The sequence below is a fragment of the Artemia franciscana genome, chromosome 16 (genome assembly GCF_032884065.1).
Source record: "Artemia franciscana chromosome 16, ASM3288406v1, whole genome shotgun sequence".
NCBI lineage: Eukaryota > Metazoa > Arthropoda > Branchiopoda > Anostraca > Artemiidae > Artemia > Artemia franciscana.
The window spans coordinates 11,678,698-11,750,786 of NC_088878.1; the positions used below are offsets into that span (position 1 = coordinate 11,678,698).

The following is a 72,089-nucleotide window of genomic DNA, read 5'->3' on the forward strand; positions in this document are numbered from 1 at the left end:
ATCCAGTTTTTCAGGTGACGTCACCTGACACATCCATCCATCCATCCACAGACAACTTATTTTTATATATATAGATAGATAGATAGATATAGATATATAAATAAGTTGTTTGTTTGTGTGTCTGTCGACTGACGTCATGTTTGTGTGTCGACTGATGTCATGTTTGTCGACTGACGTCATTATAAGGATTGAGCTGTATGTCGTCATGAAGTTGTTTGTTGGCTGACGTCATGTTTGTCGACTGACGAAATTACAGACCGGGACACAGGGAATATAAATGACGACCGGGACCCTCAAAGAGAAATTACAGACTGGGACACAAATAACAACCGGGACATATACATGGCAACCGGGACACTAAAAGATATCGGGGACGCCGGGGGCACAGGGGGATATATAAATGACGACGGGGACACAGGGAATGTTCGATTAGCAATCACCATCAACAAAGCTCAAGGGCAATCATTAGAATAATCAGGTATAGATCTGAATATGGATTGTTTTTCCCATGGACAATTTTATATTGCATGTTCAAGAGTCGGTAAACCTAACAATCTAAATGTATACGATCAAAAAATGAACGGAAGCGAGAATTAAAACGAGTCAAAAGCAAAAGTAAAGAAATGAATAGTAAAGGAATGGAATGAATAGTAAATAGTAAAGAATAGTAAAGAAATGTCCGGTTGCAAGACATCCAACAGCAAGGAACAGAACGAATTAAAAGCGAAAATGAAGAAAAAAGAAATATACGGCTTTGAAAAATTTGTGACAGCGAGTAAAAAATGAAAATGAAGAGCAAAGAAACATACGGTTAGAATATAAGTGGTAGCGAGGATTGCAACGAGTCAAAAAGTAAGGGAAGGACAAACAAATATGCAGTTACAAGATATGCAACATCGAAAATCACAACTATTAAAAAATTAAAATGGAGAACAAAACAACATGGAATTAGAAGATCATTGACGGCGGTAATTACATCGGGTCAAAACGAAAGTAAAAACCAAAAGAAAATATGTGGTTACATAAAATGCGTCAACGAGGAGCAGAAAGAATAAAAAACAAAAGTGAAAAATGAAATCACATACGGTGGGGTCAATTTTCCCAAGTCAGGTAAAAATTACAGTGAAAAATGAAAAAAGAGCCACGAAGTACCACAAACTAAAAAAAAACTGATCGGTTCCTGCGGATACTTGGATTGTGTAAACCTATATTAGTTTTGACAAAATATTTTGAATACGAGAAATTTCAGCAGGAGCGGGGGAGGCACGACACCCAGACTTTTCATTTACGCCCCTGCTTTTCATTGCCTGTTAGTAGAGAAAATCAATTGTAATTGAATGCATATTGAATTCTATAGCGCTATCTATGGTCGATGCAAGGTGAGTTGGCTTAAAATAAATTATTAACTACATCCGCAACTTAAATTCTATTGGTTGACATATTAACTTAGTTTATTTCCTTAAAGAAATTGTAGTATTTTTTTACTATTCTTACATAGAGTATATATTTTATACGAGGTAAGTCAATTTATTACGTTTTGACAATATTACCTTAGGACTGGCTCTTAAAAACTCGCTTATGTTCAAGACTGCTTAAGAACTGAGATTACTTCCAATGATTTGAGTTGGATATTAAATTAAGCTTTATTAGGACTTTTTTTTTAGAATTTAAGAAAGGTAGCCTGTGAATCTTAGTACGCTTTACAGTTCTAACATGGTTGTTGCTCACTTGTCCAAGAACCATTTTAAATTCTGCAAAATATCTAGGCTAGGCCTATCTATTATCCCTATAGGTTGAAACCTCCAGTGGGCTACTCACCCAATGCCTAATCTTGGCCAGATGTTCTGATTAAAAATTATTTTGGTAAAATTCTTGTTAATTGACTTCTTGCTATCTCTGAAAGGGTTTAGGGTAGGAAAATTAAATTTTCAGGGATGAATCTACAGACTAAAGTATGTCCTGGGAAGGTATTTTGAAGTAACTACATCCACTCCTCCCTCTAGAGGGCCCTGACCTTTAAAATATGTGTGTTATAAAAGCAAAACCTTACAGAATAGATCTTCTGCTTAATTGAAGTAGCCTACAACAAAAATAGTTTTCAGCTTCATAACTTTGCTCAATTCCATTTTATAAGGTTTTAAAGATATGCAAATACTTATCCTAAATTTTGAAAAAAAACATTGATATGGCTCAAAGTTCTACTCAAATAACAGGAATTACATTTTCAGAACAAAAGGCAAGGAAAAAGCAACTGGTAACTAAAGATTAAGGTAAAATGTTGTTTTGTCAAAATTTCTATAGGTAGCCTATAGACTTGTCATGTAGGCAAATTTCAGGGCCCTCTAGAGGGGGATAGAGTGGAGGTGGATCCTTTAAAAATACCTTCCTGGGACATACTTTAGCCTGTAGACCCATCCCTGAAAGTTTCATTTTCTTAACCTAAACCCTTTCCAAGGTAGGCCTAGCAAGAAGTCAATTAACTAGAATTTTACCATTATCTTTCTCATACATTGATAGCAAGCTCCCAATCTTGGACATTATTTGTATAGGGTTGGAAATCCTAGGCTAGCCTAGTTATGATTGGCTGATGGTTAGCACTTGACTAATTTTAAATTAAAAAAATTGGCTAATTTTGAATTGAACAAAAGCCTACTAAGTTCAGGTTTTGAATTCATACAAAAGTTACCTTTGCACTCAAGTTTATTTAGGTATAATTATTCTATTTCACAGCACTTGTCTTAGATCAATTCTGTAGTGTTTTACCAATGATATTATTTGTTTAAACCCAGGCATCTAGAACAAAAGGCATTATATAGCAACAACATGCAGTTAACATCAACTAAGCACAAGCAAAGCAAGCAGGCATATCATCACTTAACATGCATGATATTACATCCTCCTTCTTCCCTAGAAGAAGATTTTTATCACTTACTAGCAGTTGAGACCTAACTGTTGGTACTGTTACTAATGTCTCCAAGAAAAGGCACTAGGCTTGCTTCTGTTCACTTTATACAGACACAAACAAAACTAGAGAACTTCTTATATGGCAGTGATTTAACACACATTCAAGAGAAGGTGCTTGGCTCACCTCACCAGGTACTGTATACTATGTAGACTTCAACTTTACTTCTCTTCTTTTGATTTTTTTTTTTTTTTGGTAAGCTCATAAGTTCAGTTTGATTGGTGGCTTAATCCCTCTCCTGTGCCTTGATTTAGTTACTGGTATATCCACTGGTACTCCATCCTTGGGTGGGCTTGGTCTACTGGTAGTATGGAACAGGGCTGTTCCATCAAGTGAGGGAATATCTGATGATATGGTAAATCATGTTTTGTCTGCATGATTTAAGTCCAACACAGGGGTGATCACAGTAGGAGTAACTGAATTGCTACCATTGCATTTGGACTTTGTCTGTTTTGTACTGGTGTTGATGGCAGTGCATTTGATAAGTGTTTCCAATTCCTCTGTAGAATTGTTTTAGCTTTGGTTTTGATATAGAACAATCTAGGGCATTCTGCTGGTGGTGCTCCACTGACAATCTGTTTATCTCTGGTAGGTCACTGTGTCCCCCAAGTAGAGTGTAGGCCTAGACTTAGCATGTTTGTCAAAGTATTATTTCTGTCTTGACTGGGCCTCTTCCTACTTCAGCAGTTACTTTTAAGCTGGAACCACCTTCCTCCCCAAGTGCTTTTCTGTGCAGGATAAGGTAGAGCATAGTTGGCAGCTCATTAGTAGTTGTGCAGGGGTGGTGTAGTTGTCTGCGGGTGTATTCCAGTAGACCCAAATACAGGTCTTCTCCACCTTCACTTGCCTTGGTGAAGATGTCCTTGCAAGTGTGGACAGCCTTTTCTATCAGTCCATTGGATTGCAGATAGATAGGGCTGGATGTCTTGTGCCTTATGCCCCACTCTTTGACAAACCATTCAAACTCTGCAGATGAGTATTGTGTTCCATTATCTGAGATGATTGTGTAGGGGATACCAGGTCAAGCAAAATGTGCTTTTAATTTGCTGATGACTTCTTTGGATGTCAAGTTTTTCAACAGGTCCACTTACAAGAAGCAACTTTGGTAATCAACTGTTATGAGATATTTTGCTTTGTTCCAATCAAATATGTCTAAGGCAACCTGCTGCCATGGTAGTAATGGAATCTGGGAGTTTATGAGTGGCTCTTTCTGGTTGTTATGGCTATGTTTCTGGCAAGTGGGACAGTTTGTGATTAGCATTTCAATATCACCATTCATCTTTGGCCAGGAGACGAGCATCCTGGTGCATTGTTTTGTCATTTCCATGCCAAGGTGGGAGACATGGAGTTGCTTGAGGATTTGGGTTGCATCATCCTTGGGATAATCATCCTTTTGCCTTTAAAAATGATGCCATTCATGTATGACAGCTTGTGTTGAAGGTTCCAGTATGTAAGGAGATCTATGGTGCATTGCTTTCTGGTGTTGGGCCATCTGCCTTGTATGGCTTCTCTTGAGATGAATCAGGTGCTCATCTTCTTTGGTATGAAGTTGTATTTCCTTGAGCCTTGCATTGCTAACAGGAAGTATGCATGCAATCTGGTGGACATACACCTCAATTTCTCTATGGGGCTTCTTGTTGATGTCAGGTAGGTCCAACCTTGATAAAGTGTCTACAACTATAATTTCTGTCCCTGGTCTGTAACTGAACTCTAAGTCATAGGGATGAACCTGAAGCATCATTTGTTGAGCTCTGGCAGGTGCTTTTTGAAGTGGATTTTGTAGGATGGTTTCAAGTGGTTTGTGGTTACTTTTACATGCCTGCCATATATGAAATGATGGAAGTACTTGCAACCAAAGACTATTGCATATAACTCCTTCTCAAGCATTTCTGTCCAGCTTTGCTAAGGGAGCATGATGCATATGCAACAACGTTGCTATTTGATGAGATGTATGCTCCTAGACTGTGTGATAATGCATCCATGGTGAGGTTGATGGACTTGCGTGAGTAGTCAAAGTATGCTAAGTTTGTGACTGTTGAGTGTTTGATGTTTTGGAGGGCTTTGTCATGCTCCTTGGCCCACTTGAACTTGGTGGCTTTACTGAGGTGATGCAGGGTTTATTCTGTGTTGATAAGTTTGGGATATATTTTGCAAGATAGTTTAACATACCCAACAGCATGGCAAGTTCTTCTGAGTTTGATGGTGTAGGCATGTTGTTGATAGCTCTGAGTTTGTCAGGATCTGGCTGCATCCCTTGTTCAATAATGGTATGTCCAAAATATGTCACACAAAAGCTGCATTTTATTTTGTTGAACTTGATACCTTTTGCTCTGGCTCTCAAGTACAGCTACTAATTGCTTATTGTGTTCCTCAAGGGTTGAACCAAAAACCAGGAGGTCATCAATGATGACAGCAAACCCATCTAATCCCTCAAGAGCCTCTTCCATTCTTCTTTGGAATACATCCTGGGCAGAGATGATGCCAAACGTCATCTGTTTAAAATGGTATCTGCCAAAGATGGTATTGAATGTCATTAAGTCTGAAGATTCATCATCCAAGACTAGCGACCAATACCCCAACCTTGCATCCAGTTTGCTCAAGTATTTTACCCAATGGAGTTTGGATGTTATGTCTTCCAGGGAGGGAATTGGGTAGAGTGGTCTTCTGATTAACTTGTTCAAATCTACAGGGTTGATGCAAGTTCTTAGAGTGCCATCCTTTTTTTCTGTGGCAACCATTGAATTGACCCAGTCAGTTGGTTTAGAGACTTTTTCAATTATTTCCTGTTCTTCCATCCATTTAAGTTCTGCTTCTAACTTTCCTTGAAGTGATGAGGGAATTCTTCTTGCTGGGTAGGCTGTAGGGACTGCATTGTCCTTCAGATACAGTTAGCACTCTCCATCTAATTTTCCTATTCCTTGGAAGACATCATTTTAGCTGCTGATTATTTCATCCATTTTTGTCTTGTCAATTGTGTGCATGTGCTTTTCTCAACTTTACTGACATTTAGTACGAGTTTTACAATATTCAGATCAATGCTTGCCTAGAATCTGATAATTGGCACTGAATCTTTTTTGACAATAAAGAATGGTAGGGTTTCAGCCTTGCTTGATTTGTGCTTGCAGCTCAGCTTGCATACACCTCTAACAGGAATTTTGGATCCACAGTAGCTTGTGAGTTTCTGAGTACTTGGTTCCAGTGATGGTGGATGTGGTAAGGCATCAAAATACTTGGCAGGTAGAATGTTAGCCTATGCTCCTGTATCAACCTTGAATTTGACAGGTAAGGAGTAGTTCACTTCCAGTGTAATAAGGGCTTCATCTCTGCTCTTGTTGGTTTTGTTCTCTATGGCTAATGATAAAACATCCTCATCTTTATCACTATTGTTGGCTGGGTTCTCCTTGTATTCCATCACTGCATTCACTGATTTGTTGCTTTTACACACATGTGCAAAGTGATTTGGCTTTTTGCACCTTCATAATGCATCTTCATATTTTCTGACTGGATGTTTATATTTCCTGACAGCATCAATTTCTTCCTGATTTGTGTTGGTTCTTGTACTTCAAATGTTCTTAGCTGTGCCTAGGTTGTTTGGTAAGAACAGCATTTGTCAACAGCTAGTGCCAAAGTTAGGGTATCACCTTCCAGGAGAAGTCTTTCTCTAATTTTTGGGTCTCTATTTGGGTCTCAACTATTTTGTCCCAAACCATTTCATCAGCACTATCATAGTTACAAGCCTTCACCCAATTTTCAGTTCTGTGATATATTTTGTTGCACTTTCTCCTTAACACTGGTCACGTTTTTCGAATATGTATTGAGCAAATACACTGTTGGTGACTGGTGCAGCATATTCACAGAATTTCTGCAGGTAAGTTTCTACATTGTTTCTTTCTGCAGTGGTGAGTGGAAAGGTGTTGAATATCTGGCGCCCTTTTTCTTCTGCCCAGATGAGAAGGTAAGCACATTTGCTTTCTGCCATCATTCCAGACAGGGGTCCCAGAAACATTAGTTTGGCATGCTCTTCAAAGCATTTCCATTCATTGCCAAAGGAAGCTGAATCCTAATCAGTACTTGGTGGCTTTGCTTCCATCTTCTGACAATCAGAACAGTGGGTACAATCCCACTTCTGACACCATGTAGTGTTTTACCATTTTATGTAGTGTTTTTATCTTAAATTGTATTTTCCAGTAAATAAGGTGTTATCCTGTAGGTGTGCTGTAGATGCTGGAAGATGTTGAGCCAATGCATTGGCTGCATCCCATTCTTAAAGCTATGGCTTGGATGGCTAATGTTTTCTGTAGCTTCCTTGAAAGCCTTCCCACTAGGGGCTGAGACTCCTTCACTTAGGGAGTTCCTCAGTCCCATGGCTCTATTCAGGGAGAAGTTGTTCCATAGTCTGGTGTTGGCTTGTTTGCAGTACAGCTTCATGGTATGTCTGTCCTCTAGTTCTTTTTGACTGATCAAGTTCAAGCATGTTTTGTTGCAAGGTCTGAGTGTAGGCTACAGCATTTTGTATGCAATGATGACATACCCAAAATTCTGTTGACAATAGAGGGTATGAATCTGTAACTTTTCCAGGTGAGATGGGTTGTCCAGGCTTTTACAACCCTCTATTGATTTAGTCTCTCACCTTTGGAAAATCTCTAGTTTTTTTTTGATAATGTTTGTTGAATGGCGTTGCCATACACATACCAAATTTCAGTTTTGGTCATCAGCTTTGGGTACCATAGCAGAGTGCTCCAATGCTTATGGATTGTTCTGTTTACAAGGGTTTAGAGCACTTTCAGACAGCATTTTCTAAGATTAGGCACTTTCAGACAGCATTTTCTAAGATTAGGTTCAAGCTTCAAATGTTTGGCCAAGATTAGGCTCCATTATTGTCCATCACTATACTTCAAATTGTGTGTGATTAAAGTATCCAATCTAGGCTAATTGCATATTTATTAAAACAATTTTGACATATCCAACAGTAAAAAAAATTCACTTTCTAGCTTGTATGATAGTTCATAGATTTTACAATGATCAAGTTGATAAAGAATGGATTTGATGGTGGACTGCTGGATGTTTTACCTAAAGTATTTCACTTTCTTAAGAAAAGATTAACATACATTAGGTCATTAGGGAGTGAGTAAAGGAAATTCTATAGGAATAGTATAGGCTAGGAAAATCTGTCTTTTGAATGGGCCTAACAGCTTTTTGGGAAAATAAAGACAGGTTTTTGGATGTTCCTGGTATTACTACAAATCTTTATGCAGCATGATGTGTATGGTAACTAGATCACCACCTTTTAAACTTTTTTTTAGAGAAATGTATAATTGGACTGAAGAAAATCTGGGAATTTCTTGTTTAGGGGCTTCTTGATATCTTGGAAAGTGGTTGAGTTAGGTGAATGAAACTTTCAGGACCGAATCAAGGACAAACATTATGGTAAGGTTCTAGAATAGCAGCTCTTTAAAAGGAGACATCCTAGAATAAAAGAAATACATGTTTCTTAGATTGCTAAGTTAATGTTCCATTTAATTATTGTGTTTGTGGTTTTTGACAATTCATCCCATTTTCTAAAGGTCTCATATAGCCTTAGGCTATGCAAAAAAAAATTTAACATAATAGGCTTATTAATGAAAATGAATTTCCCTCATTTTATTGGCTAGTTTTTTTTTGTATATCCAAGACCTATAGGAGACCATCAGAGGATGGCTAGAGATGAATGGTCAAAAATGAAATCAAAACTTCGAAAATGAACATAAAACTAGCAGAAGACAGAATGAAACTTGGATGCATATTGATGGGTGAGCTCTCCTCTCCACCTATAGAAAAATGCGAATTTTTGTAAATTATTTATATTTAGAATAATAATATAACAATAACATTATATCCTTTTGATTTAGTTCAATAGTAAGAGCAGAAGTAGTAATAAAGTGTCAACCAGCATACACATAGTGCCCTCTGGTTTAGTTTTGAAGCAACATAAGTTTTCTGTGAATTTTTTATTTTATACCCTATTCTAGTCCTAACATATCCCACCTGAATATCTTGACAACCTTGTTTATTTTAACAACTTGAGTGCACATAAACCATTGACTTAGTTCAATAGTAAAAGTAGTTATAAAGGTGGTAGTAACATTGATAACCCCAACATATAGCTCAATATCCTAAGATGCTGCTGGGATATTTCTAATCCACCCCTTTGATAACCATCATGTACATATTGTGTTTTGATTTAGTTCAACGCTACCCTCACTATTCCCTGAAAGTTTTACTAATACCCTTAGCATTAGTAATATCAGTAGTCATATTAGCAGATATATATATATATATATATATATATATATATATATATATATATATATATATATATATATGTATATATTGAAACAAAAAGAGTTTAGTAATTTCTCATGTTTTATTATTTTATGTGCTCAAGAATTTTTTAATTGATTGATGTTTTATCACTATGGTTAATAATTGAAGTCAGGTTCAATATAAGCACCTTGCTGCTGGCTTATATTCCCCATTCTGACTTTTAAATTGTTTGTAACTCTAACTTGATCTTTGAAATTCTCCTGACATCTTTCAGCTTTTGTTTCCTTCCTTTCCTGTGTTCTCTTCTAGCCTTTTATTTGTGCCTGGGTTCCTCTTGTTCACTCTCTGCTTCAAGTAGCCCAATAGATACATAGACTAGCAGACTCAGGTCAGAAATATAGTTTCACAAATGATATGGCTTATCTAAAATTTTTCTTCTTTTTTTTGCCATAAACAGCTGAATAATAATCATTTAGCTAACACTTTATTTGGATGAAAAAACAAAAAGTTCAATCATTCATATTTTTCAGGCTATTATTCATAATTTGTTTCATACAATTGTAAAGGGGTGAGTTAAGTTAATTTCAAATTCCCTCTCTGTTTGCATATGTTTCTCTTTTACAGTGTGATCCTTTGTGACTGAAGGCTTTTGGGACAGAGCTATGTTGTGGGCAGAATTTTCATAAAAATGTGTTTTGACTTGCAACTTCTTCTGAAAAGCCTTTAAAAATTGTTTGATTTATCCATCCAAATAAATTTATTTTTATAGGTTCAACAATATAGCTTAATGGTAAAAATTCTATTGAAATTTTTTGGCCTAGTAAAAATATAGATTCTTGATAAAATTGGTGATTCAAAAGAATCAAATGCTTATTCAAAATATATAAAATTCATCAAGTTTTGTGTTCACCCTCAAAATACCAAGTGCTCTTTCTGAAAATCAGATTCAGAAAACAATATTTCAGAGGTTTCAAGCTCCTATATACAAAAATGTAGGCATGCATTTTCTGCTAGAAGAAAGATCACATATGTACTTTTATTTGTTTGTTTTCTCCAGGGGTGATCATATCAAACCACTGATCCTAGAAGGTTGGGAGAGGGCTCATTTGACCAAAATGTTGAAGAGCAGCTAACCCCCCTCTCATGACCCTTTTTTCTCCAAAATTATCTGATCTAAATTTGAAGATGGCTTTTTTTTCAGCATAGTTGAAAGATTCAGTAACTATTTTTGACCCCATGCTCCCCCAGGAAAGGCTGCAAGCTATGAACTTTGCCCATTGTTTACATATTATAGTATTGGTTATTGGGAAGTATACTGATATTTGGGGGGAGGGGTTGACAGTGGTTGATTGCGTGGGAGAATCTTTCCATGTAGGGGGAGCCAGATTTCCAGGTACTATTTAAAAACGATCAGAATTTAAATATAAAAAACAAGCTGTTTTATTAAATGGAAGTATGGAGCAACATTAAAATTTGAATCAACATAAACTATTATGTATATGAATTGGCTTTTTTGACAGGAATTTGATGCTGTTTTGCCTTGCCTGGCATCTATAATTTCTCCAATAAAAGTCTTCCATGAGGCAAAGTTGTGTGCAATGGCTTGACTTGGCACAGCCAGTCACTATCCCAGAGCCAACCAAAGACGTAGAAACCTCCAAGTGGGTCATTTTTGTCACTGACCACCAATCTTTTTTTTGGCCTCCAGGGTGACCTTTCCAATTATCATGCAGCTTTGCATTAATAGCAGACCTCCAGATGCATTGGTAGTTGTTATGGTGTAGACAATAGCCTTGTCAAACAAGTGGTCGTCTCTATGCAATTTCTGAGACTGGGTACTGTTGTTTACAGTGCTCATGGATCATTTTATTGGATGCTTGGTAATGGTGCTGGATGCATTTCGAATACAGCAAAGACAATCTTGATCAAAGACATCCAGTTTACTACTATTTTGAGCTTTGACAATCCATGTTTCAACCCATATAGGAGTGTAGTTATGACAATCGCCTTTTAGAATCTAGTTTCTGAAGTGAGGCTTTTGCTCTGACACTTCAACGGTGATTTATTGAGCTGAGAAATACTGGCAGAGACTAGGCCAAGTTAGACAAATTTTTTAACTTGCTCAATGCTGTCGCCATCTTGGGATATGGAAGGGGGACTCTTGGAATTGGCATACATCACTTTGGTCTTTTTGGATGATAAGTTCTTAATCCTGCCGTTGTAGAGTAGTATGCAAATATGTCCATCATCATTTGGGCTAGGGTGGATCATCCTCAGTAAGGGAAATATGATCAGTATATTCTAAGTCAGTGACTTGAACACCTTTTCCACCCATAATTCTTTCATGTGTGCTGATAACTCCTTCCATAATCCCGTCAATCACATAAATGAAAAGGATGGGGATAGGATGATACCTTGTTTTACCCTGAGTCTACTGCAAAATTATCAGACTCTTCACCATAAGCCTGTGCCCTCATACTATGCTTTCAAAGGCTCTATAAATATTCTGATAGTTATTCTTGAATAACTGGAACAAAAAGTCAAACCTTGGTGCAAAGAGGAAGGTATTGAGGGGGGGGGGTTGATAGCCCTCTCATATATGTAATTATTTCTGTTTGTTTTAATGTTGCACCTTACTTTCAGTTGAAAGAAATTGTCTTTTAAGTTTAATTTAGTAAAATATAGTCTATAAAAAATGTTAGTCTCCATTCTCAGGCACGTACACAAAACAAATCTACCAATGGATTCAAGAAAACTTTTAGATTTCATGAGGGCAGCCATGAAACAGAGATCAGCACCAGTGGGAGTTATTTTAAAGTCTGGTGCTGTATTCTTTACTTTACCCAAAGCCCCCTCCCCCATTCAAAATATGACTTTGTCTGTACTGTTGGAATCATATTCATTGAAAGCCTTAACAACTTAAAATTTCATTCCAATTGCTTATTTGGTTTCAATAATATGGTCGCCAATAACAGCAATCTGTGACCAAAACAATTTTGGTAACTTGCCGCATTCTGCTAAATTGGTTATGTCGAGATAATAATGATCTAGTCAGCTAAATTCATGAACTATAGGCTGAAAAAGGATTTTTTTTTGTGCTGAGGTAAAGTGTGGTTATCTATTTTTACTCAGACACCATAAGGTATGTCTTCTTCAATATTGTGTTCTCCTGAAAGCAAAATGTTGTGTATTTTCCTGATTACAGAGGACACTATACCTAAAGCTGATAGATTTTTGTTAAGCACAGACATAAGAGAGTATTTGACATATTAAGAGCAGACATGACCCATCATCTTAAAAAAAAGAGAATTAAGAATAGGTTAAGGCTTTGGCTTGGACCTCCTCATCCCTCCCCAAATGGGAGGATCACAAGCTGCACAAATAAGCCAAAAAATTTCTTGGTTTTCTATCTGTCAGAAGGAAGAAAAACATGATCACGGTTTGATTTTGAATGACTCTGAATTATAATTAAAACAAATGAGTGTCAATTTCAAGTGGGCTATAGTTTTATGCTAAAATTTTTTTATTAGTACTTAAACCAATTTGTTCACGTTAAAAGTTCTGGTTTTAATCTGTGAATAAACTTTTGCAAGCTTTTTGAAGTGCTGGATTGCATTTAAATTCGCTTTTCTTAATTCGTTTATCCTAAACGAATTAGGATAAAATTTCAAATAACCTTATACATTAAAGCTCTTTGAACACAAAAATGTTAAGTATACCAATAAAGGCTGTTCATTCGAATTCGTGTTTCCCTAAAAAAAAAAAAATCCGCTTTAGGTGTTTTCATCTTGTAAAATGAAGTGTTTTTTTTTTGTGGTGTCAGATTTGATAAAATAATTACTTTATTGGTTTGACTCAAGCCCCTGATAAAAATGCTACATACTAATATACACCAAAAAAACTATTTATTTATTATTTTGTCAATATGTTTAAAATAGTGCTATAGGTGCTGAACAAGAGAACTTCTGCTTTATTTTAAGCTTCCATGCCCCCGTGATTATATTTTTTTCCATTTGTGGAATACTGTATCCTATTTTTAACCCCTTATTACTCCTTGGAGGCTTGTCTACCCTCTATTATTTTACTTGTATTTTTTATGTTTTAATTAAAAGTCTTAAAACTTTAGTCACATTTGTTACACCTAAACTTTATCTACTTTTATAATTTTTAACTAGAAATAAAGCCACATTTCTAAACACCTTTTGTATTCTTTTAGAAAATATGAGATTTGCTGTGCTTTTATTGTGCATAGTCGGAGGATTAGCAGCTGAATTAAAAGTTGACGTTGTATCTGTACCTGAAGTTTGTGATGTAAAGTCAAAAGATGGGGATCTACTTCAGATGCACTATACTGGGACATTAGATGATGGAAAGAAGTTTGACTCCAGGTTAGAACTTACAATTTTGCTCCTAACCCAGCTCTTATTTTTATGTCTTTTATGTAAAAAATCATTTTGATTATTATATAGCTATTATTCTATATTTTAGTGCTGGGCTTATTTCCTCTGGGGACAATTCCCTCCACTTGTAAAATTGAACTGCACAGAGGAAGTGTGATGAATAAAAGAAGGTATTTTGTAATATTCCACCAATATTCCAAAACATAGGCTGAACATGGGTTGCATGACATCCTATAGTATTTATTTTTGCATTTTCATTTTATCTTTTTTTTTCGCGTTTTTGGGGCCTGATTATTGTATCAGGGTAAGATGAATGTTAAAACTAGCACTGTTGGGATGAACTTATTAGACATTACGAAGTTTTTGAACAAAACAAATATCTTAAATTTTTGATTTGATTTCACAAGGGAGGGCTGCATAGCAGAAAAAGAACCAAGAGGAAGGCATATTACCCTCTAGTAGCTTCTGGCCTTTAAATAGTACTCTAGCATGTTCAGTTTCCAATTGAATGGGCTCCTTCCAAGTTTCTAAGATAGCCCCTTTCATGTGAATTGAGTGGAACAAAAATTTTTTTTGACACTTCTGGTCCTTTTTTGGGTTGGATTTTAAGGGGAAGCAATGTTTTTTATTTATTTTCTTCTAGATCAGGTTCACGCTAGCCAAAGGTTTCAGAGAGGTTTCAGACCAATCTAAAAATGGCCTTTTTTTAGTCCCTTTGTTAGAGGAAGGCCAATTCTTTGAATAATTTTTGTACATTAGTCCCCTTGGTCCAAAGACTTACAGCTATAAGCTTCCGAATGATCATAGAAAAAAAGTCTTTGTGGCTCATTTCTGGACCCCAACTTACCCTACAGTAAAATCTGGATGATCATTTAGATTAAGAGAATAATCCCTGAATGTTTCTCGCCACTGGACTCCCAATATTTGACATGCCCCCCATTACCACTATAAAATCCATCTTTAAAGAATTGACAGTTCTCATAATTAACGGCCCTGATCTCAGCGACTAAGGGGCAATGTCATTCTTGGATCCACATTTATTAATGTTTTTAATCTGGTCATTGAAGAAAAAAGTTTTAATCAAGTAATTTTTTAATATGGCCAGGGGGGGAGGGGGGAGGGGTAAAAGTACTAATAGGGCACTATTTTGGGTGGTGAAGTCCCTTTAGACGAATTTTAGGATGTTTCAGATGGATAGTTTTACAACCATGTCTAACTACTACTGCTACTTAATTTATTGCAACATTGAGCCTGAAACTGCATGCTGTTGAACACTTTGTCTGTCCCACTTTTTAAATTCTGCTTTGATAACCTTTCAAGAAATCTTCAAGGATTTTGGTTCTTTTTTTTATAATATCTTCAAGTCTTTGAGGTGCCCAGCCTTTTTGTTGATATCGTGTTATGGCTCCCTTAACTGCGCTTCTGTAATGAATGGCATAATGTAGAGAGGAGGAAGTGAATTTTCCCTATGCCCTCCAGGAAAGAATGGGCGAAACATATAAAATGGGGGAAACTTTGACTTTTGAACTGATATACAAATTTTTTGTTTCGTAAACGGTCATAAATACTTATGTTTATCATTCCTAGAATCATTGCTTTACTTTCCCTGTCTCCTCCTAGTAGACCAATAGATAGCCGAATATGTATGCTCCCACTTCATTTTACAGCTGTTTTTTTTTTTGCAAACGCCAATCACTGGCGGGAATATATAGCCGATTTAGTCTATTATGTATAGTCTAACCGTATTTTGCAATAACGCGATTCTTTTTTCACACATTATTCTATGGTAAACTGTTCAATCGATGGGAAGAAAAGAATCGCGCTATTCTAAAATAATAGGAATATACATTGTCGACAGTTTGTTGCTCTGTAAGAGGTTGGGGTTAAAGTAAAGTAATGCACTTTTAACATTGAGATGAATAAGCTTTTATTATTGTTTTCGTTATGTTTTTTTTGGGGTGGGGGCACCTATAAGTTTTTCGCGCTGCTTTTAATGTTTTAATCATAAGATTTTATTATTGTCGCGAAGGTAGTTCTGAAAAGGGGGGGGGGACTACTTCATATTTGATACTATAATAAATGTACATTTATATTTGAGGGTGTACCCTTGCACAAGTAAATATTTAAAAAAATGGAACTGATTTTGAGGTAACAAAGCAAAAAACAATGTTGAAACTATGAGACACGCCTTATATTCTAGGTTAGGGGATGGTGGTGGCTATGACTTCTATTGTTATTAATTATGCATGAATTAGAGCTAAATGGTTTATTTATTAAGTATAACTTGTTGTTGTAATCGCACGTTACGATAACTTGTAAATAATTTAGATATTCTTTTATAGCCATGATCGCAATCAACCGTTTTCTTTCACTTTGGGTGCAGGCCAAGTTATCAAAGGTTGGGACCAGGGTCTGAAAGATATGTGTGTCGGTGAGAAAAGAAAGCTGGTCATTCCTTCAGAACTGGGCTATGGGGACAGAGGAGCTGGAAATGTTATCCCACCTGGTAAAATTGCTTTTAATTTACTTTTAGGGGGTGTTGTGCAGTTTATTGTTTTGTAGGAATATTCATCACTGCATATTATCTAGCTCAAACATGCTCCGTGATCTCCATAGTCTCAAGGTCGAACCCACCACCCATGATACAATAAAATTGGGACGATATAGATGGCTAGGGGACATCTGAAGCACGAAAATACTTGCCCTCTTAAGATAGTCTTGGCACAGCTGTCACCCCTATAAAATTTAGAAGGACTAGTTTTTGTTGCTCAGTATACCGCGCCTTTTTCGTCTAGGCTAAGTTAAAAGTTCATATAGGCTTTGTATCAGCTATCTTGTGAAAGAAGAGGCTTAAAAATGACCTACATACCTCACCATATATGTTGTGCAGGGAAAAGCACGTCACCTGGGCGCCAAAAGGTAGGATTATTAGTTACTCAAATCACATAAGTTCGTTCAACGTGCACATATGCTGTAGCCTACATATTTGTAGGCCCAGGTGCGTCAATTGGGGCGGGAGGGGCCCTTGGTTTGGATTGTTTAAGCTTATTAATCCTTTCAGGATTATCGCACTATAAGGCTATTCCTTTTTTTAGTTCAACCTGTTTCTATGAAAATAGCTTTGTTTCAAGTTCTTAAATCTGCTCAAAAGTGTATAATTATTAGCATTTTTTCCTGCTTGGTTATTTGGCTAGATCAAACCTTTCGCAAAGGCACTATCAGCCAAGCTATTAATTTGGAAGAGTTTTGTTTTAGATCAAATTCGTCGAAATAGGCCTATACCAGGAATTCGTAGGACTTCCTCTCCCCTTTTTCCCGATACCAAACAGGTCACTTCAGAATAAGCGTAACTAGGTTGTCAACCTCTACTACAGACAAAGATACATTAACCTCTTTTGGTTGATAATCAGATGACTATAACTTATAAACCCCTTCACTTGAACACCTACGCCGGCATTCTTTTAGAGTATGGGGGATAATAATAAGACAATTTTATTGATAATTTGAATTAGAAATGCCCAGAAATTTTGGAAAATTTTGGATTTGGAGGGAGTGGACACTGAGATCCAAGCACCTTCGCACGCCCCTTTGCTCACCCCCTTCCCATGTAGAGGTAAGATTCCTCCTATATCGCTAGAAACGACGCACTAAACTAAAGTTGTTGCCTCTCATCAAGTTTGTTTTAGATTAAATAAACTTATTCTGGCAGGTTTCATACTTGCCAGAATTCAGAATACTCTCACCTATACGGACTGGATCCTAATTGGACCCAGAAAAACAGTAACATAAAAACCAGCTTTAAATTCAACCCTTTCTGGTACATACCCTGACTAGAAAAAATCACTTTTTTTAGACTTTTGGTTGGTATTAAAAGGACTGCTTTTTGCTTTCTGTTCATTACCTAGAATGATTTAATGTACAAATTTACTATTTCTAAAATTTATTCTAAAATTAGTTCAGTTTTGAAATGAACTCTTGCCAGATTACAAAATACTTTGAAGGATGGCCTGAGACACGGGTTGATGTATCTAGGAGAAGCAATTGCTTTTGTCTACCAAAACTTTTTCGTGCAAGGATTCCTTAGAAATTCTCTTTGGAATATTCTGTGGTCATTATCAACTCATTGACGCGTACCATAGTATTGTGCGCGATGTGTATGTGTTTATGCGTTCTCGAATTACTGATAAGCAATAAAATTTACATAATTCGAAATTATAGTATAGGTTTATTACTTTAGATTTTCCATACTGTATTTTGTCACCTGAAGCTGTCATTTGTTTGTAAATACGTCAGCAAATATTGTCTTACTATGAAAAGACGCAAGATGTTTTTAGTAAATCTGAAAACATTGACTGCTTTTTCTTGACAATATTAAATTATATGAGGGTGCACCTCCATTTAAGTACACGATCTCTCGGTTCAATGCCAAAAGAGCTGTGGCGTTAACTGAAGTTTAAATCCGCCCTCAAAGTTTAAACAAGCTTGGTTTATGTCAAACCAAGACTAAATAAGTTTAAGTCAAAAGAAAAAAAAAACAGCACCTAAGGCCAACAAGTTTATGATATACTATTCTTATGATCGTTCGGCCAAAATCTATATTTAGCTTTTTTTTTAACTTTTTGGTGTAGCTCTTTATTTTGACATTCACCAGAGAAGCCCCAGTAAGGCTTAATTTGACATTTAGGTTGAAGCCTTAATTATTATCTCTTACACCGCTTATCTCTTGCAAGACCAACAAGTTAATGATTGGTCACATTTTTTATTTATTGGTTAAATGCAATATTTATCTTATTAATTTTTTCAGGCACTGGTCTATAGTATCGAACAAGCTTCGACGCATGTTAATGTGCTATTAATGTTAAGCCTTAATTATGATCTCCTATAAGGCCAACATGTTAATGAGTGACCATTTTTATAATCTTTTGGGTTAATCTTAGATGTAGCTTCTTGTTTGTTGTTAGGCCCGGTTCTTTATTCTTATGTTGAACTCGTTAGTATCAAACAAGTCCCTACCTGAGTTAATGATTTGATTTTTTAATTAAATTTAATTTTTTATTTATTTATTATTCTTTGTTTTTAGGTGCTACTCTTCATTTTGACGTTGAACTTGTTAGTATTGGGCAAGCCCCAGAGCAAACTAATGTCTTCAAGCAAATAGATGCAGATGCTGATAACCAACTATCCAGAGAAGAGGCAAGTAGTCAAGATTCAAGGGCTATGAACTCTCGATCTTGGGCAATATTTTGGAGTTGGCTTGGCTTGTTTTGGATATTATTTAGTTGTTTTGGGGTGTTCCTGTGAGTTGTTTGTTTGAATAGCCAAAGGTATAATACAGTATGCTGCACAGGAGAGGGACAGAAAGGGGAATCCCAATTTTTTCACATCTGATGTTTGTAACTCATTTTAATTTCTATTTTTCATTTTTATTATCGACCAATACTTCATTATTTCAAGTATTGGTGCTAAAGGAATTTATAATATGTAATATAATTTAACAATTGGCTTTCGCTGGCTACATTGGTGTATCCTTCCAGGCAGCTCAATTAGTATTATTAATTGATTACATTATAATTATTATGACTAATGATTATATTATATCATAAATTGTTTAACTAATTTTGTTATTATATATTATAGTATAAATAATTAATCATAAATGGATTATAGCGATGATTATATTTAGACGCTTTTTCTAATATAACTTCGTTCGTATTCTATTAAGCTGCTCAAACGAGAGGATTGGTAATTGAAAATCAGAAGTATGCCCATTTAGAAAAAAAAATAAATGAAGAAATTTTTAAGTATAAAAAATTGTTTTTACCTTAGAATATTATTTTTTTTTATTTATTTGGCATCCCTGACCCAAAGCTTATTTGTTTTAATTGTGATGAAATCGCTCTTTAATAGTGGAGTATTTGAAATCACAATGACTTGTCTAGCAGGGAACAGTTTGGCCCAAAGTCGCGCGTTTCAACTTGTGTAATCGTAAATTGAATCAACTGTGCTTTTGTTTTTGAAAGTCGCATTTAATTTCAGAGTTGGTATTTTTTTATTTCTATTTTCTCCTTTTCTTTATTGATTTTTTCTTTAATTGGACTACAGAAACGAAAATTCAGTATTTATAATCTTGGGAAAGTCACTTTTGGTGAGAGTTACGCTTTAGTAATATATTGCATCAACAATATTATTAATGGTAATTTATCTTGGGTTGATCTATATATTTTAGTCTATATTTTTAAGGAGGAGTGAGGGGCCGTTTTTTCGTTTTTTTTTTTTTTTTTTGATAAGAAATGTTTCTTTTAACTTTGTTTCAAATTAAATTTTCCTTTTCAAAAATCCCAGTTTGTATTTGCGATTGCCACGATATTAGGAATACAACAGAAAACAAGGAAATTAGGAATTAGAGGTATTAGGTTTAAATGATGTATTTCCCATGCGTTCTGCTAATGCATCTCTCTTGTTTTAACCCGTATACCCATAAATTGAATCAACTTGACGAAACAAGAACCAGAAAAATAAGAGTGACTAGTGGCGGAATAAATAAGAAATATATAACTTGGGTTATATCTTTGTACATTGGAGGAGGGATTAATTATAGTGTTGCAACAGTCAAAATCTATTGGCTACAATTATTCTGCATGTTATGAAGTAAGAATTGCTTTCTTAACATATTTCCTTCTCAAATAGTCCCTAATCTAGGCCTTTACTTAATATTTTAATGCAAGTAGCTGCTGTGTGGATCAAACCTTTGTAAATTATCAGGCATTGGAATTTGACCCCTGAAAGTTCTATTTGTCTAACTACATTACAATTTATATTAAAAATGTTATTTCGAATTGTTAAAGTTAACTAGTAGTAGTATTAATCTATTATCCAAAAGAAACAACAGAGACAAAATCAATCGGTAGCACACCAGGAGCGTCTTTTGCGAGGGTATGCTACTAACAAAAAAGAACAACAAATAGAAGAGAGAGAAAAAATAATAAAAACAAAGAACAAGAAAAAAAAAAAAAAAAAAAACAACAAGTAAATCTATAATAAGCAGAAGGGTGAATTTTGAAATAAAATTATTCACATTATATGAATAAATTGAGTCGGATGAAATTAGTCTGGAAGACTATTGTTCACTCTGTACGTCTTAATCAAAATAGTCGAGGAAAGATCAACTCTCACAAATACTTGGAAATGATTCGACTTATAAGTTTCTGGCTTCCGATTTGTGTGATGATATGGTTGGATATTGTGGATATAGTATTGGATATTCGATATTGTGAGGTTGGATATGTGGATGATATTCTGCAATATCAATTAGAAAGAGGTATGAAATAATTTCTGAACATTCGCGAGGAAGTGCTGTTTTCCCTCGGAGCTCCCAAAATTCTACTTCTAACATTGGGATAGTTAAATTTTTTGTTTTTTCATAGACCCATGTAGAAAGAAAAGAAAAAAAAGAGTATTTGTAGAGACCAACGATGAGTCTGTTCCCTGGGTTATCTTTAATTTGTAATTAATTAGTGAATTTATATTTTATCTTTTAATTGTTAGTATCTTCGACATCACATAGTTCTATGGGTATATGTAATATTAACTCATGTGTGTATTTAATAAAACTAATTTCTTTAGCATGTTAAAAAAACTCTTTATTTATTTGTTATTGATATTGATTTGTTCAATTGTATATCCTCAGCTTTTAATATTCTTGTTTTAGTATTAAGTTTTGTCCTTCTCTTTTTTTGTCTCTCTCTTTTTTTTACTTAGAAAGAACCACCTGTGCAGCTATACAAGTCTCGATGCATACTCTTTGTTACTAATGATACTGCCGATACAATTGAAATTATCTATTTAGTCAGTTCTATCCAAGGTGCCACCTAAGGGTTTAATATTTCCTTGACTTGACCTTAATTAGAGTATATACAATTTATGAGGGTTTTTTATTTTATCTTTGGAAATTTATTAAAAACTTTATTCCATCGTTAATGTTTGCAACCTAGCCCAGAATTCTTAAGATCTGCTCTTACGCACCACGTAGAACAAAATCAATAGTGGCTGTTCTAGGGGGACGGGCTGGTTATCCTGGGTCCAAAATTTCAAATAAATGATATAACGATTATATTCATATAGTTTTTAGGTTAAAACTGAATTCCCCTCACTGTCGCCATGTTGAACGGTTCCATAAAAATTTAGACGTTTGGAGTTCCCAAGGACAGTCGCTGTTACTATATTTCTTAAGCTGCTTTTTGGTGAACTTATGTGCAAGTCTTTTTTTATAAAAAAACTGGAGTCTCATATTTTTTAGTCTAATAGTATATTGCTTTAAGAAAAAAAGAAGATAACGCTAGTAAGTGGTTTCTCTATAGCGGTAAATATTTACCGTTAATATGGGTTATACATTTCTTTCTGAATGGTCACATATTTGGAAGTTCTAGCCAGGGTCTTATCCAGGATTGTTTTTTTTTTGGGGGGTGGGACACAAAAAACTTGAAAAAATCATTATATTCATATTCATTATATTCAAACAAATTTATATTGATTTTTTTACGTCTTTACGAATCAGATAAACATTTCGGGGGGGCTCAAACTCCCTAACCCCCTTGGATACGGTCAGGGTTCCAATGCTATTGATGGGGATGGAAAACCCTTCTATGGAAGCTTTAGTTTAAATTTTTTCATTTTAATTATGTATCAGTTTTGATTTCTTAATAAATGTGTTAACCTCATATATATACGTCATATATATAGTCATAGATTAAAACATAATTATGTCATAGATATATTGATACGGATCCAGCTTAATGCCTTCGAACGATGGATTTGTTCCTACTCTTTTTTGTGTCATCACCTTTTTTGCATGAGTCAAACCTGCAGCTTTTTTTTAGACTGCCATTGAAAATAAAAATTAATACCACCACTGTTAGAAAAGTTAAATTTTGGAAAAATAAGTACTACTATACTTAAGCTATACTTCGTTTAGTTACTAAGTAATAGTGTGAGTAGAAATTATGGGTATACTAGAATTTGTACCACGGGTTTAAACAATAATTAATACTGTAGGCATAGGTAAGTGAAGTTTGAAGTATATCTAGAGGTAGCACTAATTGATTGATATGAATGCCTTAACTTGACTGCCTTTGTTTTTGTTTTTTCTAATAAAGTCAATAAGCTAATTGCATGACCCGCTTCAGGTATTGACCTATATTAGACAGAATCTACCAGGAGTAGAAGAAACCACCGAGGCAACCGACAACCCTGTCAACCCGCAAAAAATTACTGAAGAGATTTTTCAGCACGAAGATAAAGACAGGGACGGATTTATCAGTTATGAGGAATTTTCTGGACCCAAACACGACGAATTATGATTGCTTTTGGTATGTTGCTTTTATGGTGTCTCAAGGCTTATGTATGAGGGTTTTTTGCATACTATATTTGACATGCATCAAATGGGTCTCCCGGCTTATCTTGCCCACTCTTAAATCCCGCTAAATATAATATGCTTTTTATCTGCTGTATATCTTCTCCAAAGAATTACGTGGGTATCCCCCCACTGTTCAATAAGTTACTCCCCCCCACCGTACAATTAATTTCTGGACTGTTTTACGTTCAGTGGGCAATTGTAACTTAAATTGCGTGAATTAGCACTTATTGAAACTTATTAAACTATTTCTGTGCTCATTGGTCATCAAATAGAAGTTATTTTAATTTTTGGCATAATAAAAACAATATTGACAGATAAAGGGGGAGATATATACCATTTGACTTTCACTCTTGCATATACTTTTCAAATTACTTGTGCAACATTAATGTTGCTGTCCAAGCGGCAATAAGTACCATGTTAATTGTGCCATTTCAATTAATAACTATGACTTGTATTGATTGTGGGGTATATCTATAGTTCAGTTAATTGTATAAGAAAATCGTTAGAAAGGGACAGAAATAGAGAACTTCAAAAGGTAATGAATTTCATTTACTTGGAAGGTACTCCAAGTTTTAAAGTTGTTATACGCATATTGATACGGACACCATTTTCAGGTCTGCAAACTCCGCCGCATCTAGAATTGCAATTGCGAGAGTTAGGTGGATTAGCATGCTTATTGTTATTTTGTGTTCAAATTCAGTTTCAAAGTTGTGTATCAATCTTTCAATTTCTGCAAGGCTTCACTGCTTCAAACAAATAACTTTAAAAAATTGGAACTTTCTTTTTTATGTGCCCCACTAATTGGTGCTGAAGTGAGGTGTTAGTAGTAGTGCTAAAACCCGGCATCGGTAAAATACCGTAGTGAATGGGGCATTATATACCTCGGCGGTGGCTAATGTAAAATTTAATTTATCAGTTATAAAACGAAAAGAATCAGCTGAATAACTGATAGTTTTAGAGCTTTATGTATTTCTTATTCTTTGTGATTAGTTTTTTAGAGTTCCTGAAATTTATTGCAAGCTTAAGTTTTTCTAAGAGTCTTTTGAAATTTCTTTAGTAGTCTTTAGTAGAAATAATTACTGGACCAATGAGGTATATTTATATAGAAACCAGTCGTGCAGATATAACTTTCCAATAAAAGGTGAGGGGCAAGAGTTTCACATCTACTGAGAATTATTTTATTATTCATATATTGACAGATTCCTTTGATGGTTTTAAAATGACAAGTTGCAGCACAACTTAGTGTCGCACCGCAACACCCGTGCATCGTAGTATGTGTACTTAATCGTTTATAAGATTATTTGAGCATGTCGTGGGGAGATTGAAGCTCAACAGCTTGTATCTCAAGTAGTGGCCTATAGGATCTAGAATTAATTTTTGTCCAAGGAGGTTATATTTCGTTTTTGGCCATGCATAAAACTATTTAATACGATTTATCCTTTAATTCTATTTATGATTATCGGTTTTGTTTTTGTCTTGGTGTTAGTTTAGCTTTGTATCGTTGAATATTCTATTTATTTTGTAAGCCTGATGTTGTAATTTTTCAGTTCTTCTTTTTATTTCTCTATCCTTCTCTTTTTTTTCGTAGCTACATTATATTCAATACGGCCTTTTTTTCAGTTTTGTGTTTCAGGACTTTTTGGGTACTACATTATATTCAGCATGATTCTATGCCATTTTTTTATCCACCTTTCGAAGTTTCTGTTTGATGACTTTAACAACATTATATTTAGCATGATCTTGTGCTCTGTTTTATATATCAATTTTCTCATCTTTTTGTTTCTTGCATCTGTTATTATCTTTCGCTTGTTAACTATGTAATGAAATAAATACAATCAGTCAATATAACAAAAAAGTAAAAAGATAAAAAAAAATCAATTAACAATTTAATAAAGGGTAACGTTGTATATGCATATGAAATCAGGGCAAACATTCATTTCTTCCGTACGTTTTGCGTCTATTTCTTTGAGCTTCGGAACTGAACCCCGCAACTTCCCTTGGGAGTCGTTTAGAGATAAAATCTGAGGGTAGGATATCATGGCGTACATGGCTATCTAGGCATTTCCTCTCCCAAAATCCATACACAGATTCAGCCTTCTTTCCTTGAAGAAAAGTAGTTCAAATTTTGGACCATGGTAAACAATAACAAGAGCAAGTTTCTGTTGTTGTTGTTGTTGTTGTTTCTAGTACACTTAGATTTTTCCACAGTTAAACTAAAATACCGTATTTGGTCAGCATATTCCTACACCGGTCTAATAGAGGTAGTATAAGTTCTTGAGGTTACCTATGGAAAAAAATTCATTAATTTTAACAGCTAAGCTGGTGTTTCCTCTCTTCACCAGCTTTACGGTATCTCCCACTTCAGATCAAAAGTGATAGTCACTCTTATAATCTAGTTTTGATTACGCTTAGTTGTTCAGGGACAGGAGGTTAAAATTAAAAAAAAAAACCGTAAAAATTTAACTGTTTTTTTCATTTGTCAAGAATCTGAATCTTGTCTCGCTTTTTCATTAGCTACGTCGGCTCTGTTGGGGGTGTCTCTTGTCGAAAATTTCTTCTAGGCCTAAGTCTTCAATATACTCTCATTCAATTTTCATATCGGATGCAATCCCTCTAATGATGACTACACATACGATAGTTATTCAGTTTAGATTTGCAGAAAAATCTGCGAGTAATTTTTTTAATTAAAATATGTTATATTAGAGCAAAACCCCACTTTAAAATCTATTGTTATGAGACTATGCCTATCTGGTTCATCTACACGATTGAAAATATAATCAAGTTGTTGGATCAGATAATTTGTTGCAGATATCCTTAATAATATCGACATTTTCCCCAAATATTGGTTCAATTCTAACATAACCAATTCGCTAAAATGTTTCATAAATTCTACAAAAAGGGAACATTATACTTATCAGTCTTTTTGCATTAAAATTCAGTTCATCCTTTTTTCGGAATAGGAGAAACGACATTAAAAACATTAGTCAAGGGATGGCCAACCTTAGGGGGGGGGGGGGGCTTCAAATAAATCTAGGGTGTTCAATAGGATTCTACTTTTCATTTTTTTTTTTTTTTCAATTCAGTCTATTAATGCTGATGGCTAAAAATCGTTTTGAATTAGATAAATATCATCTGAAAAATGTTTGCGGATTAGACAAAGGAGTGAGTGACTACGATTTTTGTTAAATGTTTTTGTTTAGCTGGTTAGCAGTATGTTCATGTCTTTGTTTACATGTTTGTTTACATGTCTTTGTTACATCTTATTTCCTTGTTTACATGCTGATGTTTTGCATTTGTGGAAGATTTTCAACTTTTGAATTATAATTAGATTGAACTTATTTATATCAAACACAGTATAAGAGAAAAGAAAGAGAGAAGGACAAAAATGACCAATAGAACAAAATAAAAATTCATAAAATAAGCACAATAATTACCCAAAAAATTACGCAACCACAATGCACATAACAAGCACAATAATGAAAAAAAAAAAAAAAAAAAAACAGGAAGAAAAAAAAGCGACTCATATAGTTTTAACCCGAAATACCATGGATGTCCATTGAATTGTAAATAATAGGTTTCGTGACAATGGCAGCATTAACGTCTACAGTACCGTATCTCCTTTTGGGCCAATAATCACCGCCCGAGGTCGAGGAGATACTTAATATACCGGTGGTAAATTTGCTGGAGTTTTTTTTTCGAGAAGGCACGCTAAAAAGGCGCAAGGTACACAAAATTTAGAAGCGCAAATGCGTTATATCGTTTAGCTAGTACCTGGCGATTAAGACGAAGTATATTAGATACTAGGCATAGCACGTCCGGCGCTGGAGATTACGGACGAGGAGTTTTCTAGTTCCTTTGAGAGAGTCATCGATTGGAGACAAAGATATTTCATTTCCAGTTTAGGAGCAACCGATGTTCCATCAAGATCAACCTTAAATCTTCCGGTAACTGGGGCTCGGTTGGATAGTACGACTTCTGACTTTTCAGTGTTAAACTTAAGATTTATTTTTGAACATTCTCAACTCAAAATAAAAGAATAAAAAAATTTCCTCAAACCCCAGTACTGTTCGGCTGGGATCGAAAAAATCATCTGAATAAGTAATAAGAGATACATTTATACCTTCTAAAATACAAGTGGAAACCGATTGAGATTGTGCAGCCAGAATAGAGTTATGAAAACGCAATTGGGGATGTAAGACGCGATTGAGGTACCAGCCTTTCTCATAGCGTAGTTTTCTGAGTATTATTACGTGGTCTATCTGCTTCTTTTGGCTTTAACTCTTTGCTGATTCCGTTTCTTGGCGAATTAAGCACTTTATTTCAGTACTTAAATACGATCTATACGAATTACGACGTTTTATATTTCATTCAGCTTGATAGTTTTTTTTACCAATCCTTTTTTTAGCTTTTTGATCTATAGCTGTTAATTAAATTTTACTCAGCATGGTTTAACCTTCGACTATTTTTATTTATTCCGTTCTTTCTTTTTTTCAGATGGCCAAATATATTGACATGTCTATTAAAGTTCTCTCTGAAAATGATCCGTCTCGGACTGAACAGCTTCAATCTGACAAAAATAACGTAGTTTCAAAAATTTTTGAAAATGAAGATAGAGATAGAGATGGCTATATTTCATATGACGAGTTTAGTGGACCAAAAAAAGACGAGCTATAAATAATTTCGTTATTGCGTATAGACGTTATAATTCTTTATCTTTATGGGGATACTTAAGGGTCTTTTAAATTCTGTGTCAAGTGTGAATAAGTGCTATATAAGTGAATAAGTTGAAAAATTGTATTGGTTATTTTTTGGATGGAGACTTGCATTTTCTAACCTTGAAATTCATTACTGTAATTGGAGAATAAATGAACTGAAAATTTGAGTTGAAATGTCTTGATTATTTAACTTGAGCTTAGAATTTTAAATGTTGTCATTTCTTCCAACCGTAAAAATTGACTTAGTAGTGACCGCCTGCGAAGTATGACTTCCCAGTCGTATTTTCATACCAGACCGGCCAGTGGACACTGCTGACTTGGGTATCTTCTGCGGCTGCTTGCTGACACTCCAGCTCAGACTCTTTAAGAATAACCCAATAAATAGCGGCTGGAAATGTCAAAGAAGAAGGCCCAAATTTCGATAGAATGGCAGGCTTGAGTAAGTCCTGGACCAGGCTAAAATTCTGCCGTCAGATGCAGAAATTGTTGCTGCTGGACCACCTCACGTAGAGAAGGCTGGAAACGCTTTCAACGCCAATTTGCATGATGATAAAGATTGATTACAAATAGAATGCCTATAGAATTTGAAATATATCCTGAGAAGTGAAATACATTGCTGCCATCTATTTTTTCTACCTAAAAGTTTGACTAAGTTGTGCTGCAAAACATGTTATGTGATCATGTTCCTTTCCAATATACCCCAGGTAAAACTGACGTATTAACAGCGTTAGCAGGAATTTTACCAATAGATTTGAGAGCTAAAGAATTAACAATTATGCGCTATGCAAAAAAGGGTAGGCCAGAACTTTCTACACCAGTCATCCCAATATCCAGCAGGACAAAGTCACACAGTGTATACACAGATGAGATTATAAAAGTTTTTTTGGATGTTCCATCCCTTTCCATTAGATAGACGTAAACTGAAAATTGCTCTTTATGAAAAGTGGTATCAAGGTTTCACTAATAGAGTGAGTTAATGGCCAATGCAATTCTTTCCATCGAAAGGCCATTTAATAGCTGCTTCTAAAATGAATATTACACACCAGCTAACGCAAATTATAACAGGACATTGTCGGTTAAATTATTTCTTAAATAAAATTGAAAAAGCTAGAAGCGGAGAGTGCATTTGTGGTGAAAGTAAAACTTGTAGCCACTTCGTGTTTACTTGTCCTGTATATTTGTTTTTATAACAATTATATTGTTGTTTTTCGGGACTGCTTAAACTAGTAGGGGAAGTAAATTTGTATATGGTTCGTAACCGGGAGGATAGACTTCAGCCTGGCTGTGACTGTGGGGCGTGCTTGGAACTTGGTTCCCATTGAGATCCGGCAGTCACGAACACTTGGCTCCTTTAAGAGACACATGAGAAGTTTCTTATTAAAGGCTTCTAATTAAATGTTTCTTATGGTTTATTTATTATTTTTTTTCTTTTTTGGGTTGTTGTGTTGTTGGCTTTGTGTCCTCGATGATGCGAGAATTTTAATTTGTGTTTTATTGTTGGGTGATGTGAGGGTCACTGTTTCGTGGGGACTGCCGGTGAGTTGATTTCTTTTCCTTATATACTTACATTTAGATGCTGGTTAGTATGTTTATGACAAGTTTTATGATTCTTTAATTTATTGTATGTCGTTTCCCAAGTAACGGGTCATTGAGCCCTTTGGGATATTGTTTTTGTTATTGTTATTTTATGAAAAACTAGCTGTTGGGGTGGCGCTTCGCGCCATCCCCAGCCCCTCCGCGCGCGTAAGTCGTTACGCGCCATTGTAGTTGTGTCCCTGTGTCCCACCAGTGAATATAAATATATATATATATATATATATATATATATATATATATATATATATATATATATATATATATATATATATATATATATATATATATATATATATATATATATATATATATATATATATATATATGTTTTTAACTACGTAAAACTTGCGAATATACAACATTCTTTGCTGTCCCATTGTCTGTACATATAAATAGATTGTCAGGTCTACCGACTCTTGAACATGCTACATATAATTGTCCATGGGAAAAACAATCTATATTCAGATCTATACCTCATTATTCTAATGATTGCCCTTGAGCTTTGTTGATGGTGATTGCTAATCAAACATTCCCTGTGTCCCCATCGTCATTTATATCCCCCTGTGCCCCCGGCGTCCCCGTTGTAGTTGTGTCCCTGTGTCCCAGTCGTCATTTATAGTCGACAAACATGACGTCAGTCGACACACAAACATGACGTCAGTAGACACACACGTCCCAGTCGTCATTTGTGTCCCGGTGTCCCAGTCTGTAATTTCTCTTTGAGTGTCCCGGTCGTCATTTATATTCCCTGTGTCCCGGTCTGTATATACATTCGTTTTTGAATTGGTATATGATGAAATAAATTTTTAGTTTTTTCCTTTTTTTCTTTTTAGATTTTTTTTTGGTTTTTACCTTTTTTTAGCTTTTTAGTTTTTTTTCTTTTTTCTTTTTAGTTATATTTGTAGTTTTACCTTTTTTAGTTTATTTTTATTTTAATTTTTTTTAGATTTCTTTTTCTCCTTTATTTTTCAGTTTTTTTCCTTTTTTTATTTTTTTTTCTTTTTCAGTTCTTAGTTTTTTTATTAGTTTTTAGTTTTTTTTTTATTTTTAGTTTTTTTGCTGTTTTAACCCTTAATTAGTTTTTTTAGTTTTTTTTCTTTTTTAGTTTTTAGTTTTTTACCTTTTTTTTATTTTTTTTTTATTTTTTTAGCTTTTTTAGTTTTTTTGTAGTTTTTACCTGTTTTTTAGTTTTTTTTATTTTTTTTTTTTTAGTTTTTTTCTTCTTATGTATTAATCCTAAAGCCAAGGTTCGAACCTGGAACCTCTTGAACCCAGAACCTGGAACATAACGCTTTACCAACTCAGCTACTTCGGCTTTAATACATTTTACCTTTTTTCGTTTTTTTTTATTTTTATTTTTATTTTTTTAGTTTTCTTTTTCTCCTTTATTTGTCAGTTTTTTTCTTTTTTTTGTTTTTTTTCTTTTTCAGTTTTTATTTTTTTAGTTTTTTTATTAGTTTTTAGTTTTTTTTCTTTTTAGTTTTTTTTGTAGTTTTTACCTTTTTTTATTTTTTATAGTTTTTTTTTACTTTTTTAGTTTTTAGTTTTTTAGCCTTTTTTAGTTTTTTTTTAGTTTTATCTTTTTTAGTTTTTTTTTAGTATTTTCTTTTTATTTATTTTTTGTAGTTTTTATCTTTTTTAGTTTTTTTCTTCTTTTGTATTAATGCTAAAGCCAAGGTTCGAACCTGGAACCTCTCGGACCTATAACCTGGAACATAACGCTTTACCAACTGAGCTACTGTATTTGTATCGGATTAACGACGCTTCTTGACTACTAAGGTCCCTGCGTCAGCCCTGTAGTGCATTCCTGCAGCATGGTTCGATCTCTGGGTCCCGTATTACGACGCTAAGGTCAAACCTACTGCGCCAACACAGGTAGTTATATAACTGAGCTACTTCGGCTTGAATATATTCGTTTTTAAATTGGTATGTGATGAAATAATTCAGACGTCATATGCGGACAGTGACGTCACTCGACAGACACACAGACAACTTATTTATATATATATAGATAAATAGAACTTGAACTTGAAGTTGCATCTCGCAAATATTTCTGCAACTGAAAAATCGTTTTCAAGCTATAAATATTTTGTTTCTTGTTAAAAAAAAAACCTCCATCAATTTTATTTAACCTCAATAAACTTCAAAGTTTGCAAATAATAGTTAAGGGTCAGCATTTGTTATTGAAGTTTTACTGATATGAACTATCGTAGCTTATACGAACTCAGTATTTGTTCCGTCTCCCAGGATAATCAGGAAAATTTAATAAGAGTGCTGCTAGCTGGAAATTTGAGATCTCAGATGGTGGGTTTGCCTTTCTGTACATATGTGCTTGATTATTTTTGATGTTTATATAAGATTTATTTTTTCTCTTCATAAGAAAAATGAAGTAAATCCTTTCCCTTCTTTATATTTTCTCAGCTCACATCCCTCGTCAGAATTTTTTCTTTCTTGCGACTGAATTACGGCTTAGGGAGGTAGAAAGTTAAATTTTGACTTAAAACAAAATAAAAAATTATTCAGTGGATTGGGCAAGATGTGTGGATTATGCTATATAAAATTAACCTACTAGTGATATTTTCAAGTATTTGTAGAATTTAAAAACCATTTGCTGTTCTGAATTCGCAAAACTAACCCCCCCCCCCCAAAAAAAAACAAAAAAACAGGAAGCTTTCTTGTGAGAAGAAAAGTTCATGCGTACAGGGGTGGCTAGAAGAATGTAGGCCAGGGGGGTAAGATCCCCTTATTTAGACAACTCCTAGATTACATTATGCGACTCAAAAATGTACTATGCATTAATCCTTTGTCAGATTTACTTACCTGCGGAGACAAACAAGAATTTAAAACGGAATACCTCATGGGTAACTAAGAAGAGCTAAATTTGTATTCGCCTCTTCTTTGAAATGAACCATCGCTGGACAATCATGTTTAAGGCAATGGCATCAGTGAAATCTTCTTCATTCGCCAACAAGATGGGGGAATCTAGAAAAAGACAGCTATAGCAGTTCAAATTCTTAACAAACTTGAGCTTGCTGAATGTTCTTTCGGCAGCAGCATCTGCAACAGGTGCTGTCGCAGACAATTTGCAAATAAGATTATATTACTTAACCTGATGTTGCCGGCGATGCCCTTTACCTGGGACTTCCGCGAAGCAAGTACCGTTTTGACAAACTGAAACAAAATTTCAAGCTAGAGTAGAATCAGGAGTTCTGCCCTGGCTTGAATAAACGTTGGTGCTAGCTCAAGATCTGAAACCGAAGCCCTTTCTTTTTAAAGGAGACTGAATTAAAGAGCGAAAGGGTAGAATCTTGACAAAGCAAGCTCTGAGATTATATCCCATCATTATAGTCAACCTATCAAGTAGGATTCTAAAATGTTGTCTATAAAGCGGATACATTGGGATCTCGGCTTGACTCTGAGTTTGGCTGTAAAAACAAGATGGTTCAAGTCGCCAACGACGATGTCTGATGGATTCTGACTCTGGATCAACTTCCATCTTTCTGGTAACCACTGTTGAATTGTCAATTAAATCGTTCATTTTATTCTCTGATTTTTTTTTTTCGAAAAGTTCCGTCGTAGCTTCAAGCATCTCGATTGCGTTGATGATGTTGATCTCATCCTCCAAATTTTTTGTTGCAATTCTTGTCTTGAACATGATATTCTTCATAGCCATGAGGGATCCTCCTCTGAACTTCTTTATCAACACTTGCCTTATATTCCCTTTCAGAACTTCAGAATAAATACCGTTACAGAGCATAGTTACAATTCACATCTTTTTGCACCCGATCTTTTCAACATCCCTGAAGAAATTTACGTGTCCTTCTCTTCATTTACAAAGCGTTTTGCCGCCCTTAAAAAAACGTCTGAAACAATACAAGCAATAGTTACTTCATGTGAAGCAATAGTTTCAACCCTTGATGACATAAACAGATAAAGGACGTCGATGTGAAGGAGAGGGCACTAGCTAGCGGCCTTCTAAAAAGTTGCTGGATTAGTCGAAGGAGCTCCTGAATTAAACATGGTTACCCATAAATTTATCCAATGCAGCGGATGTACTTTCATATTCATAATAAACCTATTGCCACAGAAGAACACTCAGCTCTTACCTAAATTTATCAATATTTTTTTTCCAGTAACCTTTCCCTTGTCCTCTTTATTTTTGACTTTTGTGTACGTAGTAAGTCTCGCATAGGCCTATAATATCAAATCTTCAATTCGTACCTTGAAGCATCTGTAGAATCGCACGGTACGACGACATAACGTGACAATTCTAATGACCAAGACAAAAAGAATTTTCATGAACATTATTTGATGGATTATGGTATAAAATAGATTATTTTCGAATGTTCTTAGTCTCTCACCACAACTTTAAGATAACTTGGCGCAATGCATCTTCTAAGAAAAGCAAAAAAGTAGTGAAAATATAACAATTTTTAACTATTAGCATACACAATTAAGCAATATCGTTGGTAGACCATGAACCGAATCACTAATGCGACGTACATAAATCCAACCTTGATTAGACCACACTTGCTTATTCCAATATTTATCCTGTGCTAAATTCATAACATCACGTCTTCGTTTCGTCAGCTTTTCCGACACAAAAATACCAGTACGAGCTAATTTGGACATTTCTTTGAAAACTTTGGAAGCAATGTCTTTATGCTTGAATTTTACAATTTTAGGAGCAATAGCATCCTGTTTAGTATTACCTTTGCTTAGATTTAATCTTTTAACTTCGATCATATCTTAACTTGATATTTCAAGCTCCATTTATTTGTCAATATTTCCAGAACTTCCAACTTCAAGTCACTATTGGGATGTTGTTTAGCCCGACTGAGCATGAGACTATTGAATCTCGTTTCTTGTTCATATTCGTTGTTGTTCTTAAATCAAGTCACTATTGTGAGGTTATTTAACCCCATTGAATATGAGACTATTTAATCTCGCTTCTTTTTCATACTCGTTCTTGTTCTTAAATCATTGGATAAAACAACAGATTTCGGCTCGAATTCGATAACTAATGCTCGGTAAATATCGTTTTTATGGTACTGCATAGCTCATTTTTCCATTTGCATAGACAACTTTGCCCCTCCCCCTAATATATTGACGGAATCACTCCACAGACCCCAGGTCCCTATAAATTAGAGACGATAAGCAATTTTAAGAAAGCCAAGGGAAAGTGGTCACAGTAGTGGAAAAACATGGAAAAATAACGCCAAATTGAAAAGAAAATATGTGCATGCTTATGGTTGAATGCCGACCAATAAGTTTTTCTCCTTAACAGAGTAAATGCGAGTTCTAACTTTTGACAAAATGACCCCTTTCCAGTTTCCCCACCGATTTTTAATTAATAATTTTAAGCAATGAGAAATCCTTGTTAATGGCGAAAGTACAAGAACCTAAATTTGTATAAGATTAAACCAAAGAATCAGATTTTTACAGTGATTCCATATGTATATTTTTATAAGTTTATAATCAAAATTGAACAAACAGTTTCTGGTAACGAAATATAAGTAAGGAGCGATAAGCCTCAATAGTAACCAAAACTGTAGGAAATCGAATTTCAATAGCTATCAAACAAACTGAACTTTTATGCTGATTCAGAATATATAAAGCTCTTTAAGTTTAATGTTTCCCATCAGGTTACGGATAAAAAAAAAAAATGTTCAATTTTTGAAAAAGGGCCAAAACACCTTCAAAACGTCATGCAATCCTAATGATAAATCATAGCATCAGATTTGCAAATCAAAACATCTTCTATAGGGGTCTCAAGCTCCCATATACACAAATGTGGAATCTTATACTTTTTTTTATCAGAAGAAAGATCATGGATTCGTTTTTTTTTCTCAGGAGTGATCGTATCAAACCATTGATCCCCAAAGATTTAGAGGGATTATTTGATAGAAAATGAAAAGTTCTAAAACTCTTTTTAAGCGACGGAAAAGGGCATTTAGCCCCCCTACCACGCCCCTTTTCCCAAAGTTGCCCCATCCGAATTTTGAGATAGTCACTTATTCAACATAGTTAAAGTTTCTAGAAACTCTGTCTTTGGTGATAACATGACGCTGTAATTTTCAAAATGTACCATTGTTCACTTATAGTATTTCCTAATAGGATGTGTACGGACATTTTTTTGGGGAGGGGGGATATTCTTCTTGGTTGAATTTATTACGGCATTAATTTTCCACGGAGAGGGAAGTTTTTGAGGGGTGAACTTTCCAGAAAAAAGTTTACCCTGGAAAAAATTAGAATATTAAGAAGGGGACAACCCCTCTCATATACGGAATAATATCGACTTTTTTAAGTTTTAATATTGCTGCATATTTTTAGTTGAATTTTTTTTTGTATTTAACTAGAACAGTGGTTCTCAACCTCTTTTTCCCCATGGACCCCTTTTCCCCTCTTTTTATCTCGGTGGACCCCTTCATAACTATTGGACATAAGAACAATTTTTTATTCTTCACTAATATAAATTTTAAGGTTATCATTATCAAACAAATAGCATATGATTAAGCTTTATTTTTAAATGAAAACTAATTTAATACAAATAAAACATTCTAATGTAATAATAATTATTATTATTACTATTATTGTGATATTAACTGCAATGTTACAAGTTTCTACAATTTTCTTCGATTGGCAAGCAACTAAAGCTCATGGAGAGTAGAGCTCCTCAGGAAGTTTAATTCACTCCAAAATTATTTATGTAAACTGGATAAAAAAAGCAGTTGAAAATAAATGTGTGATTAAAAAAAGGAAAAGGCATGTTTATTCAATGAGATCCCTGTGGTTGATACTTCTCGACAAGTTTCTTTATATTTGATTCTATCGATGTTAATCACCCCTTTTCACAATGTCAAGTCTATTGCGAGCTTTTGACAAAATTTGAGAAACACGAATAAATCCCACTTCAACAAGATAAGATGTAGGAAAAGCAATAACGTAGAACTGCGCTTTATCATAGAGCAAAGGGTACTTTGTAGCAACATGATTTGTTTTCCATATATTGTACTTTCCATCTTTGAATTTTGCACACATTATTTCATCACTTTGTAATTCAATGAGGGGCTCTTGCAAAGATAATTCTATATGGGCAACATTAACTTCGAAAGGAATTGAAACCCAAATCGGTATATCCATTCCGAGTAGGTCACTAAACTGATTCAAAATAATGTAAATTACAGTAGAAATTGAATTCTTAAAAATAAAGAGCATTCTGAGTTGGTTTTCTTCATGGACCCCCAAAATATCATTGTGGATCCCCGATTTGTTGTGTTTTGCCTGTGGACCCCCGAAAATATTACATGGACCCCTAGGGTCCATATGGACCCCGGTTGAGAACCACTGAACTAGAACATGCGAAAGTTAGCATAATTATAACGAAAAAAGGAAAACAACATTCAAGGAGGGAAATCCCAATAAAAATATGCCATGAAATTCTGTCAACAAGTGAAAATTGCATCATTTTTATGCAATCCAAAAAAGGGCTATGCCAGTTTTGCCTCTCACTCAGACTATCTGTCTGATATTATCTCCAATCAGCTATGGCTTGATGCCAGCAACTTGATTTTAATTCAAAAACGAAAATCATCTCATGACGCAATATCTGGAGCCACTATAATAAGAAATTTTTAACTATATGTTTTCCCCAGAAAGGATGCATGTTTTTGGGTTTTATTATTATTCTTTTGTTTTTTACCCAGAGTGATTGTATTACTCTAGCTGTTTAACTTGAAAAAACTCTAATTTTTCATACATTTTTGGAAAGCCGTAGATCATACTGTTTTTTTTTGTATTAAAAAGACTTGAGAATATCAAAAAATTTGTGATTACGGACTATAGGAAAATGGATGCTGCTCAATAGTGACCAAATATCTAAAAAACAGAATTTTTAAGTTCGAAGACCTAGATAACAGAATTTTTGTCTCAATAGATCAAAAGAATCAACTTATTATGCTGATTTCAAATATCCACGTAGTTCTCTAAGTTTAGTATTAATCATGCATATGTATGAGACAAAAAAAAAAAAATTATATGAGACCAAAGATGCAAAAAAAACCTCAAAGGTCAAGGAATCTTAACAAAAATCGCTCGAGGCATTAGGGTGTCTCGCGGCATTTCTTCAAAGAGACTTCAGTTCCTTTGAAATCTGTCAAAATTAAATATCCGGAAATACTCGTCAACACGTAACTTGTCGTAATTACGTGATGATAATTGTCGTGGCGATTTATACAGAACCCAATTTTCTACCAACGGGCATTTGTGAAAACGTCCAAAAATCCTCGATACTACAGATACCGTTACCAGGGTCGGATTTAAAACTTTGACGTTTCTAAGCCCAAGTGTTTTTCCCGCTCCGTTTGCACAAGACATTCCCCAAAAATTCTGTGATAGTGGAAGCGCAAAACAGGATGCAACTGATGAGCCAAAAGTAATGAAAGAGAGAGTTGATACCGAACTCTCATCTGCCATTCTTGGGAGACATCTGACAGTTTATAAATGACCACAAAATTCCTATGTTGTTTTAAAATCATTTTATGTGATTAAGCAGTGCAGTGGCAGAGTACATCTGGCACTTCGATGATGGATCAAATTAGTCCAGTTTTTATTACGAAAAAAATCATTTTCTGATGCTTTATTGTGTCCCTTGGCATTGAGTGCAACTTAATGTGCCTAATGGTAAATCCTGGCCTGTTTATGGGTGGTAGAACGTATGAAAAATATATACAATTTAGGGTATTTGAAAGGAGGGATGGGAAAAAAATTGGTTTGGGCTTTGTAAGTGGCCATGAAATTATTTTGTTGCTCATTTTCATTTTTCGTATGTGGAAAAAGTTATGGTACTGGTGTATAATACGCCACTCAAACGGCTGTGTAAAACTCGAGAACAAACCAGTTTCTTCGTTAGTTTCTTTCAACAATTAAAACGAAGAGAAATTATTACGTATATGAAAGAGGTTGCCTCCTCCTTAAGACCTTGCTCTTTACGCTTTTTTTTTCATAGCATTTTGAAACAAAGCTTACGTGTGACGTATGGAAGGGGGTGTGGCGGCTTCAATCTTTGTGAAATTACCTTGTAATTCAAGGTGATGAAGAGTTAAAGTTAAGCGGAAAGAGGAGGGTTTGATGGGAGCCACATCCTCCCTTATATTAGGAAAGCCCATTTTATTGTTATACTGAAGATAAAGGATGGATGTGTAGTGAACGGTTGGGTAAGGGAGAAAACCCCTTTACACGTCGAGGATAACCCTGAATAAGATACTAAGTACGAACAAAAAAAGTATTCAAGTTAAGGTAAAGAGCGTGAGACAAACATGGGTGTCAATAAGGGGGGCAGAGGGGCTCCAGCCACACACACACCGGCTGAATGACACTGCCTTATATTTTATATTTTTGTTCCGAGATCTCTATTTTACAACATTGGAAAGACCGACTAGACCAGGTAAGTCCCCCCTAAAATTCAGTTTATGGGCGCCCATGGAGACAAAAAGTTATCCTATACATGAGGGGTCTGCAACCCCCCCTAATACTCTGCTTTCACTAAGATTTGTTTTTAGTCCTTTAGGAATGAATGCTTTAACTACACTACTACTATTAACTCACAGCAGCACCAAGCTGTATGCTTTAACATAAAAATAATCGGGTAAATAATTTATATTAGTTATCATGATGCTTTGATAATCAAAGTGTCTTTATGTCCAAGCCACTGGGGTGCCGATTTGGGGGGGGGGTAGGTAAAGAGGGAGGCTAATTACCTCTTCATAGATTTTGAAAACTATCTTTTTGACATGACCATTGAAAAGATAAAAACAACAATAAATACCGCCCCTAGAGTTTGAAAATATTTTTTTTTTATCTACTTTGAAAAAAAAAGAAACCTTGCCCTCTGCATTTTCGGGAGTTGACGCCCCTCCAAAATTTTAAATAAAAAACAAGTTATTTAACTGAAAGAAAGAACAACGTTCAAACTTAAAACGAGCAGAAATTATTACGTATATGAGGGGAGGGCAGTTGCTCCATACTCATTACCTTGCTATTTACATTAAAGTATGACTTTATGTTCAAACTATGTAAAAATAACTCCTGAAACATACGGTCGTTTAATTAGAATAATAAGCATCTTTAGAAGTTCTAAGAAAAACTTAAAACGTCAAGAGTGAGTTTTAATGTTTCTTCTTATTTTCAACTAAAAAAACTTGTTTTTTCGCTTAATTTCTGATCGTTTTGAATAATGCCGGGATATCCAGTTCCCCCTCCATGGAACATTCTTTTCTTCCTCGATAAATTCCCCAATGAAAAGATTCTCTCACGTACCCTCCCCCACAAGAGAAATCTTACTTGACTTGACTTAAGTCTCCTGCCGGGCACTGCTTGGCGTAGAGAGTGACGTCTGCCACCTCCACCCACTTCGTTCCATGGCGAGTATTTGCTCTTCGCCCTGTCTGATGTTTGCCATCGCCAAGAACTCGGACAAGCTGTCGGACCAACGTTTCTTCGGTCGGCCGCGAGGTCGCTTCCAACCAACTTTGATAGGGTCGAAGTCATAGATCATCTTTGGGGGTAGATGTGGTGGCATTCGAAGCAGATGCCCGAACCATCGTAAGGTTCGCTCGGCTGCTTGAGTCGAAAACCAAGACTGCTTTGTGATCTGCAGAAGCTTTTCATTGCTGACAAAGTCGGACCATCGTAGGCCCTCAATCCTCCTCAGGCTCTTTGCATGAAATACGTCTATTTTCTTGAGGGTTGCAGCTGATGCTTACCATGTCTCAGCTACGTAAAGCATCACAGAGCGGACTAGAGCGTTGAAGATCCGCAGTTTTGGTGTGCGACTGATATATGATTTTCGCCAGAGGTGACGATTCAGTCTACCCATGACAGAAGATGTTTTAGATAATCTTGCCTCCAGCTCGGGGAGAAGTGAGCCATTTGAAGATATTACGGAGCCCAGGTAGGTGAAGTCTTTAACAACCTCGATGCTAGTGGTGCTATCCAAGCTAACTGGTGAGTTGACAGTGGGAGAAGACTGATCTATGGCCATAATTTTAGTTTTGTTCCACTTTATATGCAGTCCTACTTTGGCAGCCTCTTCTCGCAGAATATCGGAGGGCTTCCAGCAGTTGCTCCATGGAGTCCACCAGAATGGCCAAGTCATCGGCAAAATTTACATCTGTGATGGTACGATCTCCGAGTTTGAGCCTAAAGCTGAGACTTGAAGTGGTTTTTGTCATAACGTAATCTATGATGACATTGCAGAGCTCTGGGGCCACTTCACATCCTTGGCGCATCCCTATCGTGATTTGAAAGAACGGGCTGCGCCGACCATTTACTTGTACACAGCTCTTCATCCCATGGTGCAGCGCCTTGAGGAGTCTGCAATATTTCTCGGGTAGGCCAGTCAACTCTAAAATCCGCCAAAGAGCTTTTCGATCGACTGAGTCAAATGCAGCACGGAAGTCAACGAAGGCAATAAATGCTTTCTGGAACTCTGTGGTCTTCTCTATTATAGGTCGAATCGTGAAAATCTGCTCGATGGTTGAACGATCCGACATAAGACCAGTTTGCTCCGGTCGCCGGATTTTTCGAATGATGCTCCGACATTGATCCAGCAGGACCATTGAAAACAGTTTGCCAGGGTCTGACAGTAGGGTTATTCCCCAGTAGTTGGAGCAGTCGCTTCTCGAGCCTATTCTCTTCCATAAGGGGATGATGACACCCTTCCGCCGATCCTCGGGAATTATCTCTGTTTGTCAGATTGTAGAGAACAGGGTGTGTAGAAACAGGAGCATTGCAGGACCTCAATATTTTAGCAGCTCTGAGCTTAAGCCACAGATACCAGCAGCTTTATTATTCTTGAGTCTTCTTACTGCATGTCCAATTTCTGAGGGACTGAAAGTCTCATCTGAAGGAACATATGTTCCAGGTCTTTGACTGCAAGGTTGGCTGGAACTATCATTAGGAGGCGCAGACGGACCAGTATTGTTGAGGAGCAAACAGAAGTGGTCCTCCCACCACTTAAGACAAGAACCTTCGTCAGAGAGAAGTGCACCATCACTGGACTGGACCCAACGTGGGAGTTTTATTTTCAGTGAGGTCTCGGAGATGCTTGAATAGGCTGCCCATGTCTTTCTTTTTTACAGCTAGCTCAATTTCATCGGCTTTCCTTGCAACAAACTGGGTTCTATCCCGGTGAATGAGTCTGTTCCGCACTCCATTGAGCCTCCGATATGTGGTCATGTCCCCAAGAAGTCTTGCTTTCCGTCTGTGCTCTATGAATTGCAGTGTTTCATTAGTTAGCCACGATTTCTTTGGATAACTCCTCTTGCCAAGCACTAGTTGTGCTGCTTCACTGGTCTGCAATTTAAAACGCTTCCAGAGATCTTCGCTGCTATTAAGTGAGCCAAGGGCCTCGAAGCGATTCGATATCTCGATACTGTACTTCTGGCGAGTATCTGGTTCCTTTAGTTTCCCAATATCTGCAGCGACGGGTTTTCTTTTCGATCATTGTGCATGGAAGCGAAGCCGAAGATCGACGCACACAAGCCTATGGTCTGCGTTTCTAAGCTCTGCTGATCAGTAAGTTCTGCAGTTCTTCAGCAATGATCTCCAGCGTTTGGAAATAATGACGTAGTCAATCATCTTCTTTGTACGACCGTCATTACTATACCACGTGTACTGATGAATAGTTTTACGTTGGAAGTAGGTGTTTGCAATGTAAAGGTCGTGAGATCGGCACAGTTCAAGTAAGCGGAGCCCATTGTTGTTAAGTAAATCGGGGGATACAGGACCAACTGTGCAACGCCAGAAACCCATATCATCGCGCACTGTCGCATCAAAGTCGCCAAGGAGAACAGTTATATCATGGGGGGTACTGTTGCAAGGCATCTGGACAAAGCAGAGTAGAAATCCTCCTTAGTTGCATCATCAGAATCGTTGGTCGGGGCATAGCATACGAGGACAGTCATCTTGCCATGCTTGTGTCCAAAGCGGGCCTTCATTAATCTATCCGATACAGCTTCGTGTAAAAGTAAGGCCTTTCTTGTAAGGCCATTTAGTGCAAGGCCAACACCATTCCTTTTCGAGTTTCCTCCAGACCAGAGCAATGAGTCACTGTCACCTATTCGCTCTTCTCCGCTTCTGGTAAGACGTATTTCTGTAAGACCTGCAATTGACACTTTATTCTTGCGAAGTTCTTCAGAGAGTAGGTTCTTTGACGCAGGTGCATTCAAAGTCAAGACATTTCAGGTGGATATTCGTAGCCCCCTTCGATCCATAAGGTGTAGTGTGTAGGTGTAGTGTCGTCAGCATATTCATTGACGCGCGATGGTCGAGATCTTAAAAGGGAATCCGGGTCCGAGGCTATATTGTCACTTTTCGTAGCACTTAATTTTCTGGTTGAGGGTCGCTAGCCCAACCGACCCTAGGCCTGGAATCTGATTAAACCTAGGTACTGAGATTCCCGGGGTGGGTTCCACCCGCCACATGAGGTTGCGGCCGTCCTGATCGGAGTGTTTAGTTAGGGGAGAAACCCCATATCCAGAGGCACGTGATCAGCAGACAGAGTCTGCCTCATTCCGGACGAACTCCATTCACCTTCAAATCCCCCCGCAAAGAAATCCCCCGCAAAGAAAATCATCCATCCCAATTGCTAATACTATATATAAACAATGGGTGAAGATTATAGCTTGCAGCCATTTCCCCAGGGATTGTTGGGGAGAAGTTATCTTCGAAGACATAGCTATTAGAATTTTTGAACCTATTGAACAAAACGGCTATCCCAAAATTTTGATCAGAAGATTTTGGGAAAATGGGCGTGGGAGGGGGGCTAGCTGCCCTCCAATATTTTGTCACTTACAAAGGGCAATAGAACCTTTGATTTCCGATCAAACGAGACCTCTTGTGATCTTCTAGGATAACTGGCTCGACAATTTTTAACCATAAAATACATTATTCATCAATTATAATAATTTATTAATCGGTGAGAGTATGTGTCTGAGGTATAATTTTTGAAATTAAAAGATTGAAGCTTAGAACAGTATTTTTGTCCTTCTGTAAGATAAATCTGGCAAACCATACAGATATAGTAGTAGTAGCCAGTAAGTGGGAAAAATAGTATTGACACAAGCTTTTAAAACCAATTTCTTGCCATATAAATTGTCTACCTCTTTCGTAGAAATAAGACATTAAGTACAAGCAAGTCATTCCTAAGTCTTAGCTTGTTTTATCGACAGGTCTATTTTGTTTTGAGAAGACTGCAAGCATCCATCCCCTTGCTTACCATAAACTTTTGAAGTAACTTGCGGTGACATTTAAAACGAGTATAGCTCGCGAAACAGTAGGAATGACAAAATTGAGTCATGATAATAGTCAATATTTTCGATAAATAAAAGGATCTTCCAGTTTACACACTGGGCCGAATATTATCTAGGGAGTGTCTAGGGAATACACACTTGGGTTATGGTTGAGGTGACCATTATGAATGGCAAATAAAAGAGAGACTCAAAGGCAGAGGAGGTGGGAATGGGTTCACTGTTGTAGACGATGTTCCTACACATCTATGATAGGACTAGCTCCAGATGTCGGTGGAGGGGCATAGAAATCTTGGTTACGTATCTGTCATAGTGCCTATTTATATAGAAGTTGGGTAGAACCGGTTTTCCGTTATTTTGCGATCTATATGAAAGAAATTCTTTTAGTTTGCGATGCAATCTGTATTGAAAGAATAAAGTGTTTGACCCTGGATTTTTAAAATAAAAATTTGGGATCTACCAAAGACTGAAGAAGAAGCAATTAGATTTTCCCAGGATAAAGGACTGTCGCTCAAAACTAAACAGAGCGTCAATAGGCATAATCTGAGTTTGTGCTCTTTTGACTAAAGCCTCGTTAGAGGTGTATTAGCCGGGCATGTCAGAAACAAGCCGGTTTACGTGTAAACACTTGGTGTGCTCACAGCAAAAAAATTGCACCGAGATACTTCCCACAACCATATTAAATCCCTGAATTTTCCAAATTAACATACTCAGTTATTCCTGTGTTACACCCTTTTGACAATGCGTATACACATATTTTCCTCTACTTTATTTTAATAAAAATAAAATTACAAAATGAATGTAACTGTTCCTTTATTTGAAATTTCGCAACCCCTAAATTTTTTTCACCCGGGTCAAGTGCCCCCTCTACCCCCTTAAAACTACCTCTGGGGAGGTTAAGGTTAAAAATAAATTGTTATTAAGGGTCAACGCAGGGTCCCTCCCTCCACCCCAGGCACCCTTTGAATTAACAGTAAAATATACACATAAAAACTTTGCTAAATTAATATATCTACTTATAGTTACTCCCATCAAACTTTGACCTAATCAACTTATAACCCTATTAAAAAGCTAGAATACATATTTTATTTGACATTTAAAAATCTACTACAAAATCAGTCTATTACTGTTAACAAATAAAAACAGTTTCAAATTCATTGAAAAGGATTTGACTATTTCGAATGTCTCCATTTCATAACGGTCAAATTTTGTATTTATTAACGTTTAAGCTGAACATGCCATCAATAAATATTAGCCAATCAGCGTTCAAGGTTACATTTCCGTTGTCAGGTGTATCAGTTGGAAAATTCTCTCAGATAAGAAGTGTAGTTCAAATCGAATAAGTAGCTCAGATAAGAAGTGTAGATAAGAAATGTTCGAATATCAGACCCCTGGTATATTGCAGTTAATTAGTCGAACGGGGTGTAAGCTGGTTCAAGAAAATACGGTGGCCCGCCACCCAACTGGATGGGGCCTCCGTCTCCCCGGGGCAGTGACTTTTTATTGTCAAGCTTCCGAGAGATATTTTTGAAGATACAGTAGTTCTGATTTTGGAAAGAGTGGGATTTATTTATAAAATGAGGCTGGTGATGTATTTTTCTTGAATAAATCGTTGCTTTTGTTTTGTAGCTTATTCAGCCCCGGAGGAGGCATCCACGGCTGTGAATAAACTTGATAGATTTCCAAGCCGTCCCAATCATTGTCTAGGAGTGACTGTTTCGATTGACAATTGCAGACTGTTCATTGGGGGCCTACCCAAAGATAAACATCGAGAAGAAATCTTTGATGAAATATCTCGAGTTACCGAAGGAGTTGTTGATGTCATTTGCTACCCAGGCATTGCTGACAAATCCAAATCACAAGGCTTTGCGTTTGTGGAATATGAGAGCCACTAAGCAATGGCGATGGCACGTGGCAAATTGCTGCCACAGAAAATTCTTATATTTGAGCAGAGAGTAGCAGTCGATTGGGCTGATTCTGAGTCTCTGGTCAGTGAGGAAATGATGAAAATGTAAGTTTAATTTTTGTTATAGACCTAATCACAGATTCTAACGATCCATTTTCTGTTTCATAGGAAGCTTCAACCCTCTCGCAATAGGTACAGGAAAAAAGTTAAACTCTTCGGCTATATGAGGGGATTTGTTGTATTTTAGAAAGCAGCCTAGACAAGGTCTAGTAGAGCTGGAATAGCCTTAGAAACTTTCAGGAATCCAGATGTTCCTGGGAATTCTACTGATAGATAATAATTACAAGATCCATGAAAATTTTTTTTTGGACCTTACTGATCCCTTTACTCCCCCCGATAAAGTTTACAAGCAGTAAAACTCACTATTACAATTGTAATTATTATAATTGTTCGCAATTATTATAATATTTCTCGCTTTTTCATTCTTCTTCATAGCTCCATTATTTCTTGTCATGATTAACGAAATTGGCAAGAAATTCCCCCAAAGATGAAAATATGTTGATGACTTGTCGATCCTTGAAGTATGTCATAGGAATATTAAAAGTGACCCCGTTGAAATCCTAACCCAATGTTCGGATGAATCCAAGAATCTGAATATGACAGTAAATCCCACTAAATCACAGATAATGACAATCAACTTCTTGAAATCTACTCCTGCTTTTTGCGATCCGATCCCAAACGAAATGCTAGTGAAACATGTTAAGCTTCTTGGTGTTACAATTTCTAATGACCTTAAGTGGGACACACATGTTTCCAACATTGTTAAACAAGGAAATGTTTCACTATCCATTTTTAAGCTACTAAACAAATTTAATTGTCCTAAGATACATTCCCTCCATGTTTACTTATCCTTTATCAGGCCGTTATTGGAATATGCATGTCCGGTCTGGCATTTGCAACTTTCAAATGAACTTAGTTACAAAATCGAGTCGGTCCAAAAGCGTCCGCTCAGGATCATTTACAAAGAAGGCAAAATTCCATACTCCTTCCTCCTTAAAGCTGCGCGCATTACCACCTTAAAAGAAAGGATGGAAAAAATTTGCCTGCTTTTCGCTAAATCAGTCATTTCCAATCCCCGTACTGAGGACTTACTCCCTGATTTTCACAATCCCATTAGACTCCGACTTCCCCGGTCAGCCTCCTTAGCAATCCCAACTTACTCTCCGATCCATGCTGTTACAGAAAGGTTTCGCAAAAGTTTTATACCCTTTATTCTGGAACACCTTAATAATAATTCTTGATTATGTAATTGCCAAATTCCTCTTTTCCTCTATTGCCGTTTTTATTTTTTTTTATTTGCTGCGATGTTTTTGTAATTTAATTGTTAAGTTTACTGATTTGCCCTTTATCTTTGATGATTTTGCTTTTTTAATTCCTTTTAATTTTAAGTGTTTGAATTAATGTACTGTTTTCAATTTTTTTTTCTTCTTAGCTTTCAGTGACATATAAAGCAAATTCGGCTCTATAGAGCTTGTGATAGTCTTTTGCAAATAAATATTATCTTATCTTATCTTATCCAGGATAAATCAAAGGTGTCACTTAAAATTAAGTTTCCAGAGTGACTTCTAGCTGAGAAGCTGCCCTTTGGTCAAGCAACCACAAAACAGTGCCAATTAAAGGATACACCCTTCCAGTCGGGAAATCTTCTTGATTTTGCAGAATCCTCGCCACCATGTCAGATTTTGAGTCTCCAGCCAAAGCAAAGACAAACAGCTTGGCAGCATTAAGCAGAGGAAATGTAAAAGTGACTCTACATGGTGGCTCATTAGGAGAGTCTTCAATAGGAGCAACAAGTCTTTCGTGATCTTCTAGCAGTGCATGATCCGGAAACAATGAGAGGTGTGTCCATCCGGACCCATCCCTAAAAGCAGAATATGAAATACAGGAACCCAATCATTGAAATGTTTTCGTAGCTTCTCCTCGTAATCAATAGCGGCATTACTGGGGGTCAGTGAGGTGTCAACAGGAATAAACTGCTTCTCATCAATAGGAAGAATCGCAAGCAATTTTCGTTTGTACGTCCCAAACGTCGATTCAGAATGATGAACGGGAACTATCCTTTCGTCACAGAAGAAAAATTTCCATTTGATCAGATCTACTGATCAAATTCTCTTCTTAAGAAGCCAGTGCATAAGAAATGAACCATGGAGCCGCCTGATAACCCAACAGTAAATGTATTCTTTTCTGCTATGACGGACTCAGCAGTTGAAACCAATATCTCTATAAGTCGTTCGGAAACCCTTTGGCTATCTTTGACAACTTCAATTTTTCGTACATTTTGAAAATTCTCACACATTTTAACAGGTGCTGATAGAAACATCTTTTAACGCTATTTTGTCTGTTGTTGTTGTAATTGAATGGAGCTTCCAGAATTTCTTCTTAATGCTCCAAATTAGCCGTTTATTCACAGTAATAAGCTAATTTGTCTAATACAGTGAATTTTAAATCCTCTTCTCTTCTTCAATTTTTTTTTGTGTCTTTGCATTTTTTTTTCTTACCAAAACGCAATTGAATGTTCGATGCACTTTTTAATGCTTGGTGTGTTTTTTGATCTGAATCTTTGGCAGCAACATAATAAAGAATGAAATTTAGCCCTCAGTAACCAAAAATTTAAAAACATATTAAAAAAATATACCAATCGATCGGCCTGACGGGCTCAAATATGTAAAAGTATGTAGAGCGACTTCATGACAACAAACCAAACCATTTTCAGCTATTACTGGTTTCAGCTCATGACTGAAAATAGTTTCTGTAGTGTAATTAGCATTAAAATCACCCAGGAAATAAACATAATTTATCAGATAAAAACGTTGCTTGCTTACCTAAGTACAGGGAGAATTCATGCGAATTCTCACTTGAGCAAACTGGCATATAAACATTAACAAGTATATTAGTAACTATACCAGCATGAATTGACTGTGGTACTGTTGGAGAATCAATACACATTTGATATAACACGGTAAAATGCTGGTAGTGTAAGTCAGACCCGTGTTGGAGATATTATGCAGATATGCCAGCGAAACCAGGGGCTTTCCGGAGTTTTAACTAACGGATAGTACACTTTATATCAGAAGGAGCATTTAGAAAAGTGCTTCTTTTTTTAGAAGGGGCTGTAATTTACATTTCAAACTAGTTTCACTGTCACTTTCCAGCTTTAAATTCTTAGATTTAAAGACGTCACGGTAATGCTTAAGCCCCTCTTCCTCACTTACGTTTGAGGCAGGTCGACTTTCTGACGCGATTTTTTCAAACAATTCCACATGTGGCTTGGATCACTGATCGGTTCCTTAGATACTCCGTCAGCATTCTCCATCTTGTTCTGTCAACCAACATACTGTATTTCTTCTTGGCTCTTCGGAAAAGATTAAACAGGGTCATACTTCTAAGCTTATTTGAGTCGGGTCAAATGCCACACCAAAACTTGGTTCTCGCCATCTAGCAATTTTGGGTTTAGGGCAGGTATCCCATCCCAGTTTGCGGGTGCCTTTTCTACTTTTGCACTTTGGTACAGCAGCGGTCTCTGCAACTTCCATTGCATGAATATTCTCCCAACAATAAACATCCAAGGCTATTTGGTCTTTACTTCCATGTAGCAACAAATGATATGGTACTTTAATTTTGTTTAGAATATTATCAGATGTGGCAGCGTACATCTCTCTGTTTATTTTCGACCACTCCGACTTAGTATAGAATTTTCCACTTTCGGGGGTAGGGAAACTGGCTTGAATAGAAATTTGAAACTTAGGCCAAGATGGTCACTCACTGTGAGTTCTGATTCTACTAGAACTCATCCTGACAGTCTTACGTTGGTTAAAACATGGTCGATATTACTAGTCGAGCCTAAATTATCAATAAAAGACAATTTCTGACTTTTCATATATGTAGACACATCGTAAGGTAAGCTGGCGAGAAGTATATCAATTAATTTACCAGGACTGTTTGGGTTGCATTGAAAATCGCCACAAATCACGTGGCGCCTGTTGTTAAGTTTATGGGTGAGCCTACTTAAGCAGTTACACACTTCTTTCTCCGAGAACCTTTTCTCCGATTTTTCACTCTTATGGTATGCCGGTAAGTAGACATTAATTAAGAAAAATCCAGATGTTCCTGGGAATTCTACTGATAGATAATAATTACAAGATCCATGCAAATTTTTTTTGGACCTTACTGATCCCTTTATTACCCCCGATAAAGTTTACAAGCAATAAAGCCCACTATTAAAATTGTAATTATTATAATTATTCGCGATTATTATAATATTTCTGGCTTTTTCATTTTTCTCCATAGCTACAGGATAAATCAAAGGTGTCACTTAAAACTAAGTTTCCAGAGTGACTTCTAGCTGAGAAGCTGCCCTTTGGTCAAGCAACCACAAAACAGTACCAACTAAAGGATACACCCTTCCAGCCAGGAAATCTTCTTGATTTTGCAGAATCCTCGCCACCATGTCAGATTTTGAGTCTCCAGACAAAGCAAAGACGCACAGCTTGGCAGCATTAAGCAGAGGAAATGTAAAAGTGACTCTAAATGGTGGCTCTTTTGGAGAGTCTTCAATAGGAGCAACAAGTCTTTCGTGTTCTTCTAGCAGTGGATGATCCGGAAACACTTCAGCAGGTGTGTCCATCCGGACCCATCCCTAAAAGCAGAATATGAAATACAGGAACCCAATCATTGAAATATTTTCGTAGTTTCTCCTCGTAATCAATAGCAGCATTACTGGGGGTCAGTGAGGTGTCAACAGGAATAAACTGCTTCTCATCGATAGGCAGAATCGCAAGCAATTTTCGTTTGTACGTCTCAAACGTCGATTCAGAATGATGAAAGGGAACTTTCTTTTCGTCACAGAAGAAAAATTTCCATTTGGTCACATCTGCTTTAGCTTCTCTTCTTAAGAAGCCAGTGCATAAGAAATCGACCATTTAGCCGCCTGATAGCCCAACAGTAAATGCATTCTTTTCTGCTATGACGGACTCAGCATTTGAAACCAATCTTCTATATATCTTCTATATACATAAAAATAAGTTGTTTGTCTGTCTGTCGACTGATGTCAATATAAGGATTGAGCTATATGACGTCTGAATTATTTCATTATATACCAACTCAAAAATGAATGTATTCAAGCCGAAGTAGCTGAGTTGGTAAAGCGTTGAGTTCCAGGTTCTAGGTCTGAGAGGTTCCAGGTTCGAACCTTGGCTTTAGCATTAATACAAAAGAAAAAAAAACTAAAAAAGGTAAAAACTACAAAGAAGACTAAAAAGAAAATGCTAAAAAAACTAAAAAACTAAAAAAGGTAAAAATCTGAAAAAGAAAAAAAAACTAAAAGTAACTAAAAAAAAGTAAAAACTACAATAAAAACTAAAAAGAAAAGAAAAACTAAAAACTAATAAGAAACTAAAAAAAACTAAAAAACTAAAAACTGAAAAAGAAAAAAAAAGAAAAAACTGAAAAATAAAGCAGAAAAAGAAAACTAAAAGAAATAAAAATACAAACAAAAAAAAATAAAAAAGGTAAAAACTAAAAAAAAATAAAAAGAAAAAAGAAAAAAAACTAAAAAAGCTAAAAAAAGGTAAAAACCAAAAAAACTAAAAAGAAAAAAAGGAAAAAAATAAAAAAATTATTTCATCATATACCAATTCAAAAACGAATGTATATACAGAGCGGGACAGAGGGAATAAAAAAAAACTAAAAAGAAAATACTAAAAAAAGCTAAAAAACTAAAAAAGGTAAAAATCTAAAAACTAAAAAAGAAAAAAAACTAAAAAAAACTAAAGAGAATATACAAAAAACTAAAAAACTAAAAAAACTAAAAAAGGTAAAAAACTAAAAAAGAAAAAAAACTAAAAGTAACTAAAAAAAAGTAAAAACTACAATAAAAACTAAAAAGAAAAGAAAAACTAAAAACTAATAAAAAACTAAAAAAACTAAAAAACTAAAAACTGAAAAAGAAAAAAAAAAGAAAAAACTGAAAAAAAAGCAGAAAAAGAAAACTAAAAGAAATAAAAATACAAATAAAAAAAAATAAAAAAGGTAAAAACTAAAAAAAATAAAAAGAAAAAAGAAAAAAAACTAAAAAAGCTAAAAAAAGGTAAAAACCAAAAAAAAAAAAAAAATAAAAAAAGGAAAAAAATAAAAAAATTATTTCATCATATACCAATTCAAAAACGAATGTATATACAGAGCGGGACAGAGGGAATAAAAAAAAACTAAAAAGAAAATACTAAAAAAACTAAAAAACTAAAAAATGTAAAAAACTAAAAACTAAAAAATAAAAAAAAAATAAAAAAAAAAAATAAAAAAAAGGTAAAGCTGAAAAATAAAGAAGAAAAAGAAAGCTGAAAAAAATAAAAATAAAAATAAACTTAAAAGGTAAATGTATTCAAGCCGAAGTAGCTGAGTTGGTAAAGGGTTATGTTCCAGGTTCTAGGTCCGAGAGGTTCCAGGTTCGAACCTTGGCTTTAGCATTAATACAAAAGAAGAAAAAAAAAACTAAAAAAGATAAAAACTACAAAAAACTAAAGAGAAAATACAAAAAAACTAAAAAACTAAAAAAACTAAAAAAAGGTTAAAAACTAAAAACTAAAAAAGATAAAAACGAAAAAAACTAAAAAAAGGTAAAAACTACAAAAAAACTAAAAAGAAAAAAAAATAAAAAACTAAAAAAGTTAAAAACTACAAAAAAACTAAAGATTCTCTTTAGTTGAAAAACCAAAAAAAAACTAAGAAGAAAAAAAGGAAAAAAACAAAAAATTTATTTCATCATATACCAATTCAAAAACGAATGTATATACAGACTGGGACACAGTGAATATAAATGACGACCGGGACAGTCAAAGAGAAATTACAGACTGGGACACCGGGACACAAATGATGATTGGGACGTCTGTGTCGACTGACGTCATGTTTGTGTGTTGACTGACGTCATGTTTGTCGACTATAAATGACGGCTGGGACACAGGGACACAACCACAACGTGGACGCTGGGGGGGCACAGGGGGGGGGGGCACCCCAGCAGCTAGTATCTCTATAAGTCATTCGGAAACCCTTTGGCTATCTTTGACAACTACAATTTTTCGTACATTTTGAAAATTCTCACACATTTTAACACGTGCTGATAGAAACATCTTTGAACGCTAATTTGTCTGTTGTTGGTGTAATTGAATGGAGCTTCCAGAATTTCTTGTTTATGCTCCAAATTGGCCTTTTATTCACAGTAATAGGCTAATTTGTCTATTACAGTGAATTTTAAATCCTCTTCTCTTCTTCAATTTTTTTGCATCTTTGCATTTTTTTCTTACCAAAAGCAATTGGATGTTCGATGCACTATTTAATGCTTGGTGTATTTTTTGATCTGAATCTTTGGCAGCAACATAATAAAGAATGAAATTTAGCCTTCAGTAACCGAAAATTTAAAAACATATTAAAAAATATACCAATTGATCGGCCTGACGGGCTCAAATATGTAAAAGTATGTAGAGCGACTTCATTACAACAAACCAAATCATTTTCAGCTGTTATTGGCTTCAGCTCATGGCTGAAAATAGTTTCTGTAATGTAATCAGCATTAAAATCACCGGTACTATATTCGTTACTGTAGAATTTTCAAGCTCCTATCTGCAAAAATGTGGAATTTCGTATTTTTCGCCACAAGACCAATCACGAGTGCGTGTTTATTTATTTAATTTGTAGTTTTTTTTTCCCAGGAATGATCGTATCGACCCAGTGGTCCTATAATGGTGCGGGAGAGATCATTTTACCTGAAATTAAAGGTTCTAGTGCCCTTTTTAAGAGACCAAAAATATTGGAGGGCACCGAGACCCCCTCCCACGCTCATTTTTTCCCAAAACCAACGGGTGAAAATGCTGAGATAGCCATTTTGTTCAGCATAGTCAAAAAACCTAGTAACTATGTCTTTGGGGACAACTTACTCCCTCACAGTCCCCGGGGGAGGCGCTACAAGTTACAAACTTTGACCAGTCTTTGCATATAGTAATGGTTTTTGGAAGTGCACAGAAGTTTTCAGGGGAATTTTTCTTGGATAGGGAGGGATTGAGGGGAGGGGGTTACATGGGAGGATCTTTCCATGGAGGAATTTGTCATGGGAGGAGAGAATTTCCGTAAAGGGGGCGGAGGATTTTCCAATATTATTTAAAACAAAAAACAATGGAAAGATAAATACGAATTTTTTTCAACTTATAGTTAGGAGCAGCATTAAAACAAAACGAACAGAAATTATTACGCATATGAGGGGTTCATCTCCTCCCAAATACCTGTTTTCGGGGGCCGTTCTTACAGAATTGGGACGACATTAGCTTTAGTGTAAAGAGTAAGGTATTAAGGAGGGGGCAAACCCCCTCATATCTATCTTCTATATATACAAAAATAAGTTGTCTGTGTGTGTGTGGGTCTGTCGGGTGACGTCATGTTTGTGTGTCGACTGACGAAATTACAGATCGGGACATCGGGACACAAATGACGACCGGGACACCGGGACATCTATATATATAAAAATAAGTTGTCTGTGTGTCTCTGTGTCGAGTGACGTCATGTTTGTGTGTCGACTGACGTCATGTTTGTTGATTGACGAAATTACACACCGGGACATCGGGAAACAAATGACGACCAGGACAACAGGACATAGGGAATATAAATGACGACCGGGACACTCAAAGAGAAAGCGACCGGGACACAAGGAATGTTCGATTAGCAATCACCATCAACAAAGCACCGGGACACAAATGACAACCGGGACACAGGGAATATAAATGACGACCAGGACACTCAAAGAGAAGTTACAGACCGGGACACCAGAACACAAATGATGACCGGGACAAAAATGACGACCGGGACACCGGGACACAGGGAATATAAATGACGACCGCGACACTCAAAGAGAAATTACAGACTGGGACACCGGGACACAAATGACGACCGGGACACATGGAAACAACAACAACGGGGACGCCGGGAGGCACAGAGGGATATATAAATGACGACAGGGACACAGGGAATGTTTGATTAGCAATCACCATCAACAAAGCTCAAGGGCAATCATTAGAATAATGAGGTATAGATCTGAATACAGATTGTTTTTCCCATGGACAATTATATGTTGCATGTTCAAGAGTCGGTAAACCTGACAATCTATTTATATGCACATCCAATGGGACAGCCAAGAATGTTGTACATTCGCATGTTTTACGTAGTTAAAAATATAGATATATATATCTATCTATATTCATAGGTGGGAGACAGGGACACAACTACAATGACGCGTAACTAATGAGGCGTGTAACGACTTGCGCGCGCGGGGGGACTTGGGGGGGGCAAAGTGCCCCCACCAACTAGATGTTGGGGTGGGACACTCAAAGAGAAATTACAGACCGAGACACCGGAACACAAATGACGACCGGGACAAAAATGACGACCGGGACACTGGGACACAGGGAATATAAATGACGACCGCGACACTCAAAGAGAAATTACAGACTGGGACACTGGGACAGAAATGACGACCGGGACACAGGGAAACAACAACAACGGGGACGCCGGGGGGCACAGGGGGATATATAAATGACGACAGGGACACAGGGAATGTTCGACTAGCAATCACCATCAACAAAGCTCAAGGGCAATCATTGCAATAATGAGGTATAGATCTGAATACAGATTGTTTTTCCCATGGGCAATTATATGTTGCATGTTCAAGAGTTGGTAAACCTGACAATCTATTTATGTGCACAGACAATGGGACAGCCAAGAATGTTGTACATTCGCATGTTTTACGTAGTTAAATATATATATATATATATATATATATATATATATATATATATATATATATATATACTAGCTGTTGGGGTGGCGCGAAGCGCCACCTCAATAGAAGATATATATATATATATATATATATATATATATATATATATATATATATATATATATATATATATATATATATATATATATATATATAAAATAAGTTGTTTGTCTGTCTGTCGACTGACGTCATGTTTGTGTGTCGACTGACGTCATGTTTGTCGACTGACGTCATTATAAGGATTGAGCTGTATGTCGTCATGAAGTTGTTTGTCGTCTGACGTCATGTTTGTCGACTAACGAAACTACAGACCGGGACACCGGGACACAAATGACGTGTTATGTCTGTTATAACGTAATAGAGGCAACAATCTTGACAGGGCCTTTTGAGGGTGAGGCTTTTCTTATTCCACGCATTCTCATGATTCCAATGGATCTGCCTTTTCAACCTAAAAGATTGCAATTCCCAATTTGATTAGCATATTTAGTTTTCAGTCCAGAACCACTAAAGTTATTATGTAAATATCAAAAATATTTATGTTGTCTGAGCAATAATTTTTAGTTTTTATTTCAAAATAGAAAATTACCTGACAATTTTAGAATTATATCTATCTATATATATAAAAATATATATCAGGTGACGTCATGTTTCTGTGTCGACTGGCGTCATGAAGTTAGTTGTCGTCATTTTTGCTATGACGGTGACGTTATTAAAGATATTTAAGACATATATGTTCACGTAGAAATCTATTAATGTTTAAGTTTAAAATGACTGATGAACTTACAATGGCAAAAGCCGATGAAGATGCTCAAAGAGTCTATGCCAAAAAACTTGCTGCTGATAGAGAAAGTCAGAAAAGAAAGCGTGCCGAGGAATCAAAAGAACAGCAAGGAAACAGGCTTGAGGCTAAAGAACGCAAAACCGCGCAGTTAGATGAAGATTCACCTGGACAGCGAGAGTCAAAACATATCAAAACTGAAAATGATAGCGATGATGATTGGGTTTGGGATCTTGACTTGGATAAGGTCATCAATGCCTACCAGATTTTAGTTAAAAAAACAAAGGTTCGGCGGTATGTATTTCATAGTGAAGCTGAAAAATAAAGAAGAAAAAGAAAACTGAAAAAAGAAAAAATGTAAAAAACTAAAAAATACTAAAAAGAAAAAACACTCAAAGAGAAATTACAGACCGGGACACAAATGACGACCGGGACAGAGGGAATATAAATAACGACCGGGACACTCAAGGAGAAATTACAGACTGGGATTCCGGGACACAAATGACGACCGGGACACAGGCAATATAAATGACGACCAGGACATAGGTATTTAAGAATATCGTTCAAAGACAAATTTTTAATTGTAAGAAGGCCGTTGAAAGAGAAATTTCAAATTGTAAAATGACTGAAGAACCTACAATGGCAACACCCGAGGAAGCTGCTCAAAACGAATGTATTCACGCCGAAGTAGCTGAGTTGGTAAAGCGTTATGTTTCAGGTTCTAGGTCCGAGAGGCTCTAGGTTTGATTCTTGGCTTTAGCATTAATACAAAAGAAGAAAAAAACTAAAAAAGGTAAAAACTACAAAAAAACTAAAAAGAAAATATATATATATATATTTATATATATCATCTTTTCCACAAAAATAATAATTTAGTGCTTCTGCTTAAAAACAGCAATCGAATTGATGCCTCCTGATACGCAACTATCAACAAAGTGGCAATCGTTGTGGTCGGTGATCAGTTCTTTCCTCGAGATAATATTCTTTATAGGCGAAACAATCAGTTGACAAGAATTGCTTAAACTCATCGATGCTACGATGCCCTACAATATCCTGACGAATATAAATGACGCCCGGGACACTCAAATAGAAATCACAGATTGGGACACCGGGACACAAATGACGACGGGGACACAGGGAATATAAATGACGACCCGGACACAGGGACACAACTACAACGGGGACGCCGGGGGGCACAGGGGAATATATAAATGACGACGGCAACAAAGGAAATGGTCGATTAGCAATCACCATCAACAAAGCTCAAGGGCAATCAATAGAATCATGAGGTATAGATCTGAATACGGATTGTTTTCCCATGGACCATTATGCGTTGCATGTTCAAGAGTCGGTAAACCTGACAATCTATTTATATGCACAGACGATGGGACAGCAAAGAATGTTGTATATTCGCAAGTTTTACGTAGTTAAAAACATATATATATATATATATATATATATATATATATATATATATATATATATATATATATATATATATATATATATATATATATATCTATATTCACAGGTGGGACATAGGGACACAACTACAATGGCGCGTAACTAATATGGCGCGTAACGACTTACGCGCGCGGGGGGGGCTTGGGGGGGGCGCGAAGCGCCCCCACCAACTAGGTGTTGGGGTGGCGCGAAGCGCCACCCCAACAGCTAGTATATATATATATATATTCACAGGTGGGACACAGGGACACAACTACAATGGCGCGTAACTAATATGGCGAGTAACGACTTGCGCGCGTGGGGGGGGCTTGGGGGGGCGAAGCGCCCCCACCAACTAGGTGTTGGGGTGGCGCGAAGCGCCACCTCAACAGCTAGTACAAAATAAAAATATACGAATATATAAATTCATTACGAAAGTTAATTTGGAAGTTACGTATATTTTTATTAATAAAAATGTTCGTAAGAAATTAAAAGTTCTAGTTGCCTTTTTAAGCAACCAAAATATTGAAGGGCAACTAAGCTTCCACCCTCACTCCTTTCTCTCAAAATTGTCCGGTCAAAACTAAGAAAAATCCATTTAGCAAAAAAAAAAATAAAAAAAATTCAAATTTCGTTCTAAGTATTCATGTGCGGAGAGCCAAAATCCAAACATGCATTAATTCAAAAACACTCAGAAATTAAATAGAAAAACAATTTTTTTAAACTGAAAGTAAGGAGCGACATTAAAACTTAAAATGAACAGAAATTACTCCGTATATGAAAGGGGCTGTTCCCTCTTCAACGCCCCGCTCTTTACGCTAAAGTTTTTCACTGTTTTAAAAAGTAGATTTGAGAGAAAGAGTCAAACTTTAGCGCAAAGAACAGGGCTTTGAGGAGGGAACAGCCCCTTTCATGTACGGAATAAATTTTGTTCGTTTAAAGTTTTAATGTCGCTCCTTACTTTCAGTTAAAAAAAACTGGTTTCTTTTATATAATTACCTTAAAAGCCAACTGGGAGGTTAAAATCTTCATTTCCAAATAACAAGGAGGAGAAATTTAAAATCCTAACTTCTTTAGTGTGTCGAAATGATGTTTCAGGATTGTGCTCCCACAATGGGGCTAAAAAGCAAAATATTTACTTCTTTGTACTGTCAGAAATTTGTTCTCGAGTCTTTCTATGGCACTGAGGTGAAGAAATTGATATCCTTTTTTGGCTCTCTGCCTTCGTTTTTGGGTTTACTTTTTTTTTGCAAAACAGGGTGGTTTTTGCAACGTTGTTGTTTTTATAGGATTTGTACAATATAGTATAATGTATGAGTAGTGCAAAAATTATTAACCTTAGTTTTGGATTTTTGTGAGTATTTTAACTTGAGTTTTGGTGGTAAACTTTACTGCATATTTTAGTCAAATTAAAGCTCTGCATTATATGATATTTCACCTCCTATGTTCACCCTAAAACTAAAATAAAGGCTCCTTAGAGCTTTAATAAAGGTTCGTATAAGTATATACTTAAAACTAAGTATATGAGCCAAAATGAGCTCTTTGAAAGGTCGGAGTAATCATTTAAGAAGAATAGATTTTCGAAAAATCGCTTATAAATGGGGCAGGGGCGACTACCCCTCCCAGACCTCGGTTAAACCCCCCCCCCCCTTCAAGCTGAAATTAAGTTTCCTCCAAAATCTTGTCAAAACTAAGGCAAATCTGTATAATTCAAGTATCAACAAAAATAGATAAGTTTTTTTTTAGTTTATTTTTATCGATATAGTACTATAAAGTACTAAATAGTACCTTTATGGTACCAAATGGCTTATATGTTAGTTTTACTGTCATTTTCAATTGTATTTAGAAAAAAAATGCTTTAGAAGAAAAAATGAAGTATTTTTAACTAATCAGCGGGTGATTGGATCTTAATGAAATTTGATGTTTGGAATGATATTGGGTCTCAGAGCTCTTACTTTAAATCCCGACCGGATCTGATGACATTGGGGGGAGTTGGAGGGGGAAAACCTAAAATCCCGGTTTTGCTACTTTAGGCACTTCCAGGTAAGCTAGGACGATGAAATTTGGCAAGCGTGTCAGGGACCGAACCAGATTAAATTAGAAATAGTCGTTTTCCCGATTTGACCATCGGGGGGGGGGGGGGGGGAGTAGGGGCCGGTTAATTCGGAAAAAATAGAAAAAATGAAGTATTTTTAACTTATGAGCGGGTGATTGGATCTTAATGAAATTCGATGTTTGGAATGATATTGTGTCTCAAAGCTCTTGTTTTAAATCCCGACTGGGTCTGATGACATTGGGGGGAGTTGGAGGGGGGAAACCTAAAATCTTGGAAAACACTTAGAGTAGAGGGATCGGGATGAAACTTGATGGGAAAAATAAGCGCAAGTCCCAGATACATGATTGACATAATCGGAACTGATTTGCTCTCTTTGGGGTAGTTGGGGGGGGGGGGAGTAATTCTTAAAAATTAGAAAAATGAGGTATTTTCAACTTACGAACGGGTGATCGGATCTCAATGAAATTTGATGTTTAGAAGGATATCGTGTCTTAGAGCTCTTATTTTTAATCCCGACCGGATCTGGTGATGGGGGCGGGGAGTTGGGAGGGGGAAACCTAAAACTTGGAAAACACTTAGAGTGGAGGGATCGGGATGAAACATGGTGAGAAAAATAAAAACAATTCCTAGATAGATGATTGAGATAAACGGAACGGATCCGCTCTCTTTTGGGTAGTTGGGGGGGGGGTATTTCTGAAAAAATAAAAAATGAGGTATTTTTAACTTACGAACGGGTGATCGGATCTCAATGAAATTTGATATTTAGAAGGATATCGTGGCTCAGAGCTCTTATTTTAAACCCGACCGGATCTGGTGACATTGGGGGGGGGGGGAGTTGGGAGGGAGAAACCTAAAAATTGGAAAACACTTAGAGTGGAGGGATCGGGATGAAACTTGGTGGAAAAAAAACACGAGTCCTAGATACATGATTGACATAACCAGAACGGATCCGCTCTCTTTGGGGTAGTTGGGGGGGGGGGGGTTAATTCTGAATAATTAGAAAAAATGAGGTATTTTTAACTTACGAACGGGTGAATGGATCTCCATGAAATTTGATTTTTAGAAGGATATCGTGTCTCAAACCTTTAATTTCAAATCCTGACCGGATCTGGTGACATTGGGGGAAGTTTGGGGTGGGGAGACCTAAAATGATGGGAAACGCTTAGATTGGAGGGATTGGGATGAAACTTGGTTGGAAAAATAAGCAGAAGTCTTGCATACGTGATATACATAGTTAGAACGGATCCGCTCAATTGCGGAGGGGGGGGGGGGGGGGTAATTCTGAAAAATAAGAAAAATGACGTATTTTTAACTTACGAAGGAGTGATCGGATCTTCATGAAACTTCATATTTAGAAGGACCTTGTAACTCCGATATCTTATTTTAAATCTCAACCGGATCAAGCGTAATTGGGGGGGGGCAGTTGGGGGGACCGGAAATCTCCGAAAATACTTAAAGCGGTGAGATCAGGATGAAACTGGATGGGAAGAATAGAAACCTGTCTAAGATACGTGACTGACATAACTGGACCGGATCTGCTCTCTTTGGTGGAATTGGGGGAGGGGTAATTTTGAAAATTGAGGTATTTGTAACTTACGAAAGGGTGACCAGATCTTAATGAAATTTGATATTTAGAAGGATCTTGTGCTTTAAAGTTCTAATTTCAAATTCCGACCAGATCATGTGACATTCGGGGGAGTTGGAGGGGGGAACCGGAATTCTTGGAAAACATGAAAATTGGAGTATTTATATCTTACGAGTAGATGATCAGATCGTAATGAAATTTGATTTTTAGAAGGAATTCATGTCTCAGAACTCTTATTTCAAATCCCGACCAGATCTTTTGACATTGTGGGGATTTGGAGGGGGAAATCTTGGAAAAACACTTGGAGTGTAGGAATCGGGATGAAGCTTGGTGGATAGAATAAACAAATGTCCTTGATACGTGATTGACAGAATCGTACTGGATTCGCTCTCTTTGGGGGAGTTGGGGGGAGGGGTTCAGTGATTTGGCGAGTTCGGTGCTTCTGGACGTGCTAGGGCGATGAAAATTGGTAGGCGTGTCAGGGAGCTGCACAATTTGACTTGTTAAAGTCGTTTTCCCAGATTCGACCATCTGGGGGGCAAAAGGGAGAGGAAAAATTAGAAAAAATTAGGTATTTATAACTTACGAGTGGGTGATCGGATCTTAATGAATTTTGATATTTAGAAGGACTTTGTGACTCAGAGCTCTTATTTTAAATCTTGACCGGCATTAAGCCTCTTATTTTCCTTTTTAAATCAATCTATTGATTCATAGAATTTTGTTAGAGCTCATACAATATGATCTTTTGGCTCTTAGCTCTTCTCGCCTCGTCACAAGTGCCATATGAACTCTTAGCTCTTTTTTCCTTTTAAAAAAGGTGAAAAGGGACATTTTGAGCGAAATAATGAATTATTGTGTTAGTACCTCCCCCCCCTTTTTTTAATAAGTCCAGACCAATTTTAACATCGTTTAAAGAAATAAATGTGAATCTGTGTACCTACGTACAAACGAAATTCCGTATTTTCAATTGATTGCCATATTTTGAGTAGCGGACGGCCCTTCGGATCCTATGAAACAGAGAGGGGGTATACTATTGGATTTGCTAAGTCCCTCAAGACGTTATTACGCCCACCTCGGTCTTACTTAATCTAAGAGTGCACCTGTTTCTTATGCAATACTGAAGTAAACTTGATTGTTATGTAATGGAAATTTTATATTTACTTCTGCAAATGTTTTTTCAATAGTTACATGTTTGATATTAATAGTGATTGTTTGTTTACTTATGTAAATGTTATCTTGCAGGATGTAGATGTTTTTTAATGATAAAGATTTTTTGTTTGCTAACAAGTGTTTTCTTCAAGTGTTACATAAAACCCTATAATTCTCCCTATAAACTATAAAGGTTTTGAACATTCCTATTTCATCAACCTGGTTTCTAAATAGTGAAGAAACATCCTTTGTTGAAGTGCTCGTAACATTAGACATAGAGTATGATACAATATGATACTTTAATTACTTGTGAAGACAACACGTAAAATGTTTTTAAAACTAAATTTTTTTTAGTTTTCAAGTAATTTTCGGAATATAAGGCAGGCGAATCGTGCTTGTGGGTCTATTCAAATCATTTACTGGTGTGGTATTTAAGGCTTTAAAAGAATACATGTGTAATCTTTGAGCAATAAAAGTTTTATGAGAGAAATTGTGTACCCGTTTCAAAAAGTATGTCTGTAATAAAATTTAATTCTTTTTTAATATACAGCTTTGAAAAGATATTAAATACTCTATCCACAAGCGATATTACCACGCCTCTTTTAACCCATGGAGGATGGTTAGATTTGAGGTGAAGGTATCTATTATTTTGCGTGGGTTTTCCACAAACCGTAAAATCAGGTTTATTCACACTACGTATTATCAATACATCTAGGAAAGGTATTGTTCCATCTCTTTCCGTCTCTAGAGTGAATTGAATGTTTCTATCGTAAGAATTTTATTGTTCTAAGTTCATTCTCGCCATAATTCCAAACTGAAATTACGTCGTCCATGAAGCACCCACAAAACACATGATTAAGAAAATACGAATCCAGTGCCCAATTTTCGAGATGCTCGACAAAATATTTGCAAGTAGGCCAGATAGAGGTGCTCCCATAGGAAGGCCCTTTTTTTGTTTGTAATATGAATCTCGAAACTGGAATATTTGTAATGGAATATTTGTCACGTAATTTAACCAAATGCATGAGAACATCAATGTCTAGGCCTACTGCTGACTTTTCGATAAGATGATAATTGTTTTTCAGTTTATTTTGTCATATTTGCTGAAATTTAGAAACATAGATGGAAAAACACTAGTATACATGGAATTTATGTCAAAGCTGCTTAATATGGAATTTTCAGAGATATCAATCTGTCTCAATTTTTCTACAAGATCAACTGAATTTTTTAGGTAAGAATTTTGGGTGTGCGGCAATGGTTTGAATGCAGTGCATCACCATTTTCCAATGTTTGAGCGGGTAATTCTGTACTACCTACAAAGGGTCTTAGAGGGATGCCTTGTTTGTGTAATTTTGGTAATCCATAAGACTTTGGTTGATTTAACATAAGTGTTTGTATCATTTAAATGTGACTAAATTTTACTATAATAATCAGTTTTATTCATAATTAATAAGGAGTTGCTATTATTGGCATAGTGATTTTGGCCCTTGTTCTAGGACTTTTCTTCAACATAGCTAAGTTTTTTAGATGAAATATTTACCATCGCAGGACCAAGACTTGCCTTAAGATTGTAAACTGAGTAGACCATTTGACTCATTAGTCAACCTTGCAAGCTCATTAGTGAGTAGCTCTTTTGACATTAGGAAATCATGGTGGAATGAATCCCTTTCCATCTTAACAATCTGCAAAAAATCATCAGTTGACATATTCTGGGAGATAATTTTTTTTATGGATTTTTGTTCTAAAGAAATTGCACGTCTTATGTGTTTTTTTGTCCTTAATAATATGATTTAACGTTTTTAGCTGTAATTATGTATTAAGTGTGACTCTCGTAAAATATTTAAGTGAAATTTATGCCTTAAGGGCTTACGAATAATTTTATTCGTTCTGCAACATTCTAGAAACGTTTGTTGATTTTTGGTTCGCGTGTTTCTTCTCTAAACTAATAAAATGAAAAATATCCTTGGTATATTCTCCCCAAAAGCGTAATGTAAATAATGATGAAGACCACGCTGCCTTTCCATAATACAAATACAGAAGAGAGAACAATGGGGATTTATTTTCCCCTAGACAGTGAATGAACAAAACCTATTTGAATATTTTGGCCCTATGTCTAAGAGCCGTCTTCAGGAAAGAAAAAAAATAAAAAGTATAACAAAAAAACACTTACAATTAGAGTTCTTGCTTAAAAATCCGTTTTTTAGAATAGCCTTTGCATTATTGCTTGTTAACAAAAATTCAGCCAAGACTGTGTAACAAAAGCTAAAATTTTACAGGCTTAAAAAGGTTCATTCATTTCACTAACTGTATTAATTATATGTTGGAATAATTTCTCATTGCGGTGTTTGTCTTCTCTTCAGCTAATCTTGTAGTTCTTTTGGGATTAGGCTTGTTGTATTGGTTCCTATTTTCGTTTTATTTTGAATTAAATTATTTTCTATAATTAATTTTTCAGTACATAGGGTTGAGTGTGTATTAACCCAAGTCTCCATTTAGGGATGTATTGTTATTTAAGTTTCGTTTGCCTTGCGGGCAATCGAAATTCAAATCCTTGTCCTGTGGTGACGCAGTGGGTTTGCCCTTAGCCTGGTAATACGGGACCCAGAGATCGAATCATGCTGCAGGAATGCACTGCAGGGCCGACGCAGGGACCTTAGTGGTCAAGAAGACTCGTTAATCCAACACAATACAATGCAATCGAAATTCAATATCCACTTAGCCCAATTAGTTGCAATGAGAAAAATTGATTTATAGTATTGAAAAACATGCTACTTTTAAGATTAAAAGGTCAGACTTTGACATTTAAAAACAAATCAAAAATGCGTTAATCACAGAAGCCACCTCCACAATAAATTCAAAAAAAGTTCTCCAGAAAGCATTCCAAAAAGGATTCATTGATACCAGTTCATTGAACAAAATGTAACATGGGCTGGTTATGTTTGAACAAACACAAAACGTTAGAGAGTAGCATAAGATTAGAATTTCAGCGGAAGCACGATACGATCCACGCGAGGGGGAATTCTATTGACCAAATAATACTCAATACGTTCAAACAAGGACTCAACCCAAAATTATACCGCCTATTAAGTGCCAAAAACATTGAAGATTTGGAATTCACAGTTTAGGAGGTAAGAAAAGCATATAAAATAGACAGTATTGTCTTGCAACACCAAAAACTGTCAATCAAATAATGTAGAAACAAAAGCCCCTAAAACCTCAGAAAATCGTTGAGGAGATCCCAAGATTATTTTCTAGAGAGTCCTCGCCAAAGTCTTCTCTAAATCAAAATCGAACCCCTCCAAAATCAAGAATAGTAGTTTTCGTCCCTAGTATCCACTAAGATCACCAACTGGTGAACAACCCATAGCACGTTACCCATTTAACTGCTTAGTTCATATAGCATGAAACCATTTTACAAATAACTGTTACCGTTCAAACTTAAGAGGGACAAACAATATTTGACCAGGGAGTTAAACTATAGTGGATACGCAGCAAGAGGTGACCGAAAGACCACCTCCTTAACAAGAATTTTGGTAATTAACAAAACGCATATGAAAATTTTCATCGTTTAACATCTCAGGGTTTTGGGAAAACAAATCACCCTTAGAGTATTTGGAATACCAGAAGTAACTACACGAAATGAAGGGAAGAATTTAGCGATTCCACCTGCGGCAATAGTCAAATAAGTGAATGTAGAACGAATAAACGCTCTAAACCTAACAGCTGGGCACCACAGGAAAACAATACAAGCCTCCAAGACCTGTATGACATAACTTTGGCGTCAGAAATTTTATAGGTCTCAACCAGTGATTGTACAAATTTTAAATGCATCCAACAAAAAAATTTACTAATATTTAACGATTTTAAGGTAAGAAACATTCATTTTTCAACCATGGTGAATTCGAAAGCTACGGTGAATGTAATAAACACATCCGTGTTCAACATATTACTCAACTATATTAAACAACGAGTAAGCAATATATGGCGTAGCTTATCAAGTGTAACGGGATATAATTTAGACGTTAAATGGTCCATATATCTAACGCTGCGCACAGATAATAGAAACTTTCCTACTCGGTCCATAATTTGCAAAAATTGCCTTATGAAGCAATAATAGTTGCAAACTTTTCAAAAATAAATAAAATACTATTAAATGTAGCCTATACGAAATTCATCCTCCCATCGCAAAAAAAACAAGTGTGAATAATATATAGGATAACTTAGTGAAGTATAATATAAGCAACATGAAGGAATATAGAAAAAACAAATTCATGAAATTACCAAACTATAGAAAAAAAAATACTAAGTGTAGCACCCAACCTTAAGCCTTTTACGGCGTGGGATTCCATTTGGAATTGCAGTCTTTGCTACAGCATGAACGTCATCTAGTTATAAGAAATTGAGTCGAACATTATACCATCAGATAGCAGATCTCATTTTACCCGTGCCATTTCAGTTTTTCGTTTTGTAATTGAAGGAACTCTTGAAGGTACGGGAAATTATTTTTTTTATTTTCTTTTAGTGGAGTGTTACAGTTAAAGAAAAAATTGGGCAGATAAAGAATGATTAGAATATCAATTACGACTAATTATTTGAGGTGGGGATCTCTGGTTTACCTGTAGGGCCACTCATTTGTCTTGATCCCATAGAGCATCAGCCGGCCATGAAGGTAAATCAAACGTTATAATAGTCGGTTTTCATTTGCGGGGGGTATTATTTTTGTTTGTATGTTTTTGATTATTTCTTTGTAACCTTAGAATTTTTAGTTGTGGTAGCTCTGTAGTTGGGCTGTCTAGTTCGTGACTTTTAGTGATTATTTTCAAAAAACTAGTGATTTTTTCCTGATTCTGGTGATTTTTAATGGTGGAGCGCATAAAATTAAGCGAAATAGATTGGTCTTGAATCTAATTATAGGATAAATCATATTTTAGTTAAATTTGACAATTATTACACAAGTATACCACTGATTTGTGAGTTCCTTTTACTCGGGATTCATTCAATTGGCGTCGTCAGGAAAACAGACTGAAAGGTTGCTCTATCGAAGCTGATGATGAACTGAAAAAAAGAAGAGGATGTTTTAACTACACAGTTGAGACCAATAGCGGTATAGTGGCTACGAATTGGTTCGACAACAAGAGCGTCTGCATTGCTTCGTCATTTGTCGGCGCCGAACCTTCAGACAACTGCGAACACTGCAACATTAAAGTGAGAAAGTACGTCGACGTTGTCCGTCCCCTGTGCATTGCTGAGTACAACAAATTCATGGGTGGCACTGACCTCAGTGACATGCTCATTGAGCTATAAAGGATAGACATACGTGTAAAGAAAGGGTATATGCGTCTCTTTTACTATTTTTTGGATCTTTTAAGCGTCAACACAAGGTCGCTTTATCGGCGTCATATGAATCAGCACGGCCAAACCCATAAAAAGAGCCCCTAAGACTTCAAGAGCGAAATTACCAACTACCTTATATCTGCAAATGATGGAATTCCAAGGTCTCGTGGAACACCCTCAGAGACCAAGGCTATTCCACTCCAAAAAGACCAAAGCTTGTCAAACCAAGGCCATATGATAGTGTTTGCTATGACGGTATCCAGCATTTGCCAGAGGCAGTGGCTGATAAGAAGCGATGCAGGCCCTGTTCCACTTATGCTCGAATCCAGCGTTCAAAGTGTCAGGTTTTATTGTGTCTGGTACACAACATAAACTGTTCCAAAATTTTTTATACCCAATGACTATTTTGTATTTCTTGTTCTTTGTGTTGGCGTTAAAAATAAATTACAATTTTAGATCAGTATATGGATTTTGCTGCGTGTGACAGCAGATGATGTCAATGTGAGTCATGACTGTTAGTCTGGAATGAATGAAATAAAACTAATATTTTGTTTCAAATTCATCATATATGAGGTCATTTAAGGCTGAAATCTGTAAATGGATTTTTTTCTTCAGCTCTATCATAATTCAGTCCTGTAAGGGTTAAAGGACAAAGTGATAAAATTTTAAATTCAATAAGAAATAACCTTACTGAAAAATACAATGGATTTTAAGTACGCGAAACTTAAATCCCCCCTCAAAGTCAATGAAGGGAGTTCAAATATCGCAAAGGTTCGAATCAACTAATGACAAAAATAGCATGCGATTCCTCACCATTTAAAGATATCCCAAAAAACATAGAATGTGAAGAACAAATTATAAATTATGGAAAGGAAGAATGTTACAATCGGATAACCAATACCAATGAAAACGATTCGGTTATCCGAAACAAAGAGACATGCTTAGTTTAACTACAACTGGTATCGGAAAGAGGCATAAATAATTGGAAGAAATTGGAGGAAAACTTAGTAAATAGTATAAATACTCAAAATAACAAGGAGTACCCCCTACACAAGAATCCATTTCTTGAAGAATTCACCTCAAGCCACATCAGCGACATTCCATTAAAACAAAAGTTTTGCGGGCTACGTGGGGAATTTATAGGTGTTTTTTTCCATATCCGAAGATGACATATGCCCAATACACTTCTGCTAACACGCAATCCAAACTACAGGGTTGCGTGTGGCAAAAAAGCCTTATCGTATTCCATACAAACATAAGGACGTGCTAATAAATAAAATCAAGGAGCTTGAAAGGAATGAAATAATAAGACCCAGTATAAGTCCCTATTCTTCAACCGTAATTTTAGTCCCAAAAAACGACTTTATATTAGTCGTAAACAATAGAGCCTTGAACCAACAGGTGATAAGTGACAAATGTCCTCTATCCAGAATAGATGGAATTCTAAATTATATCTCATATAAAAACAAAATATTTACTTCCCCAGATTTAACAAAAGGATACCACCAAGTAAAAATAGCCAAGAGAGATGTATATAAAACTGGATTCTCTACAACAGAATGCGGCTCCTATGCATACTTAAGAGTGCCCTTTTGACTCAAAACGAGATCAAGCGCATTATGGAGGCCTTTACTACACCTAATGAAAGGCTTAAATAACATAAGTCATTTCGTTGATGACGTGATTTGTATGGATAAGAATGCCGAGGACCATTTAATCACACTAGCCAAAATATAGCCAGAATATGATAAGTCATATACGAACTAAGTAAAGAACTGTTTGTCAAAAGCTGGGACCTCAACTACGATCTAATACAATTTAAGCCACATACCTATAAATACGGACTAAGATTGGCACAAACCCCCAAATATTGTCCAGCTAGGGGAAAGGTAGGATTTAAATATGGTAGCAGAAAAGGGAAAAATTTGGGATGTATACAATTGATAACAAAAAAACTACAACGCCATTACAATATTCCACAACGCTCTTACACTGGTTTTGCAAAGGTTCTACTCAAACTGACCTTCTATTGAAAGACAAATTACGGGCTCCCAAAATTTGCTAATGGTCCAACTACTATTCTCTTCTTCTTCACGAAGAGTAGTCAGGGAGAGTTTTCAATATAAACAAAATTTCCATCCCTTAAATTTCAAAGTATTGCTGAACAGAGCATCTAAGGAAGCTTACCGTTTTATCACAACCCTAATTGGTGAAAACCTATGGCACATATACAATGAAGAAAATTTAACCATAATATGGAACTTGAAATTTCAATCGATATTAGTAGAAAATAGCTGAAATCTGTTAGGAGAACAAAATTTGCTCCTCATTTTGTATAAAATGATATAAGCCAAAATCAAGTGGAGTATAAAATCAGGTGAAGTAATATATTATTTGTATGAACAAGATTTTGAGGAATTAAAGAAAATAACAATTAGCCTGTACCAAAACGACAAGGACTTTAGTTTAAGAATAATACAAGGTTTCGATATAATTACCCACAGAAATAGAACTGAATACACAAATTCCTTATTTTACCAGAGAAAGCTAGTCTTTAGGATAGTACGCATTAGTTCGAGCCAACCAATGATAGCAAAATTGTGCAAAAAAAACAAATGCGTCTCAATATGCCAAAAAAATTACATCGGTAGCACACTAAATAACCTCAATCTCCCAGCAAGTTTGAAAAGATACTGAATAAACTTGAGAATGATTTCGAAGAGAGCAAAGGAGTTAAAATTCATGACCCCAAACATATTAAAGTTGGAACAAGACATAATATAGGACAAGAAGGGACCTATTTTTCAACTATCCTAAAATTTATACCTCGGAATTTTCACACAAGATAAATTGGCAGCAAAACTTTGATTTAATTACCAGTATTCAAACTTGACAGGCCATGTGTAAAATTTGACCACGTAGATCAACGTGTAAATTCCAGTTCAGACAGCTTGAACTACCATTAAAAAGCACATAATACAGAAAATAAAATTAATTATAAGAAAATGAATTAAAATCACGCATGACTAATCCGAGTACAGTCAACTAAAAGAAGAAAATCGTATTAAACCCATTGAAGTGCGTCGTACCTAAAAGAAAAATAGCTCAAACGGTTCCACTATTGCGTGGTTCCACTTTCGGGTCCTGAATTATTATTCTTAGCACATAGGTTAACCGTGTAACAAGACCAGTTTTTCCATTAATTGTGAACTAGCCTGTGGCTAGTAAGCAAGTATGACAAGCAAGCTAGCGTTCCTAATTAACTCTTTTTGTGTTCTATCGTTGCGCTTAAAGGTTCTGGCATAAACTCTAAAGCGGAAGAATTTGTTTCCTCTTATAAAAACGACCATTCGAGTTAAGATTCAACTGTAGATCCAGAGCAGATACTGCTAACTGGCTCCTGTGATGGAAAGAGAAGAGATCGAACACCTTTCTGTGTACTTAAGGGCCAGTACTGGAACCAAGTAATTTGCTATACAGTGCTTTTTGACAATTATATCAAATTACGCTTAAGGATCTATTAGAGGCAAGATTGAAGATAATTAATATATCAATAGACCAAGAGTCAACAGAGACCAAGAAACAACAACAAAATCTAACCTTCTTAAGTGAACTGTACGAGAGGAAAAAAGACACTGAATAAACAACAAAAACCAATTTGAAATGAATGAAAGAAAAGTTACTAATTAGAAGTTACCATTAAGATACCAATATCTTATTCGTTATTATTTTAACACTTTTTATATATCATTACAGTGATATGTAAATATAAAGGCACTGGTCCCAAGGGATGATTGAATTCATGATAGATATTAGAGGTACATTAGAGGTAAATGTTAGAGGTACATAAGCTCGTATAGCAAACAAGAATAATATCTTATGTGTTATTATTTTAACACTATCTATAAATCATTATTGTGACATGTAAATATAAGGGCACTGGTCTCAAAGGATGGCTAAATTTATGATAAGAGTTAGAGGTCTAAAGTTTTCTTGTTATAGTTTCTCCAAATTCTTTATACTCAAAATGCATGATTTCGTCGAAAGGAAACACAATCTATTGCGTCTTAGCCTTAAGACTATCAAGCATTTGGAATATTTTTGCCTTGGGGACAAAATATCAGAATTTACAAGAGACAACCTCTTAATTCTCTTCAGCTGCATAGTAGCTTAGAGTGTAGAGATTGGGATTAAACTTATTGGGAAGAAGCTCTTGGCTCTTCCAACCTCGTCGCACATACCATATGAGCTCTCGGCTCTTGTT

At 35.9% G+C, this 72,089-nt stretch overlaps 3 protein-coding genes across 4 annotated transcripts in view; 1 reads left to right on the forward strand and 2 right to left on the reverse strand.

Moving 5' to 3' along the window:
• The first annotated feature begins 1,404 nt into the window (after nucleotides 1-1,404).
• LOC136037076 (uncharacterized) lies at nucleotides 1,405-27,959 on the forward strand. 2 transcript variants are annotated; one of them, XM_065719528.1, is made up of 6 exons: nucleotides 1,405-1,517; nucleotides 13,482-13,653; nucleotides 16,008-16,171; nucleotides 18,746-18,858; nucleotides 22,848-23,030; nucleotides 27,572-27,959. In XM_065719528.1, the coding sequence occupies exons 2-5, from the start codon at nucleotides 13,487-13,489 to the stop codon at nucleotides 23,019-23,021; spliced, it is 618 nt and encodes a 205-aa protein (XP_065575600.1). In that variant the 5' UTR covers nucleotides 1,405-1,517; nucleotides 13,482-13,486; the 3' UTR covers nucleotides 23,022-23,030; nucleotides 27,572-27,959. The 2 variants fall into 2 exon arrangements, with proteins under 2 accessions (XP_065575600.1, XP_065575599.1); XM_065719527.1 differs by lacking the exon at nucleotides 22,848-23,030.
• A 19,249-nt stretch (nucleotides 27,960-47,208) lies between these two features.
• LOC136036761 (6-phosphogluconolactonase-like) lies at nucleotides 47,209-48,976 on the reverse strand. The gene is made up of 2 exons (XM_065719085.1): nucleotides 48,876-48,976; nucleotides 47,209-47,524 (listed from the first exon to the last, which is right to left on the reverse strand). The coding sequence occupies exons 1-2, from the start codon at nucleotides 48,974-48,976 to the stop codon at nucleotides 47,209-47,211; spliced, it is 417 nt and encodes a 138-aa protein (XP_065575157.1).
• Nucleotides 48,977-49,981: 1,005 nt separating this feature from the next.
• Nucleotides 49,982-72,089, reverse strand: part of LOC136036762 (6-phosphogluconolactonase-like) — a 73,264-nt gene continuing 51,156 nt past the window's right edge. Inside the window, exon 2 of the mRNA XM_065719086.1 lies at nucleotides 49,982-50,299. Coding sequence (XP_065575158.1) covers nucleotides 49,982-50,299 — 318 coding nt within the window. The remainder of the gene's footprint in view (nucleotides 50,300-72,089) is intronic.

Bases quoted from the DNA above. Each gene is read 5' to 3' on its own strand.
- LOC136037076 (XM_065719527.1), top strand. From the start codon at position 13,487: ATGAGATTTGCTGTGCTTTTATTGTGCATAGTCGGAGGATTAGCAGCT. The intron at 16,172-18,745 runs GTAAAATTGCTT...CTTTGTTTTTAG, and splicing joins TGGAAATGTTATCCCACCTG to GTGCTACTCTTCATTTTGAC. The intron at 18,859-27,571 runs GCAAGTAGTCAA...TCTTTTTTTCAG, and splicing joins ACCAACTATCCAGAGAAGAG to ATGGCCAAATATATTGACAT.
- LOC136036761 (XM_065719085.1), bottom strand. From the start codon at position 48,976: ATGGAGAATGCTGACGGAGTATCTAAGGAACCGATCAGTGATCCAAGC. The intron at 47,525-48,875 runs GTAAGTGAGGAA...TTCTGCTTTTAG, and splicing joins AAAGTCGACCTGCCTCAAAC to GGATGGGTCCGGATGGACAC.